The sequence below is a fragment of the Arvicola amphibius genome, chromosome 11 (genome assembly GCF_903992535.2).
Source record: "Arvicola amphibius chromosome 11, mArvAmp1.2, whole genome shotgun sequence".
NCBI lineage: Eukaryota > Metazoa > Chordata > Mammalia > Rodentia > Cricetidae > Arvicola > Arvicola amphibius.
In genome coordinates, this window is record NC_052057.2 from 10,914,170 (window position 1) to 10,986,258 (window position 72,089).

The window sequence follows — 72,089 nt, forward strand, 5'->3', positions numbered from 1 at the left end:
TTTCTGTCAGCTAAAAATAGATCACATTTAACATAAAATTATCCTTAGATCTTTCTATTCATTTTCAAGACTCTATAGTAAGTTTCTGTAGAAAATAATGGCTTATTATTTTGTAAATATGATTTATTTCTCATTTTTTTATTCAAGATTTCCATCTCCTCCCCCTTCCCTCCCCTCCCTTCCACCCATACCCCCACTCCCAATATGATTTATTCAGAAACTTATTCAATAACTATAGCAAGAAGAAATCAGTGACTCAGCAATGAAATTGCATAACATTGTTCCTTGCTGTTTTCTTCTCTGCCTAGAGAGTTATTATATTGAAAATTTTTACTATTCAGTTTTATTAAAAATATAATTATCTTCACTATGCACCTGGATCCTAGCCTAGTCAAACTTCCACCTCCTGTGATGTAGCCAGCATCCTAGTAGAGTTAGGACTTGCTGTATTACATCTACTTATAGAACAGCCAAAGAAACTCTGTTTGAAAGCCTTAAAAGAAGGAAAAAAGATAGAAAGAAATGAAACCCACAGACAACATCATTCTAAATGGAGAAAAGTTTGAAGCAACCCAGCTGAAGTCAGAAATGAGACAGTTATTGCCAGTGTTCTTATTGCCTTTCAATATTTTGCTCAAACTACTAGTCGAAGTAATAAAGCAAGAAAAGGAATTTGAAGTGATACAAACAGGGAAATAAGTAACACTATTCCCATTTGCAGATGATACCATATTATACATGAGAGAACCCACAATTTCTACCAGAAAACTTCTAGACATGATAAATGAATTAAGCGGTGTGATAGGATATAGAATCAATGCACACAAGTTGGTAGCTTCTCTATATATTAACTGCATACAGAAGAGATTATGGACTCCTCCCAGTCTCAGTAGCCTCAAATAAATCTAGACATCTATGAATAAAACTAAACATTAAAGGGAAGTGCCTCTATAAAGATAATTTTTAGCATCTTAATAATGAGGTAAAGAAAGTTACTAGAAAATGGAAAGAATATCCTCATGTATTGGTAGGCAGAATTAATAGTGCAAAAAATCATCATTCTATTTAAAAAAATTACAGATTCAATGCAATCTCAACAGAAATCTTATCTCATTCTGTGCAGAAATGGAAAAAATACTATTCTAAAATTCATATACAAGTACAAAAGTTCCTGGAACACCAAAACAATATTGAAAGAGGAAAAATCCTGCCTGGGTTACAATTTAATAGCTTAAGATGTATTACAAACCAATCATAATAAAAAACAATATGGAATTGTCACAAAATAGACCTGTAGAAAAATGGAACAAAATCAAAGGGCTCAACATGAACACATACACTTCAACCACCTAACATTTGACAAAAATGTCAAAAGCATCCTGGAAAGAAACAATTTCGAAAATGGTGCAGGGAACTCTAAATGTTATCATGTACAAGAATGATCCATATCGATCACCTTCTACAACATTAAGTCTAAATGAATCAAATTCCTAAATGTGAACCTGAAACAAACACTGAAATTGGTAGTAAAAAAAAAAAAACCATAGTATGCAACCTGATAGTCATTATTGAGTGAAGTATTATCAGAAAGCTAAAAATAAATCTACCATATGACCTAGATACTTATCCTTGGCATAAGTTCAAAGGACTGGACACCACATCCCCAAAATATATGTCTAAGCATGGTCATTGCTGCTCTATTCTTAGAAGCCAGAAACTGGAAATGAAAATCACCTACAACTACCAGATGGTTAATTAAAACATGATAAAAATATACAATAAATACTATTCAGTAATAAAATAGACATGTAATTATGAAATTTACAGGTAAATTGATGGAACTAACAAAGGTCATATGGATTAAGGCAGCAACAGACCAAGAAAAATAATGCTACATGTTCTCTCTTATTGGAGTCTCCTAACTCTTAATCTGAAGGTATGAATATATTGGTTCTAATATCTACAGAAATCAGAAATGTAAATTGGGACCGTTTCCAGTATAGGATTTGGGAAACAATACAGAGTAGAATAGTATGGTGCAAGTAATGTGATCATGCAAATGACAAAAGGGAACCTCTTAGGGAGGGATAAAAAGGAAAATACAGAAAAAGATAGGAAGAGGTTAAAGGAAATGGTAGGAGAAAAGAATTTGATATGGGAAAAGGAAGTGGGGGTCTTACTAGTAAGGAGGAGGAACGTAAGTACAGAAGAAAGACGTTTCTATCTACAACAAATAGAAACCACTACAGAAAACCTACAAGTGATCAACATGAATAGTTTTCCAGCAACTCTGAAATCTAAGTCCCAGGAAACAATGCAGAAGAGAGGACAGAATGATTGTACAAACCAGATGATCAAGGGCTTTGTCATGAGGATATGTTTCCCAATAATATCCGAGTGTAAACCTGCAAATTTTCATCAACATGAACAGCCAAATGTGAGCTGAACAAGAGAAACACCAATGAAATGTCAAACTGAACCAGGAAATGCCCATGAAGCCTCACCCATACACAAAGAACCACCAGCAGCTGATTAGAGCTATATCATTATTATATTTTCTAACTATGTTAGAAATATAACATCATAATTATAATGATAAAAAGACAATTTCTAATTTGTGAAAATTATAAATTTTCATTAAAAGAAATGTACACATTTCTTACCAAATTCACTATCTCAAATGCTATATTACTCAAAGGTTTGTATCTGTTTATAGGGACTGAATTCAGGGAGTAACCCTGAGAAGATGCTAGTATGCAATTGCCTTACTGTAAATATTTCACTTTGGAGGAACAACAGTACACGTACAGAAGATAGATTTTATATATATATATATATATATATATATATATATATGTACATAAATATGTGTATGTTATAGATAGATTTTATATTGCACTGATTTTACATATTTAAAAGCTCAGTCTTACCAGGCCTCTAACTCTTTATCTGCTATCAGAGTATGAAAAATATTCAACTTCAGTAAATTACTTATTCATCTTTCAAATGAACTTTCATGTCAATCTCTGAATCCATGTAACATAGTTAGGCTGAATGAATCTACTGTATTCTTCATACTGTGTCTGGGATATTCCTATAACACTAATGTAGTAATAGTTTCATGACTGCTCAAATCTCTCCAGTATTGTTTCTGTTCTCTCTCTCTCTCTCTCTCTCTCTCTCTCTCTCTCTCTCTCTCTCTCTCTTTTCCTGGTTCCTTATGTATGTGGTTGAGAGTTTATAAAAACCATAATTATGAGATTTTAATAATATTCTTCTCAGCAAGAAATTGTTCTCTTAAAAAAAAGTCTGCTCTGTTATAACTGTGTAGCCTTTATGGCCATTTGACAGTTTCTTTGTTTTTCTTGTAAAGGCCTGAGCCTATTTAGAAGCTTCCATTACTTAGCAAAGGGTCTCCAATGTAAAGCAAAAATAAATAGTTTCTATTTTAAATGGACACCAAGCTACGAAGTGTGAAAAATTCAAGACCACAGCAGGCTTCAGTTTAATATAAATATATAAATTAAATTGTGTGCTAAATCAGGCAATGAGGAAGAGGCTCCTTGTTTTAAACAGATACAGTCAATCAGTATGAATCCTCACCATACTCAACTGCGATTTTGCTAGAACCAAGTCCTGTCAATCTGCTCTTCTGACTCCTTGATTATATACAACTTGCTGAAATTTTATTCTTTATATTCTCTTGATTCTGCTGACACTGATGCTTTCTCCAACTCTTTTCTGTGCTTCTCTTCTCACTGTGGTTTTTTTTTTTTTACTTTTTCTTCTTTCTCAATTCCTATGCATCCTGTAGCCTTCTGTGTTTCAGGAACACTGCCCCCACTGTCTACTGCACTCCTATATTATGTGACATGCTTATCCACATTTTCCTTCTGTGTCCTTTATGCTCCATGTCTTCTATTTTATTGTTGTTTTGCAATTCCTCTGAATCTATTGCTGTATGCCACCTCCCGGATCTGTTTATTGAGTTTCATCTTCATTTTTGTTTGGTGATGGTTAATATTGTTAACAAGGCAGTTTTTCTGTTAGAAAAACTTCTGGGCCTGTCTGCAAAAGGGTTTGTAGATTAAGCAACTTAAGTTAATCAAGCTAACTGCTTACAGAAGTGTTCAATGAGGTGGAATCCTGACAAAGCAAGCCCTTGTAGTTGAAGCTCTGCCACATTTTTTCACTGTTTTGAGACAGGGTCTCTCTGTGGCTTTGAAACCTGTTCTGGAACTAGCTCTTGTAGACCAGGCTGGCCTCGAACTCAGAGAGATCCACTTGCCTCTGCCTCCCAATTGCTGGGATGAAAGATGTGCACTAACACCTAGACTATCTGCCACGTTTTAATACAAAGGAAATACTACAACACAGAAACTTTTCTGTTGAACTGATATGCTCTACTGGAAATGGGAGACACTAAGGGTATGAGATGAAATAATTTCAGTCTTGCCCAGACACTTTTCCAGCCAAATATGCACTTTCTACGTATATGTCATGTGTGTTGGCTTCTATTTTCTCACATATTAAAAGGCTACAAAACCATAGGTTCTGAGGTCAGTGGCATTTGGCATTGATCTTGCTGAGACCCACCTGTGGAAAGAGTCCACATTCCTATCCAAACTGACAATAACTATGTGACTCAGTTTTTCAGAAATTCCCGCCAACATCATCCTTGTTAATTTTAGTTGTAAACTTGATACAATGTAGGATCACCTAAGGAATGGAGTCTCAATGAGGAATTGTATAAATTCGGTTGACCTTCAGTCGTAGATCTGAGAAATACTTTTTTTTTCCTCATTTTTTTTATTAAAGATTTCCATCTCCTTCCCTCCTCCTCCCCCTTTCCTCCCCTCCCTTCCACCCAAACCCCCACTCCACCCCTCTCCAAGACAAAGAGCCATCAGGGTTCCCTTCACTATGTTAAGTCCAAGGTCCTCCCAGCTCCCCCTAAGTCTAGGAAGGTGAGCAACCAAACTGACAAGGCTCACAGTGAGCCCGTCCATGCTGTAGAGTTCACGTTCATTGCCGTTGTCCTTGGTTTCTCAGTCCTCCTCCACCGTCAGCCACATTCAGAGAGTCCGGTTTGGTCCCCTGTTCCATCAGTCCCATTCCAACTGGACTTGGTGGTCTCCCGTTAGATCTGTCCCACCGTCTCAAGAGAAATACTTTTAATTGAACTAAATGAGCAAGGAAAACTCAGTAAATGTGGACAGCAGCATTTCATGGCTAATATATAATCATAAAAAGTAGTCTCTCCAAAAGAGATTTCACAAAAAGGCAAGAAAAAGAAAAAAAGAGAAAAAGAAATTGGTATATGCTCTTTTAAAGCAGAAATAATCCATACCGTGTTTGAAAAACAAAGAATATATAAAGTAGATCATATATAAATGCACATATACATGTATATTTGGTTGAGTGTGTTATACTTTAATATATTCAGTGATTTGGAAAACATATGCTTCATGTTCATGAAGCTTTTGATAAATATTATGATAAATCATTGAGTCTTTGTGACATTTATCCTTTATATTTAATCAGCTATAATTTATTTTTCTTCTGTACTGTGTAGTTTCCTTTTTGCTTTTTATATTTGTGCATCTATTTTGTTTTGTTAATTCTATTTTTCAAACCTTGTCTCATCACTTTCAGTTATGTATTAATTTGAAGTATCTGTCATGGTTCTCCAGAATGAAGGCACAGTATAAGAGAATGTGTTATATTGGTTTACTTGATATTGCAATCCAACAATAACTGCAGAGTCTGAGAACCAGGTAGCTGCTCAGTCTAAGGGGCTGGATGTCTCAGTAGTCCTAATCTTGGTCTGATGCCTTAGAGTATTCTTAGAGTGCAACTGGTCTCCAGTGCATGTAGAAGGATGAAGAAGGTAGCTTTTCATGTCGGTCACCAATTCTAATAAAAGTGGGATTTACTGTGATGTAAGAGAAGGACAAAGTAAAAGATCTTTGCAGCATAAAGAGAAGGAAACAGAGAGATAGCAGACAAAAAATAATATTTCTCTCCTGAGAACTCTTGCCTCAGGAATACACTGTCCACATTTGAAGTGGGTCTTCACTTCACATAACTTGATGAAAAGAACTCTACTGTTTTTTTCTCCAGTGGTTTATCTTTTAGTTGATACCAGATATAGTCAAGTTCATCATCAAGACTAACCATTGCATAAAGTTTTTAAACTGTTTTTATTTATTTGTTTGTTTTTTGTTTTGTTTTTGTTTTGTATTCTGAGGGTTTCCCTGAGTCACCTTTACTATCCAGGAATTCTCTCTGCACACTAGGCTTTTCTTGAACTCACAGAGATCTACCTGCCTCTGCCTCTCTAGTGAGGGGATTAAAGGCATGTGTACTTAACCCAGCTCTTCCTTCATATACTAACAGTATTAGTTTGTGATTTCTTTAATTACACTAGATTTGTATAATTGTGTAACATATTTTCATAAAATTAGCATTTTTACAAGAAATTCATTTGTCAACAATTTTGCGTGTTAGAGATTCAAGTTAGCATGACTGAGCTATCTGATTAGGGTCTTATATATCTGAACTGAGCTGCTGATTGGTTTGTGATCCCATGTGGTACTGGGGTCCCTTTGTAAGCACATTCTTCTCTATAGCAGAATTCCTGGCTACAAAGCATCGAATTCTAATTCCTAGAGCTGTTCAGTTGACTCCAATTTCACCTCTGGAAATATGAAAATCCGTGTCAAGGAAAAATATACATGTTGATACCCTGTGGGAGCTCCTTCCTCCTTCAGCCAATAGCCTTTAAGATACCAGCCCACTTGGGAGTGGTCTCTTTGGTTTTTTTCTCTTTTTTTTTATTAAAAATTTCCATCTCCTCCCCTCCTCCTCTCCCTTCTCTCCCCTCCCTTCCAGCCATACCCCCACTCCGCCCCTCTCCAAGCCAAAGAGCCATCAAGGTTCCCTTCACTATGTTAAGTCCAAGGTCCTCCCAGCTCCCCCTAAGTCCAGGAAGGTGAGCAACCAAACTGACAAGGCTCACAGTGAGCCCGTCCATGCTGTAGAGTTCACGTTCATTGCCGTTGTCCTTGGTTTCTCAGTCCTCCTCCACCGTCAGCCACATTCAGAGAGTCCGGTTTGGTTCCCTGTTCCATCAGTCCCATTCCAACTGGACTTGGTGGTCTCCCGTTAGTTCTGTCCCACCGTCTCAATGGGTAAACGTACTCCTCACGGTCCTGACTTCCTTGCTTATGATCTCCCTCCTTTTGCTCCTCATCAGGACCTTGGGAGCTCAATCCGGTGCTTCTATGTGGGGCTCTGTCATTTTCCTGATCTTGCATATCACCATAGAATCTTTGGTTTGAAAAAACAGCAGTAGCCGTGTGCTTCCTCTCTTGCTTAGGACTCTGCTTCCAGCTACCAGACTCTTTTCCTGGTTGTGCAGAGGTCTGTTGTCTAGGACTGTGATCTGTAAGTTTTTCCTTTAAATAAGTAACCCTTTTATTAATCATAATTCCAATCTGGTGTGGGATTGTTTTGTGACCTACTCCTTTAATATCCCTTCTAGGAAGACAAAACAATCCCAGGAGGCTAAACATTAAAAATGAAAGGATCAATTGCAATTGTCGCTCAGTTCTCATCACTGAAGAGAAGACCTTGAGATCGTCTTCTCTTAGCAGCACACTCACATTGGGAAGGTCAACTGTAGAGTATATATTAATGAATTTGCAGCCATTTGTATATATCATATGCAACAAATTAATCTCTTCTGCACTCCTTTTCTTTGTGATTATTTACATTTTGTGATATTGTTTCAATTATTGTCTAGTAATATTCAGACCTTTCTTGCTTTTTTTTGATAATGAGGTTACTTTATATACATACAAGCTAAAGTAAAACTAAGATTACATTTTCATTTCAATCTTGTATCAGGATTGGGATGCAAGACTAACAACATAAAGGACCTAATATTTGTACATTTTAAGCTACCTTTAAAAACACTTTGGAATGTATATGTAATTAAATAATTATCTCATTTTACTTTTTAAAAAATTTTTTATATTCTAATAGTTTTCTTTCTCTGACTTTTTATGAAACTAAATACTCTAAGAAGCTGCATAAGTTCTTTTATAACTTTGGCATAAGATCTAATTATTATTAACCTTACACCAGTATTAAGCAAAGCTATTTTTAATGACCCATTAACTACTATTCTTACTAGGGAATTAAGACACACATTACTATAGATATTTTTGCCTCTGATTCTACAATTAACTGTTTTATGTCTTTGGGTGTGAGATTATAGAGAAATATCACAAACCAAATGTATAAAAGGGATTTTAATGGTCTTTGTGTCTAGCACGGCCCATCACTTTAATGTAAGATTAGCCTTATCCTGCTGTGCTGGACAAGAAAATCTTTCTTTTGGGTCAACAGTGGTTCAGGGGCCTACTGTGATTTCCCCAATTCAATAGCTATCAGCTAGTCTGCTGACTATAATTTGAAAGAATAAATCTTGATCTTCACCCTCATAGAAGTCAATATCCACTTAAGAAAACCACAGTGTTTTCTCTTTATTGTAGAACAAGAATTGCATAGACCTTACTCAACCTAATCAAGTAATCTATTTACTCTTGTTCATTCGCTTCTGAAGTGTCTCGAACAGCTGGGAAAACGCTGTGGACAGTCACTAAATTTTCAGGTAGAGTGATTTACCTATAAAACAATTTTCCTATTTATACATTGTAATTGCTGCAATGGAAGTTATAAGATTTGGATTTGCTGATTTTATAATTGTTCATGTCTTGTATGAAAGAAAATTATTTATATATTTGCTTATATTTTAACTCTTTTTTAAAAAAAGGCAGTTGCTCTTAAATATCATTTTGTAATGGTATCACCATCTACTATTTAGTCAGATGAATCTTTTTATCTAAGTTTTTGACTACTAACATCTAATTTGCAATATGGTTTTATAAATCATATAGTTATTCTAAAATGTAAACGTTAAATAACCTTATAATAATTTTAGAATATCAGCTAAAGGCAAATACAAATGACTTACCCACCTCCCCAGGTTCCCTTATTTTATTATATAAGCAGTTTTAAGTGTATAATAGAGATTTCTTAAAAATACAAAATTATATGCATCACTTATTTATAAAATGTGTATAATTGTAAGTGATTTGCCTATCAAAAGAAATAGAAAAATGTGGCTGTTTACAATGGTAGAACAATTGAATACCAAATCAAATGTCCACTGTGCCATCTCCAGGACAGCACAAAGACACACGCTCACACACACACACACACACACACACACACACACACACACACACACACACACAGAATGTAAAACAGGGAAATCAAGTGAATTTAATAGATGTTTGAGATTACAAAATACATACATAAATGAGTAGACAGATAAATAGATAAAGAATCATTGAAAGCACCTGACCTAGCAGGAAACTATGAAGAGAAATATGTAAAGCATAAAATCACTTCTTCAATCCTGTACTATAAAGTTTACTCTAGAGAGGCTTTCAGGGCTTCAGCAGTTTATGAGAAAGAAGAGAAAATATGTTCTATTCTAAACGTACCTCCATACAAATGACTTGTAAGTAGCAAAGAGAAGGAACTAACTACCAGTAAAAAGGACCTAATAAAAATGATTATTTATGGACAGGGTAGAATAATATCTTATTAATGCCATTCTGTCCACAAATCTGGCCTGCCTTCATTACATGACATGGATCAATACATGCTGGAAAATTACAAAATAAAAAAAATGATTATTTATATTCACAGTAAAACCAAGCCAAACCTCTTTTCCTCTTGCTAGAACCATAAAGAACACTAATTTGCATAGGTAGCATTCCCATCACCCTGTTACTCTTAGTAGATTATTGTCCTGAAAACATTAAACATTTATTTCAATGTCAAGGTCATAAAGATAGGTTTCTATGTGCAATCTCATGCGAAGAAAGCGTCCTTCTCACTAGTGATCAAAGCAAATTAATGAAACATTCCAACAAAATGTGTCATGTAATATGAAGTCTTGATTTGAAAATTTTGAGTTTCCCTTTTCTATTGTTTCTTATTAGCAGAAATGATACCATTTCTTAATATCTGTAAGTTGATCAATACATAGTAACAGATTAGTAAAGTTTGATTATTATATATCAATATGTAAAACTGCCTCCTTGCTCTTGTAAAATGCCCTGAACTTTTTGGAATAAAGTAATATAATTTTTATAAAATAATTTCAAATGGTTCAGTTATTAAGGAGGCTGCTATTACCTTTAACATAAAAAATTATATATAACAAAACAGATATCAAGCAATAATTACAATTACAATACTTATATCTACTTTTTTAAATCATAACTAAGAAAAACTATCAAAGTTGCCCAGGGTGACAGTGCAGCCCCTGGCTGACATATAGCAATCATCAATATCAGCCATCATCAGTAGTTTCTTGGGCACAGGAGCTGAGACTATGCCAGTGCCTCTGGGGACAGGGATGAGACACCAACAGAGAAACACAGCAGTCTGTCACTTTGCAGGGAACAGTGTGTGGCTTGCCAATCTTGTTCCCCCAGTAGCCTCTCTGTACAGGGACAACGGAAAGCTTGGCCAAGATGATGGCCCCTCAGATGGCAATGGCTACCTCCTTGGAGCTCTTAATACCACACGGAGACCAACATGACCATTGTAGTCCCTTATAGTGACAAAAGCCTGTTGCCCTGCCCTAGTCTGCACCTGCAGTAGCATCATCTTCAGAACTTCATCCTTTGGGATGCTCCCATGAGAAAAAAAATCAATAATCTCAGATTCCTTAATGTTTGGGAAGAACAGGCAGATCTCCTCTAGGGACTTGATTTCCATGTCCTTAAGCAGGTGGCCCAGCTTAATCCACTCCTGGTTTTCAACTTAACCTCTGTGAGCCCCATGGCCTGAGCCTCTGGTAAGGCCTCCACCATGAGTGTGGCCCCTAAGACATCCATTGAATCCTCCACAGAAGCCTCCACAGCCTCCTAATCCTGCCTCCTCCATGCCCTACCCCTGTCCTCCGGACCCTCCTGCTGCACTGGCGTCATCTGCTGTTTGGTGTTTTCCAGGAGAAGAATTAGGATCTTCACACAAGTTCAGAAAAAAGCATTTCAAGTTAAATTCTGATGCTAAGAGGAAATAGTATCTCAACAATGTCCCTGATCTTTTAGCTCTTTCATTTTGATTCTGTTGAGTGCTTCATTTACACCAACTTTCTTTAAGGAAATCATTTGAAAAGGAAATTCTGTATTCCCCAATGGTAACCCATAGAAACAGAGTCTCAATTTTGAAGTATTAACTAGAACTCAGAACTAGGTAGTAACTTTTCTAAGATTTGAAATATATAATACACGATAGGAACAGATTTCTGACAAAATCAAATCAACTGATCAAGCAGTTTTGATGTGACAGCAGAGAAGCTGCATATGTAGGAAACCACAGAACTCAGGGACTACACATCCATAGAATTACTCTATGCATGAGTGTAATCAATAGAGGAGGTAAGACATTCTACAACAGCTACAGGCCAATTATACTTTTTTTGGGGGGGGGGGTCTGATTTCTCTGTATAACTTTGGAGCCTGTCCTGGAACTCTCTTTGTAGACCAGGTTGATCTCAAACTCACAGATATCCACCTGCCTCTGCCTTCTAATTGCTTGACATTAAAAGTGTGCACCACCACATTCTAGTTACACAAATATTCTTATGTAGTAGTTATATTGAGAGGAGAATAATCATTGTTAAATTAGAACAGATTTTTTTTTGGAAACCAAAGAAACTGAAAAGATCCTATATATGATGCAGCAAATCCAACTTATGATGATTATGTATCATGAGGTATAAATTCAGTGGTTTCAATATGCAAGACAACTCTTTCTGCATATTGTAAATCAGTAACTATAGTGAGAGGTTTTTTGAAATCTCTTAATACCATATAACTCTACCTTTTGGACAGAATTATAAGGGCTTTGTTCCACCTTATGTAATTTTTCTTATTTGTAATCTGCCTTTCCTAATATATTTGCATCAGTATATAATCTACAGGCTACAGTTATTAATATATCATGCACAATTCAGGGAAGAATTCAAGTAGTTCTCTTTTTAAGGTTAATTCTATCACTTTTGGGATAATTGCTATTAATTTCTTCCCCAAAATAGCACATGCTCTTTGCCATGATTTATTGCCTTCCCATAAGTTTTCTTTTATTTCATCAGTAGTCAAACCTATGAGTTTTTAATGAGAAAATGACTTGCGCTCAGAAAAGGCTGATTCAGTAATCATGAATTTATTAGAATTTATGGCCATCATGGGTGTACCTTGACAAATAAAGAAAAACAATGGTTCATCATGTGCCTAAAAACGAAACAGTTTTCTTGCTTATTATAATATAAAGCGTATTACAGGTATATGGTGTGGGAAGTCCTTCTGTATATGTGTTGTTTTTATTGGCTAATAAATAAAAAAGATGACTTGGCGTATGATAAAGCAGAGTAGAGTTAGGCAGGAAAAACTGGGAGAAAGAAAGTACAGTCAAAGGGACACCTTGGAGCTGCCAGAGAGGATAGACACTAGCTGCTAGCTGGAACCTTGCTGGTAAGCCACAACCATGTGGCAACACACAGATTAATGAAAATGAGTTAACCAAAGATATAAGAGCTACCTAGCAATATTCTTAAATGATTGGTCAAGCAGTGATTTAAATAATATTGTTTCTAAGTGATTATTTCTGTTCTGGGTAGCTGGGAATGAACAAGCAGCCTCCAACTGCAGGTATAACAAACAATTCTACAGGTCAGGCAGTTGTAGAAAGATCAAATCAAACTCTAAAGGATTTGCAAAATAAACGGAAAGGAATGAAAAATACTCCCAGAAATAGATTGTATAATGCTTTATTCACCGTGAATTTTCTTAACACCAGTGAGAAGGGAACAACAGCAGCAGAGAGTCATTGGATAATAGAAAAAAAAAACTTGTGAATTAAATCAGTTGATATGTTTCAAGGATATGTTGACCTTATAATGGACATCAGGAGATGTGCTACAATGGGGACTGGGTTTCTGTAAGCCTTCCCTCAAATAATTAACCCTTTATTATATGCAATTCTGAGCTAGTATGGGATTATTTTGCAACGTCCATCTTTAGACAAGGAGGATGAGGAGGAGATCAAAAATAATCCCAGAATTCAGCAGGATGGAATTATTTCTGTAGGTGATTCAAAAACATATGTATCTCAAAGAAAGCCATGTTGTTGGATCTGTTAATCAATTATAGTTACCTTCATAATTTTATATTATATATTACATATTATATTTTATTTTACTTACAATATGTTATGTATAATTATCTTTATAATAAATAATATACATATAATTATAATTATATTTATGAACATTAAAGTATTTTATTTCTTTCCTCAGAAATAAATTTTTATTTTTATTATATATAATTTCTTATACATGCATGCAACATTATGGACATACTATATAAGCACACGAATGCATTTATATGATATAATGCTGATTTGTCCCACTAAAATGACCATTATTAAATATTTTAAAAAGTTATCAAAAAAGAATGAAAACACAATTTATGTTAGGCATGTGAACTATAAAATCAAAAAAAATTATTTCAAGTATCAGTAGTAATTACTTAAATATTTTAGAAATTGACCTTTGGATTGTGCTTGTTAAAGACCCTAATTTCTTTTAGGTAGCATTTTTTTTTTTTTTACAAATTGAGTTCAAGTCTACAGATGCATTCAAGCATCAAACGCAATCATTTGTCTATTTATACAATTATGAAAAAAGAAATAAATAAATGAAGCAACCTAAAACTCCAAAGAAATGGATATTTTAATACTTGTAAGAAATAAACAATAGTAGCATTATTTTATATATGATGAGTATAGCTCACAAAATAAAGTTATAACATAGAACTGAAGAACTTGTTTAAATATTTCTATCTGACCTGAAAAGAGCATTTCACACTAGCATTGCCTCCAAGATGAGGATATCCATCTAGCTGGACAAACAGCTCCAGAAATCAATGGGATTACAAGTTCTAGCTAAATCGCCCATAGATAACAATGTTAGAGTGTTAACGCCTCACAGATGTGCAAGGTGAGGTGGCAGCAACGATAAGGCTTCGACTGAAGTCACACATTAGCAAAAGTGTCATTAGATTGTACTATAAAATACTCCATTACACAATGTGAAATCTCACTTCACGAGAACAAAGTGGCAGCTATCAATGAAATCATTCTTGGTGTCTGCCTCTATAAAGATTGCAGTCAACTTGAAAATTTACTGTTTATGAAGAATAATGCTGTTTATATAGATCAGCCATTAACTGATGGATTAGCTTGTATTAAATATGATTGCTTTTTTTCTGCCCCTCTTACTCTGATATCTCTACTCATATTCTATTCCATTTTTGTGTCATGTGATATATTTCAAGTATATGGTTCTGGATTCAGACAAGATTGATACAAGGGAAGGATGATGGAAGGTTCCTCATGGTAAAGGAAACCTGTTGAGACTAGGTACCTGGCAAGGTAATTTTTGCATGGAGTCATGGAGAGGCCATTGCATAAAGCTATGGAGTGGAAGTCTAAATTAAATTGCATACTCCAAGTGCTAGAGATCCCAGAGACATGGGGGTACTTGCAAGAAGAAATGCTAATAGGTTCTGGAACCCAGTCTAAGAGAAAATCATGTTGTGGTCAGCAGAGCTGAAAGGGTAGGGTTAACTAAGCCCTTGAATAGCAGATATAGAGCTTTAGTATTTAGTGTCTGTGATGCTGTGTGGTTTTTTTTTTTTTTTTTTTTTTTTTTGCTTTGGTCCAGTATGACCTTAACGAACTCACTTTACTCCAACTTAGAATGTTAATGTGTATTTGGGGCCCTTGTATTTTGGAAGTATAGAATTTGCTTTTGTTTTTGCCTTTAAAGGGAGACACAATTAGATTTCCTTGAGTCTGAGAAAATCATTCAGATTCTTGAACAGAATTTAAACTGAAAGGCTGTGGGGATTTTAGAAGCTGGAGTTGTGCATTTTCACATTACAATGTAGCTAGAAGCCTATGAGAAGCAGGAAATGGAATGCAATGGTTTGAATGAGAGTGACCTCCATAAACTCATATTCTGATTGCTTCCTCAGTTAGTAGAACTCTTTGGAAAGTTTCAGGAGGAAAAGCCTTATTGGAATATGTGTGTCAATGAGATTGACTTTGAAGTTTCAAAAACCATGCCAGACCCAGCATTTTTACATCTGTCTGCTACCTGATTGTTTGAATACAAAGATGTCAGAAGTAGAATAATAACTAAGACAGAATTTTTTGTTTGTTTGCTGGTTTGTTTTACTGAAGATAAATCAAATAAAATATATGTGGTAAACAAGACTAACAGCTTTTGCAGGCAGGTACCATTATTGACAGAAATGTGCTTTTTTCTTTTTTGAGATTATTATTTTTTTAATTCATTTTACATTCTAACCACATTTCTACCTCCCACCCACCCTTTTGCCCTCTGTTTGCCCCCAAACTGCCCATCCACTTTTCACAAAGGGTAAGGCCTACAATAGGGACTCAACAAAGCCTACCACATTCAACTGAGGCAGAATCAAAAGGTGACCCTGCCCTCAGACTGCCAGATGTCTGCAGATGACATCTTCTGACTCAGACTATTACTTAGCTGCAGTGATCTCTTGTTCCCGCCAGTCTTATAACTTCTCTCTACCCAGCTATATACCTTCCTATCTCCACCTCTCCAGTGCTGGAATTAAAGGTGTGTGACTCCCAAATACTGGGATTAAAGGTGTGAGCCACCACTGCCTAGTCTCTAGTGGATTAGCTCTGCAGTATTATCTTCAGGCAAGCATTACTTGTTTAAAAAACAAACAAATATCACTAAAATTATGGTAGACTCATTCTTCGAGGCTAAGGAGAACAGTTAGTCACTGCTGCACAAACAGAATCAAAGACCGAGGGAAATATAAGAGAGCTAGGATGAGTCTCATCTGTCAAGAGTAGATTCTCGAACCAAAGCAGAGAATTTCTATCTCCAGTTTGTCTTCTACACTTCTAGTTTAGTGGATTTTTTTTTTTCAGAGCTGCAAGCAAACACCTCACAGGAATAAATTTAAGGAAAGAAGAATTAATTGGGCTAAGAGTTCCCTGGGGTAGAATCCACCATTTTAAAGAGGCTCTGGTTGCAGGAGCAGGGTGATTCATCTACACACGTGCATCACATCAGCAGTCAACTAGGCAAGGACTAAGAAGAAATGGGACTCAGCTAGGCAACCTCAAGGCATCCTCTTCCTCCCTCAATGGTCTGTCTCTTAAAGGTTCCACATCCTTCTTGAACATGGAGAAAACAATTGGTCAAGCAGGAGAGCATATGAGAGACAGTTCACATTTAAAGCACCGCTTCTCACCCTGCCCTGATAGCACCTCCTATGTTAGCCTTTCAGTCTGTTTTGTAAATAATTGGGGACAGATTATCAAAAGCAGTGTGTCCTAGCCTTGCTAGTGCTGTGACCCTTTAATATTGTTCCTCATGTTGTGGTGACCCCTATCAAATGCTTCGATTGCTACATCATAATCGCAGTTTTGCTACCGTTAAAATTGGAATGTCAATATCTGTGCTTTCTGATGGTCTTAGGCGGCCCCTTTGAAGGGACATTCCACTCCCAACGGCATCATGACTTACTGGTTGAGAACCTCTAGTCTAAAGCATTCTAGGATATCTGTTTAGTTCAAAGTTCTACTTCTAGAAAACCACATGAGCCTGTATATACATAATGTAAACTACCGTGTAATCCAGGCACAAATGCATCAGAGTGTGCTTTCTGTGTGCCTCATAACCACTCTGTGCCTTATATTTTCATCCTGTTGTCAGTGCTTTTGACAGTAAAAATATTTATGTAGTATATTTATCAAATTTATTTCTATAATGTACTATTAATGCCATAAATAAAAGCTCTGACTGAATATCAGTCACAAAAATTTTACATCAGGTTCTAACCTATTTGCTTTATACAATTTATCTTTAATTCTCACCTACTTTGACTCAGTTCCTATAAGGTATGAGTTTCCATTCAGATTTTTATTTTCATGCATATGAAAAGTTGCAAATATAATTAATTTCAAATAAATTGTTTTCATAATTCTTTAAAGAGACTATGTTTCAATTTCTGTGCTGCTTTTTCAGTCTCACTGAGTAGTATGTCTTTTTCTTCATATATAATTTAACTTAAAATGTGCTATTGATTCAAAGAAGACAATTTTCTAAAAAATTCAGTATATTCAAAATAACCTATTTCTGTGCTTTTATATTTTAAGTGCATGTTGTTGGTGTAAGCATATGGGTTTGGTAAATGCATGTCTTGTATGTGTGTTTGTGAAAGCTAGGGTTTTACAAAGGTCTTCTACCTTTCTCCTTTTTAATTTTTGAGGCTGGTCTCTCAAAGAACTGGGGTGGTATTACATGGATGGAACAGAACATATTTAGAAACACATATTACATATATGGATATATTTGTTTTTATACATATAGATATATTATTCCTACATAGATGCAGGCATCATGCAATAACTATATTGCAAAAAGAGACCAGGAATTAGAAAGAGAACTGGGAGGTATATATTGGAGCATATGTAAGAGGGAAAAGGAACAGAGAAATGTAATGAGTGTATAAACTTAAAAATAAAATTAAAAAAAGGAGGAATACATCAGCATTGGACAGGAAGCAACTGCTGATTAGGAAGCATTTGGTATCTATTGTCCTGTCTCTACCTTCCTGGGTCTGGGAATACCTCCTTCTACCATTATAGGTTGTATGTGGGTGTTGATTTATGAACTTAGGTTCTTATGCTTGCTCAATAATGATTTACCTGCTCAACTGTCTATACATCCTTTCCTCCATCAATATTGTAAGATTTATCAATGACTAACAAATATGTACAAAAAGTCTTACCATAATTTGTGCATAATTTTTAATCAATTTGATTATGTTGAACAATTACTATTTGAGTCATGTCCTCTGTGAACACATAGTTTAAGTTCAAAATTAGCTAAGTTTACTCACTTAAAATAAGCACATGGAATAAATTAGTATGACCCAGAAATTATACTACTTATGTACTACGAATAATATCATGTTAATAACACCATATAAATGTATATGAAATTAGATTTTGTGTATTCATAAAATGAATGTAATACATATTCCAGAAATAATTGAATAAACATCAGAGTGACTTAATTAACTTTTTAAAGAATGTAACCAATAGGGTTAAAAATAAAACAAATAAAAATATGAGCACATTCCAGTGTATGTCCTAGCGCCCCAGGACAGCAGCACAAAACATGAAGTCAGAGGAACAGGCCCAGGAGGAAGTAGGGGAGATGTGGAGAATGTATATGATAAAAAATGGTATACATGTATGTAGGAAATGTTAAATATGTATGTGGGAAGTGTTCAAAGAATTAGTAAACTATATTTATAATAAATCATAGAACCACCAAAATCTCTGAATATTGTATGAAGTGAAAACTAGAACATTAAACACATACAGAACTGTTTCAAGCATGGTAAATATAAGTGCTCTAGCATATTTACCCACTGCGATAATAAACAAGAGTATTAGTTTAGGAGTCAGATGTCACGCACCACGCCCCCGTGTCTGTGCTCTGTGCGCTTTTACCCAGTTACCGAGCTTCTGTCAAGGGGCTGGAGGTTAAAATACACAGACAGACAGACAGACAGCGACACGGGTCATCCTTGAATTCCCCAAGAATGCCCCCTTTATTGTGTTCAGGAGCAGATTATATAGAGATAGCCACGCCCCAGCCAATCCCACCAGAAACCACTCTCCTGCCATCAGGAACTCCTGAAGGTCTCGTGCTCAGAGCAGCTGTAGGCACTCAGATCAGGGGATTACAAGAAATTCAGGATCTGGGGTCTCACTGCTCCCAACAGTCAAAGACGTTTAATGTAAATTATTCTGATTAAAGGCAACCAGACAGTAGAAAAAATTCTAAAATTGCCTGTTCATACATATTTCTATAGATGTTAACTGTCTTCTTATTTTCATGACTGTCTTATTTTTACTATAACAAGCTTTTTATTACAACTTAAACTGTCTAGAAACAGAAGTTACAAGCCAAAGAATTACTTTAGAGCTGACCTAAAGTGGACATCGTTCAAATTTGATCAAATTCCACAGCACTAATTTTAAAATTGCTTTAAAGAAATTTTTATGAAAACAGGAGTACCATTCTAAAACATAAAATTGCTTAATTTGCTTTACAAAAAAAGACATAGCCACCACAGTAAAACTATTTAGTCTTTATGAAGATAAATGAGATGTACATTTTTTCCTAGACTGCCATGGGCAAGGGAAATTAAATTTACCTCCAAAAAAACCAAGATAACTTACCCATTTTATATAATGTGACTTTTTTAATTAAATAAAGTAGTTTTAATCTGCAGTTGGTTCATTTTCATATACATCTTAGTTTAAGGCACCTCTTAGTGTTAAGAGGATGTCAAAATTTCAAAGGTATTACTCAAAGTGCTTAAAAACAGGATCTGCCCAACTCTTTCTTTCCTCCTCTTTCTCTACTTGGATTTACCACCTTGCCATATTCCACCCTGCCATAGGCCAAAGCAACGTTTTTATTATTATCCAATGGTTATAAAACATATTCATAGCATTCAGAGGGGAATCCCTCATTACCTGGCACATTAAGGTGAGGCAGAAAACAAACATAATAAACCAAAACAAAGAAAATAAACCAAATCTAGTGACTTACAGATTTGTGCATCTCTCCTTCTACAATATAGAAGCTTCTACTTTACGTAGGCAGTAACTGTGCAGAGACCCAAAAATGGACAAACTTCAGAGACTAAGTTGTTGTCAATTATAATAAAATAGTCCCACACTATCCCAGAATGGAGTGTGATAACGGTTTCTTCATTTAGTGGTAGACTCACAGATTAGCAATCCTCTACGTGATCTGGGAACAGGAACCGAATCCATCAGCTAAAGGACCTGCATATGTATTTATATTTGTATACATAGTACATTTGACCATGCCTAAAGTGGGCCAGTATCTTAAAGGCTGTTGACTTGTAACATGAGGGCCTGCCTGCTTGTTGGGGTTTCTGTCATGCCCATTGCCTGCAGCCAGTAAGCCCCAAAGAAAATCACACAGAGGTCTCCCTAAGTTATAAACTGATTGGCCCATTATCTCAGGCTTCTTATCAACTCTTATAACTTATATTAACTCATTTTTCTTATCTGTGTTAGTCACATGGCTCAGTACCTTTTTCTTGGGGCAGGTTACATCCTGCTTCTTGGGTGTCTGGAAAGAAATCTGGGAAGAGCTTCCTTCTTCCCAGAATACTCCTGTTCTCATTGCCCTACCTTTACTTCCTGTCTGGTTGTCCTGCCTATTCCTCCTACCTGGCTACCGGCCAATCAGCATTTATTTAAAACACAATTGACAGAATACAGAATTGTTTGCATCGCTGACTGAAGGAATTCCCAGAGTAACAAGTAACTGTTAAAGTAAACAAGTAAATGTGCAATCATTCTATGTTTTACCTTTTCTTCTGTAAAGGTCCAGGGATCATCCTGTAAGAGTGATCAGAAAGGTAGTAGTGCAAAGGAAAAGAAGAATAAAAGGGGCCAGCAATCAGGTGTGTGTGTGTGTGTGTGTGTGCGAGTGTGTGTGTGTGTATGCATGTATGTGCATCTGTGTGTATTTGTGTGCTCTTAATAGGTGCATTTGCCATCTTTACATGGTTAGCTCCATATTTCAAGATTATAAAGAAAGTGGCTTGTTAAGAACCCCTGATGACTGTGTGACCAATAGTAAAAACTATCAATCCCTAATATCTGTTTTTTTGCACTAAAATTATGTTCCCTTAAACACTATTAAAATATCAGCTGCTCTATCTTTTCCTAAATATTTAACATGCATTTAAAAATTCTGTTCATCTTCATACTATATTTTCTAAGAAATTTATGGCAAATATACAGCATGTGTCCAAGGAAACTCATTAGTGCTTGGTATGCATTATTTTAATTTCAGTCCCATAAACAATAGTTATTTTCATATCTAGGATTCTGTGCCTCAGGGACCTTCTATATTTCCAGGTGATTAAGTGGCAATATTGTAAAACCTTTTTTGCTTGAAATTTGTCTATTGCAATTAATTTCTAAGTGAAATGATTTTAAATAAATATAATTAGGACCTTCTACTGAATTCATCAAGTCTGGAGGAAATCTTCTGCTAATAAATACAAAAAATGAAATTAATTAAACATAAACATCTCACTATACAATACATTTAATTTAGAAATAACTTTCAATATATCATATGTATTCTTTATCACTTACTTTTTTGTTAAGATGTGCTTTGATAACATATTTCTTTTACAAAACATGGATAAAGTTAATTAATCAAGCACATATTCTCAAGTATAGAAATGAGTAAACACCAACCAAATGAAAATAAAATCTTGTAATTTGTAATAAATCTAATAAGGTTGCTTCATCCACAGAACCTAGGGAAATAAAGTTAAAATGTCAACATGGTAAATCCAAATTTAACAGGGAAAATTTTAATGAGGTCTATAGTATAGAATTGCTAAATATTGCAGGTTAAATATTCTATTCCTATACAAATTTTCATCTTTCTTTCTTAAATAATATTCAACATGCTACTTTTTCTAATTTTGATATTAGAATGTATGCACATATAGAATATCTTTGTTATAAAGTTCTTATCAATGCAAAAAACATAAATCTTGTTCTGAATTAATTTTCTTTAGGTACACACTCATAAAAGAAAGTATAGCTATGGAAATGGGAAAAACTCATTCTAATTTCATTATGAAACCATTTTTTTTGGCTTGTCAATTCAGGATTCCACTGTACTTTTTGGAGCCTGTCGTAGAACTATCTCTTGAAGCCCAGGTTGGTCTTGAGCTCATAGTCATCTGCCTGCCTTTGCCTCCTGAGTGCTGGTATTAAAGGCATGTGCCATCACCACCCAGCTCTATGAAACTATTATTCACATATTAATGTTTAGAAGTAATACCACCTGACAATAAGCTTTTTATGTGTGTTTTTCTAGTTATTTATTTCAATGGATTCTTATAATAGTCTTAAAGTTTTCACTCAAGCCATGAGGTGGTGGAGGGAGGTCGCTTGAGAGTTTTCAGCTGCCTGGCTAACTTAGACCAGAAATAATCACACAGAAACTATAATAATTAAATCACTGCTTGGCCCCTTAGCTCTAGCTTCCTATTGGCTAACTTTTATATTAATTGAACACATTTTGATTAATCTGTATATTGCCACATGGCTGTGGCTTGCCTGGTAAATTTCCTAGCATCTGTCTCCAGCCACTCCTGGCTTCTCTCTGACTCCTCCCTTCTTCCTCCCATTTATAAAAATGAAAAACACATTGTTTCACCACAAATATGTTTTACTTCATTGCCAATACAGGCATCAGGGTCTACTTCTGAGCAACTTCAATGTGACTAATTTTTTAAAACCTTATTACACTTTATTTTCTTATAAAGAAAAAGAAAAAGAAAGGCCTAATTCAAATCTTTCTTGCCATAGTTGAATTATCACAAAAGATGATATTCTTATCCAGTTGTCCTGTCTTATCCTTACACCAAATATAAAGCCAAGACTCATCTTCTCTTCAGATGTTATTAGTGAGTGACATGTTTACAGCATTAAATTATAGGGGGAAGGAAAAGAAAAAGAACAATATTCTGAAAATGTCAGGATATATCATTTGAATTACCATTTTAATATATTTACAAAAACACATTCGCTAAAATTGTACTTTATGCACATTCTAGATAAAAAATCCTCCCATTCCTTGTTCATCGTCCTCCCATTTCCTTTCTTAAAGTTCATAATTCATCTATCTGTTCTTTTGGAAACTATCAATCTCCTTGAAGTTCTCCTCCCTGGCTGTTTTATTACTCTGGTTTAGAGAAAATAGGTTTTTAAAAATATAATAAATCCTGACTATGGTTTCCACTCCCTCACCTCTCCTACTTCAAGTTCCTCTCCACGTTGCCTCTCATCTTGGTCTACATGATCTCTGTCTCACATTAGAACACAAATTAGATTCTCAGGTATAATATTATAATATAAAGTAATATAACATAACATAATTTATAATATAATATGATAGTCTGAAGGCTAGCACATTGAAAACTTGCAAACAGAAAAGTACCCAAGGAAAGAAATAAGAAACAGACATGGATACAGAAGCCCTCTCATTTGCGCCCTTGGAAATCTCATAAAACATCATGGGTCTGAAGTGTAAAGAGAGAAAATATATAAATAAAATGAAAATAAAAATGGGATTAAAGCAAAAAGTGCTGTCAAGTTATTAGGATAAAAAGAGCCTTCAAGAATGTCTGTGAGTTTATTTTCTGTTGTTTCTCCAGTGAGCTTCTTTTGGAGGAAATGAAATTTTCAGCTGCTAATGGTTATAAACTGCAGATAGCTTCAGAGATGGGATAGGGCCTGTGTTCACGTCTGATGGCTCTAGGTACAGAGAAGCGAAGGGCCTGTACTTGTTGCTTCAGTCTCTATGAGGCCTTATGTGCATCAGTGCTGTCGATTCTAAGTCCTTGTTTCCTTGGTGTACATTATCCCCTCTGGATTTTACCTTTTCTTGTTTCCTCTTCTTTAGGATTCCCTGGTCCCTGAGAGGTGGGGTTTGAAGGAGACATCCTATTTAGGTCTGAGTGTTTCAGCGTCTCTCATGCTCTCTGTATTGTCCAGCTGGTGGTCTCTGTATTTTTTTCTATCTACCACAGCAGGAAGCTTCTATGGTGATAGCAAGGCAATGCACTGATCTCTGAGTTAGGCAGACTTCATTAAGTGTCATTTTACTGCTAAATTCTTTTAGTCCAACAATAGTGTTTTCCTCTATAAAAGGAAGCCTGAATTTGTATTTGTTGTGGATTTGATGTTTCTGTTTCTATACTTTTCTTGTGGCTAGTGGTAGATTGAATGAAGCTATACTTCTTAATTTGCTACTTGAACACGTTTTCTGATGAATTAAAGTATAAAAAGGAAGATTAAAATGTGAAACTAATTGTAAAATCTCTTCAGTGTATGTTTAGTAAGATTGCTGCTTGATTTGTGATTTATTTTGTTTTGTTTGTTAGTTTTAATGAAGATAGTAAATTTTGTCTGATTACTGATTATTGTCATTTTAAGGATTCAAAAAATATAATAAAATTTAATGTTTGTACATTTTCCAAAGCAAAAGCTAAAGAATTCAAGGAACATGTAAGCAGAGACATTCACTAATTAGTAGATTCTTCTTCTTTGCCACTGTGAAAATTGTTAGGAAAATTTCCATAGCATATACAATATTTCTTATTAAGGCAGTGTCATATTCCAGAATATGCTGTTGAAAGATAAAGATTATTATAATTTTCCAGTTTTATAGAGAGATAAAGAATAGTTTACTCAAAGTGAAGGATTCATGGATAATGAAATATAGAGCAGAGAGCTTTATATTTTATCAGAAATATTTTTTCATTGTGGGCAGCAAATATACCCAACTGGAATCCAGACTAATTTGCAAATTGGTTAAATATGTGACACTACATTGAACAATTATTAATTTGGAAAGTTATATTTCTTATTGAAACTATAGGCACATTGATGAAGTTTCAGAAAGTACCTAAATTCTTAATTAAAGGAAAGTACTAACTTATTAAAAGATATGTCTTTCAGCATTTAAAAGTTGTATTTGTGATCTAAACAGCACTATCTCACAGCAGAAAATATAACCCCTAGTCCATATGCAACATCTATCTTCACATTAGAATGTCTTCACTGTTTATAATCATGCCTATATGTTAAGGAAACTAATATATCTCTTCTTTTGTAAATTAATGTCATGAAATATGGCTCTGAAAATATTTAGCCATAATCACTACTAACAGGTGTTAAAATAATGCTATATTCTTCTACTGATCGAGACTAAAGGGCTTATATTGCAATGTTATTGTTATATTTTTAAGGATTTAGAGCTTGAGGAGGCTTTATTATGAAATGATATAAACCATTTTTATAGCACTCGTTTACTTAAAATTTAAGTAACCACTCATCATAAAACATACAATGCTGTCATTACACAACTTTGCTTTCTGTAAGTGGCTACAGTTACCAATGAATGAGAAAGCAAAGTTCCAATGCAGATACATATTCAGTGAAAATATTTAGGGAGTTGCTTAAATTCTATTGTAAATGGTCTTCAATTACACACATATGTACACCGTCAAGGAGGTATACATGCTCAGAGCAGCTGCAGTGTTCTTGCTGAGTTTTTCACCTTATTCTTGAAATTGGTTTCTTTTGCAAAGGAGAAATTTGGAGCCCTCTTGGAAAAAAATCTATTCCTTTGGGACATTTCATAATGAATAACTTGTCTTTTATGAAAATGCTTGTACTATTTTGAGAAATGAATAGACAGTAGGATGGTTGCCACAATGTGTTTGGTTATAATTTCTGAAAGCCAGCTTCCCGTGTTTCTATGAATTGATTTTTTTTTTTAATAGTGCTTCTTTAGCTGTAGGACTCAGTTGACATCATTTTCCTTTTTCTTTTGGAAACCATGTGCTTAATTACACTGTGTAACATAAAGCAAAATGAAGGTCCACTGTGATATTTTTAACTTTCCATTTATTTTTTTAACTGAGAAAATATACCGCTAGTGATTAAAAAAAATGGGCTGCATTTATTTCTTTTGAAGATTTGTTTTTGTTTTTTATGTATGTGTGTGGAGGGCTGGGTGCCACATATGTGAAATTGTCCTCACAATTTAGAAGATCCCCTGAGGCCAAAACTACAGGCTGATGTGAGGCAGCCAACATCTGAATGTGCGTGGTAGGAAACAAACTTGGGTCCTCTGCAGGAGTAGTAACATCCCTCAACCTAAAGGAGCCAGTATATATTTACTTAATGAAATGTACTTCATTTAATCTACAAACCTAAAGAAAAAAATTCCCTTAATGTCACCTTTCCTTCACTGGAGTCTTTTGTCTTCTTTATTCTCCATTATTAATTTCATTTTTCTGATAACTTTCATTACTTTTCATTTAGCCATTTATGTTTTTTCAAGTTTTCACATCATCTTCACATGTATTTATAGCTCATTGGTATCAGATATTTTCCCTTAAAATATCTAATAAATTTTACAATATTTTATATGACAGAAGGTCAGTTGAAAATGTTTGAGACGGTAATATTCCTACTGATTGTACTGGCTTTTTGGGAACCCATTCTCTTAGGATGAATACCGTGCTCTGCCTAGATATAGTAGGGAGGGCATTGGACTGGCCCCCACAGCAATGTGCCTTGCCCTCTCTGAGGAGTGGATAGTGGGTGATGTGGGAGGATAGGTGGAGGGTATGGGGGGAGAGGAGCAAGTGGGAACTGGAATTGATATGTATAATGAAAAAAGATAGTTTGGTTTCTTTTTAAAAGAAATAAGAAAAATTATAAAAAAAGAAAATGTTTGAGACCTTCCATAGGACAATATAGAGCAGAAATCAATTATAAATTCAGATTATAACATGTTCTAATTAACTCACTTTCTGTGTTAGCCTACAAATATACTATAGACCCCGGAAACCAAGTATAATGACTCATCACATGGGCAGCTTTACTATTCTCCAAAATTTTTGTTATATTACAAACTAGATTTTTTTGATCACTATGATATAATCTTTCAAAATAAGTACCCTTAAATATATATTAATGTATACAATGAATTTAAATCTAATTGGTGGAAGGCATGCTTTAAGCAGATGTCTCTTTCCCAGTCTAGTTCACCAGTTTCACTAACCAGCACAGAGCCTTAATATGAATTATAAATGCTTGGTCAATTGCTCAGACTTCTTACTAACTAGCTCTTACAAAAATTATCCAATATTTTTCTATGTTTTACCATGTGGTTCTTGGCTTATTACATCATTTTCTAAATCTCCTGCTTCCTTGGTGGCTGCCGGTGTCTCACTTGACTCTGTCCTTCCTCATTCCATCATTTTCATTGGCTGTGTTTTTCATATCAATCATTAATTATGGAATATTTTATAATAATCTACAGTCAGATCTAAGAAGGCATTTCTTCAGTTGATGTACCTTGTACAAGATGACCCTAGCTTGCCTTAAAGTAACAATAAACCTATAAGTACATTAATTTAGCATAATTAATGCTATACTTTAATAAGATTCTTTTTAAAAATTCAGCAGTAAATCATTATCTTGAAAAAAAACAAAAGTCAACGCTCTTATAAAAAAGTGTTCAATTTATTTCATAAATAATACCATTCCATGTAAAATTAAAAATTATTAGATAAGATTGTAGTTAAATATAAAAATCAACAAATACTAGTTTTAGAAATTGTGATTAGACTTAGCCATGATATAAGTAAAACATATATTTATCTAATTTTAGCACAAGAAATATATAACTATAATTACCAGGCAGAATTGGAACTGAAAAATGTTATAATTTAATGAAACATTCATTCCATTAGTATAAGTAAAGTATCCATTGATTTGAAATTACTGGCATAGAAGTCACCCTTTCTTAAAGCTGGGAAGGTAAATAAAGCTAAAAATAAATTATAACTTTCAACGATCTGTGACAAAATTCAACTGTGCAACACACTAGCAAAAAAAATAAAATAATATTGCTCAAGAAATTTGCATCAGTCAGAGTCTATACAGTTTAACTCGTCCAAGCCTGCTTTAAGGGATCACAGTTTTATCAACTGATTCCAAGATGAGGATAAATACTATTTTGGAAGGTTATGCCTACTCCGCTACAGTAAGGCTGAGACTGAGATGGGCAATCACTACTGACACACCCTGTGGGTCTTTTATACATGGCTGCCTCCTGGTACTCTGGCTCCCGCCTTCTTCTGCCATGAACCACTGCACCGCAATGTTTTGTATAATCGGTCAATGCCAAGAAATTGTAAGCAATGAGCCCCACTCTACATTTGTTTTTTTCTTTTTGTTCTTTTTTTAAAATTATTTATTTATTAAAAATTTCCACCTCCTCCCCTGCTCCCATTTCCCTCCCCCTCCTCCAACCCCCTCCCCTTCTTTCTCCAGTCCTACGAGAAGTCAGGGTACCCTGCCCTGTGTTAAGTCCAAGGCCCTCCCACCTCCATCCAAGTCTAGAAAGGTGTGCATCCAAACAGCCTAGGCTCCCAAAAAGCCAGTACATGCAGTAGAATCAAAACCAAGTGCCATTATCATTGGCTTCTCAGTCAACCCTCATTGTCAGCCACATTCAGATTGTCCGGTTTGATCACATGCTCGTTCTGTCCTAGTCCAGCTGGCTTTGGTGAGCTCCCATTAGATCAGTCACACCCTCTCAGTGGTTGGACGGACTCTTCACGGTCCTGACTTCCTTGCTCATGTTCTCCCTCCTTCTGTTCTTCATCTAGACCTTGGGAGATCAGTCCAGTGCTCCAATTAGGGTCTCTGTCTCTATCTCCATCCATCACCATATGAAGGTTCTATGGTGCTATGCAAGATATTCATCAGTGTGGCTATAAGAGAAGGCCAATTCAGGCACCCTCTCCTCTGCTGCACAAGGACCTAGCTGGGGACATCTCCTTGGACACCTGGGAACTCCTCTTGAGCCAAGTCTCTTGCCAACCTTAAAATGGCTCCCTTAATTAAGATATCTTCTTCCCTGCTCCCATATCCACCCTTCCGCCATCTCAACTATCCCATTACCCCAATTCTCTCCTTCTCCCTTCTCTTTCCCCATCTCCCCTTCTCCCTACCCTACCCCCACCCCTGTCCTCCCAACTTTTGCCTGGCAATCTTGTCTACTTCCAATATCCAGGATGATAAATGTATGTTTTTCTTTGGGTTCACCTTCTTATTTAGCTTCTCTAGGATCGCGAATTATAGGCTCAATGTCTTTTGTATATTTTTCTTATACATTTTGTTTATTTTGAGACAGAATCTCATGAAGCTAGGATGGCCACAACTCTCCAAGTATCTGAGTATGGTTTCAACCTTCTGAAACTCTGACTATATCTATCAATGCTGTGATTATTTACAGATGCAACCATGCCCAGCTTTTATTATTTTTTATTTTATTTATTTATTTATTTATTTTTTTTGGTTTTTCGAGACAGGGTTTCTCTGTGGCTTTGGAGCCTGTCCTGGAACTAGCTCTTGTAGACCAGGCTGGTCTCGAACTCACAGAGATCCGCCTGCCTCTGCCTCCCGAGTGCTGGGATTAAAGGCGTCGCCACCACCGCCCGGCCCATGCCCAGCTTTTAAAGCTCTTTGTAACAGCTATTGGTCATAGCCTTGCAATTGCAACTACTAAGCAGAGCAATGAAAAATATTGGCATTTCTTTTATTTCAGGGGATGCTATAAGTTATTAGCTATAACAAAAATAATAATAAAGTAAATACAATATAGAGGTAAAATAAAGCATTGAAGTCAAAGTTAATAAGGAACTGTTCTAATACTGATGTAGGTACTAGTGTATATGAAGACAATCAATGCAAGTGTTATGTGCTGAGATACTAATACACATGAACTTGCTAGAGAAATTTTCACAGTGGTGCTAAAATAAGCTACCTCTATTTAGTCATATATCCTGTTTAAAAATAGACAAAAAAAGCTTTCATGAAACTGTGGGATCCAGCAAGAAGCAGTTATCCAGCTCTTTACACCAGTCATGTTGACAGACATCACTTATTATCTCTTCTGAGAGGCTCTGAAAGGAGAGGTACATGGTGATTGAGTTTGAAGATTAATGTCACATTTCATATGATCGTGCAAAAACTTCACATCAAGATTTTAAGGAAGATGGATAAGTTTTCTCAGCATCTTCTATTTCAAAACTTAACAATGAAATCACAAGGCAAGTGATTATGGGTGGTTTTCAACTGAGAGATTGGAGTATTTATAAATAAAACTGTTCTTGGATTTAGCTATCCAACTTTTTATCTACCTATTTATAAATATTTAACTTATACAAAAGACAAAAATATTATTTTACTTATCAGAAATGACTTTTTCTTTTTATAATTGATATCTTTATTATCACTTGACAGAATTACACCTATATAGATTTACTTTAGTTTTAGATAAAAATGCAATCTATGAGACGCATACTACTTACAAATAAAAGGCACTCAACATTTTGGGGAAATTTATATACACCATGACAGTTAATACCTGTCTTGTTTTGATTGCTATATACCTTTCTATGTTTACTTATTTGTGCATGTGCATTAGCATGCACATGCCCAGCATTTATGTGTAAGTCAGAGAGCAATTTTCAGAAATCATTTTTCCCATTACACCATGTATGATATGTCAATCAAATTTAATTCATGGTCTCAGTCTTGATGGCAAATCCCTTGACCTGCAGAGCTAACATTCTGGTCCTAGAACCTGTTTGTTTAGTTCAACATAATATGAGTGTCCAAAAAATAACTCATTTGTTTGGGGTGATGGCTCAGTCAAAACAGTGCTTGTTAGGAAAGTATGAGGAATGGAGTAGATTTTCAGCACCATCGATAAAATAAATACCAAGGAAAGAGATGAGTGTTTGCAATTGCAGTGCTGAAAAGATGGGGTAAGAAGCATTCTGTGCTTGATAGACAGACTGGTAAGTCCATGGGTGCCATGTTCAGTGAGAGAACGAGTGTCAAAAGAAACAAGGGAAAAAGAGATTGAGGAGGACTCCTGACTTAAAATTCTGGAGTCCACATGGAAACATATACATTTCCACATACCTAAACATATGGGTATCTATACATGCATGTACAGAAAAAGATATTTGTAAGGTTAAACTTAAAATAACTGTAGGAAATTACTGTGAAAAGGCAGAGTACAGTTGTTAACATTTGTTTCAAAATGAGCACGTGAAAATTAATAACAAGCTTCATTCTGTTATTCATCTTGATTGCATGTACCCACCTTTCCCACTTTCCTTTCATATCTTGATTTTCTTTATTTATAAATTTTCTTCTTAGTTTGTTTGAGTAATAAAATACACCACCATTCCTATACTTCCTAGGGAACAGACAGGAATTACTATGGAACCGTCATATGAGTTTTCCTTAATAAGTGGTAGAATTACTAAATGACTGGAAAGAATCATTAAGTTTGAATGGAAATGTAGTTGTATTTCCAAGTAAAAACATTTTTACATTAAAAAAACCTTTCAAATCACAACCTCAATATTTAAAGTTTAAGAAATGAAAATTTCTGAGTGGAAATAAAAACATTTAATTTATCACTCAGCAAGACAACCATACTTGTTACAAATATTTAGAAATAACAGAAGGTTCTGTTTGTGTCTTTTTGTTTTGTTGTTGTTTTGGAAGAGGGTAAATAGGGAATTATTTATAATTATTTCTTGGCTTTTAACAAAATCAAATATAGTATTGGATCTTATGAGTTTAATACATGAAATAACCTCTTTGTGAGATGAAAATAATTCATGAACTATAAGCTCTTGAACAAAGTCAAAGATTTGGATCATAAAACCAGGGTCATTCCTCCCCCCACAAAAAATGGAACATGGTGAAACACTGGGAGATTATAAACTTACCATTAATATATGAATGTCATAAGTTCACTAATTAAAAGCCAGGGACTGATTATACACAAGAAAGGAAGACACAATAACACTTTGTGCTCAGGAAATCAGTTTAAATATATACTGTTTATAAACAGTTTAAATAGAGAAACTGGAACAAAACACAGATGTAGACAATTACAGCTCACTTAGTGTATAAATTGATAGTGAGAATAATTGACAACAAAGTAAAATAGAAACAAGACCTATCATGTATCATATTTAATCTATTGAAAAATAAGGGCAAAAGAAAACATGACAAAGTCAGACAACAAGGAAAAATATTACCCTTTAAATAAGATTTAAAAATGATGTAGAAATTGTCTTCAGGTGTTATTTATCCAGGAATATAATATTATGAATCACTTGAGGTATGGAAAAAAATAAAAGCTTACTGTATCCAGCGAACTTATTATCCAAAGGCAAAGGAAAAATTATCACTTTCTCACACAGCAAAAAAAAAATATGAAAAAGCATCTTTGCCATAAACCTGATTTCTACCAGAAACTAGGATCAATACTAGAAAGCTAGAGTCATAAAAAGTTCATAATAATGATCAAGAGAATCTATCTGAATACCCAAACACAAATTCAAATCCACATGAACAAGGTCTTTTGTTTAATAAGCCAGACATATCCAGAGATAAAAAGGAAAAATCTCCAACAAAAGGTGCTGGTCAATTCTGATGTCTGAATGTACAAGAATGCAAATAGACCTTTCTCTATCACTCTAGATAAAACTCAACTCTAAATGGATCACAGCACTAACGTCAAAAAATGGATAGATGAGACAGTGGGTGATAGTTTTGACCTCACTGAGAAAAAAAAAGGACTTTCTGAGCATCTCACTGATAACATGGGCACTAAGAACAATTAATGATAGGATGCTCTAAAACTGGATAGCTTTTCTGTGGTAAAGGACACTTCAGAAAATGTCACTGGCTACAGAATAAGAAAATATTTTATTAACCATACAACTGAATGATGGTTGATATGTAAAACATAAAAAAAAGAATTACAACAATTGGGCATTAATAAAACTAACAGTCCAAGTAAAAATGTGGTACAGAGTTAAACAGAGCATTCTCAAAATAAAGAAAAAAAGCACAAAGGTGTCGGAAACTTTTAAAAGTGTTTAACATTCTTAGGTTCCATGTAAATACCAATCAAAATTACTTTTAGTTTTTGTCTTACAGAATCAGAGCATCCAAATTCTCCAAGATCATTAAAATAAATGACAACTCATGTGTTGATGAGGTGTTTTTTTTTTTTTCTCTCCTGTATCTAGGCATTGGGAATTACGACATTTATGGTATCTTGGTATTGTAATATGGTCCCGACTTTCTCAGTTGGGTGTTCCCTTGTTGCTGTGTCGCCAGTCATTTGAAATAACACTTGATTTTTAACCTTGAGGCCTCTCTGAATTGTAGATTTCAGACTCTGACTATTGCCCAATCCAAAAACAATTTTAAATTGAAGAAAAATAAGGTAAGGCATATTTCTCACTTACAATAAATGTTATGTACATAGTAAAATTTAGTTCATGCTAATTATATATGTTCTATGCAAAAAGTATCTTTATACTTTTCTTAATTATACGTTAGTATCTTCAAATTCTAAATGTCTTTTAAATTTACTTTTTCTATAAAGTGAATTGACATTTTGTGCATTGCATTTGTACACTTTTAATTCTGGATGAAAATACATTAAAAGATTAAATCTGAACTGATTGCACACAGAAATGCAGTTAAATAATATAGAAATTTAATTTTATGTTTATGTATGTGTGTCATCCTTATACACATGTCATTTCAGTCAAAAGTTTTAGTTCATTATTTTAAAATAACTTATTTTATACAAGTAAACTAAAATAGTGTTGTATCACTTTCCCTCCATCCCTCCAACATCTTCAACGTATTTTCACACTACATCCAGCACTTCCTATAATTTTCTTTCCTCAAATTTGTATCTTACTTTTCATTGATTGTTATTGCAACACACATATATATGCATACATGTACACAAAATATACAAATATCTATAGACATGCTATAATGGAAGAAAGAAAATTAAATATGTGGCCACATATAGGAAAAAATTACAGGCAATAGTGACTGCTGGAAGATAGAGGTTTATTCTTTTCTAGGGATTATTCTTTTATTACTTACAATGTACAAAGTAGTCAGTACTGAAACCATGCATACACAGAGAAAAGCAAGATTCACTAATAAGTTTTGAGTTTTGGTCACATTGATGCTCACGTGTATCCAAATGATTCTTGTTCAGACCTTCACTCAGTGACCTAGATTTTATACCACTTACAGATTCCACAGCTCACAGCTTATCTGCTTCTTAGGCTTAGATAGATTGCTTTTTATTGTGTTTTTTCAAATAACTTTTGCATTGTTTCCTTGCCTATTATCTTTTGTGATATACAAAAACTTAACCTGCTATAGATGTTTTAAGCAGAAATTTAAGAATGGCATTTTCTACTAAGCCTTAAACTACAGGCAACCTACTTTTAAAATCTTTCTATTTAGCAACTTTCTTTCAAAATATAAATTTAACACTGGGTGGATGGATTAGTGGAGAAATATTATCAGCACTTAATACATTAACCAAATAACTAGAGGAGTTAATGCTGGCATTAAAGAACTATATAACAGCTATACAGAGTGTTCAAATTGTTTCTGCTTTCAGGATTTAAAACTAGTTCATCTAGGACCAATAATGAAATCCAAATTCAAACAGTATGGTAGTTTTTAATACCTTAGCTACAAATACTATAAATACATTACAGCAACCCATTTTACTGTAGCATAATTTTCTATATTGATGGTGGATAAACTATGGAAAGAAGATAACATAATCAAGGTATAAGATTATTCAGAAACCAGGCAACAGAAAGGGAAGAAATTAAACCTTCCACTGAACTCCATTCCTGCTTTCTCACTTCACTGAAGCAAATCAGTTAACTGAGTGTCATCAAATAAAACAGAACTTGAAAATCAGAGCAATTACAGGACGGAAATACTGAGAAGATTTAAATGTGTCATAAAGTGAGAATCTAATCCTGATGCCACACTGTATATAAATGTAATGTTTCAAATTCAGCATCTGTATATCAGAAAACACTATAGAATCCAGTGTCCTGCCTATAGAAATTAGTACAACTCTTGTCAATTACAGCACTTCATCTTTGTGAATCCGAAGGGTCTTTAGTAATGATCTTTCAAATCCAGCACCACCTGGAGATTAATCACTTTAATTTGAAGCGACTGTTACAAAAGGTCTAAATGCTAGACTTTTTAAATCAACAGTTGCCACACACAATTTTTCCTCCAGCTTCATGATTACCTCTGGAATCGGGGTTCCTTAACATTTCTCCATTTAATCTACTAATAAACCAGTTCCTTGCATGTGCTTAAGTTTAAGTGTGTGTGTGTCCCTTAAACAGTAAATTGCTCCCAACAGCTGTGAACAGGTGGCAAGAAACCCGAAAGATAGGGCTGTTATTGCAATTTAAATTATCTAGGAAAACAAAGGAAAATTCCTAGCCTCTTTCTTCATCTCAGAATTGATTTAATTTATTAAGATCATTTGGAGGTACTGATTTTTCATGATTGCAATGTTTTGCTTTATATAATACACTTGCTTAGGTTTCCAGGTCTTAACTCTTTCTTTGTTTCTTACATATTGCATTGTGGAAGAAGATATTTGACATGTTACCCAGATATTATTCTTGTATCTTAGAAATTATCACTTAAACATGTCATTTATATATTCTTATATTATTAATCAGTATTGTTTTATTTCTGCGTATACAACATTGTTAGCACTCTTTATCCCATTAAGTTTCTGAAAGATAAAAATATATCTATACTATTACTGGAGAGCAGTATTGTTTTTTGTATTTAAAACAGCATTTGAATGTCTTGGCTGGCATAGGTATTGGTTTTTATTTATTATTATTATTATTATCATTATTATTATTATGTTTATTTTGGTTTTTTGAGACAGGGTTTTTCTGTCTTTGCTTTGGAGCCTGTCCTGGAACTAGTTCTTGTAGACCAGGCTGGCCTCGAACTCACAGAGATCCACCTGCCTCTGCCTCCCGAGCGCTGGGATTAAAGGCGTGAGCCACCACTACCCAGTTAGCACAGGCATTGATTGTTAAGGGATCTTATATTATTACAAGAAACTCAGTGTTTATGCCATGTAGTTTTTAACTTCTTTCTCTGAAAAGTTTCATAACTGACTTTACTTTTCTAGAACCTTTTTGATTTTTATGTGTTCGAGTGTCATCTCATGTCTCTATCATGGAATCACCCTTTTCTTTCCATATGTGAGGACTTTGCATCCATTACTTAAATGCATAGGCTGATTCTCTTTTCTTTCAGTGGTAGTGACAGTGTGTGTTTGCTGTTTCACTTAGTTATGGGCTGTAGAATTTGCAGTCTATGTTTCCTGTCTTAGTCAATTATCTATTTGTTTCTCGGAACGAATACTTTCCATGAAACCAAGTTTTTGAACTGTTTATATTTTGCTTCACATAATGTAATATTGTCTCAGCATATCTTTTCTAATAAGTAATTTATTAGTTTCCATCTAGTATTTCTGGGTTTTATATGACTTTAGTTTGCCTTTGAGTCTATTTTTAGATATATCTTTTTCTTACCATTGAGTGTATTTTCTACCATATTTTCTTGTTTCTTGTAGTATATTAGACTTATTTAAAATTAAATAAATGTAATTTTACAAAACTTCACACATAAATAGATGCTGTATTTTGACTACGCTAGCAAGCAGAGTCTCAGGGTTAGTACTATGGAAAGACACAGACACATGTATTCAGAAAAAGAAATATGGGGGTGGATTACTATATTTTTCCCACAAGTGAACTTTTTTTCACTCATGTGAATCATATATGTCCCATGTTCAAAGGTATACAAAATTGGTACACAAATGAACAATCTTTGGTATAAATACATTTTCCCACTTATTACACTTAAAAGCCAATTTGCAAACTAATGAAATAATGTGTCCTCATTTATTTTTACGTAAACACATTCTAGTTTGAGTATTTGATACTGCAGGACTCTTCAATGAGACATTTTCAATGTCTTTTTATTAAGTTAATTGGTATTTTGAAATGAGAGCCATCAATGCTGAGAACACCGCTTCACATAGGTATGCGGCACAAAATACAGAAGGACGTGTAGGGGCATTTCGGAAACTGGAATTTATGTTCAAATAGCAAGCAAAGATTCATTTAAAATGTTTTTATGAAACACTACTTAGCCTATCCAAGTATCTAATATGTAGCTGTACTAAGTGGAAAATTACATGCTGAGTAGTGGCCATGAGAAAAAATATTAAAATATGTGTTGCCCATGATTAAACATTATGTTTGTATAGGAGCATATAGATATGAATACACACTTAAACTGTGCAGTTTATTGCATTCAATATTCTTCAAATTGAGCCAGGGTAATTCAAGAAACATTTCACAGTTTGCGGTAGCAAAATAGCACGTTCAGTGCAAGGTATGCCAGCATCTAAGCTACAGGGAAGTGACATGATGACTCACAGGTGACTTCTACCAGAAAGACTCGGGTACATTTTGAGTTTGACTGAGTTGATTTTGCCCCTGATGTATTCAGAAAACTTTAGTGTCACATTTTCCCCGACACGTTCAGTTAAACAACCCCATGTTGGATTGTGGTTCACTTAAGAAACTGGAGTTGAAGTGGTAGTCAGTAAAACACTTGCGCACAAAGTGAGGACCTGAACTGCGCCCCCAGTGCTGTGTCGACGATGGATGTGACAGTTTGGGTCTACATTCAAGAATGTAGGGAATGTCGCAGTAAGCCGATTCCTGGAACTCACTGCCCAGGCAGCTTATCGCTGTTTAATTTCAATATATAAATATTTCTAGTGTTTTCATATTATTCTCAACATTTTTATCCAGCAGCACTAATATGTCTAACCAAAACTCAAAAGACTAATACTTAACATCACATATATATTGATGTTTTCCCAATTATTAGTGTGTCGGTTGAAGTGGTTTTGGTATACTTTAATCAAAGGATATATGGCCATGGCTCTCTATCAGTTACTAACTGTATTAATACCTCCCCTCTCTCTAATAGGTCTTTTCTTTCCTGTGATACCTTATACACATCATTTGAAATATGTCATCTTCCATGCATTCCCTTTCCTCTCATTCATATTTTTGAAATGAATTATGCTGTAGTGTCATGCATACCCCGACAGGATGTGGTAACTGGCTGTAGATACCACAGCGATAAAAGCAACTGGACTGGCATTGAACCTTGCAAGACTGTCCAATAAAATAAAATCTTTGACTACATAAGATCCTTAAAACAGGTATTTGTTAGAGTCATGGTGCCTGACTAGCGTGCTCCTTTCTGGATTTCATGCTGGCAATGACCTTGTGTTAGTTAAGGTTACTGTTAGGCTCTCTCGTGTGCTAAACTTTATTTGTTTGCTCTGAGGTAGGATTGAAGGGTTTGTGGCAATATGGAATCAGAGCAAGTGGACTCTGATGATGGTTTGAACTTCTTTAGGTTACCGTTATTAGCAGGTACAAAAGCTATCAAGGTCCACACACTGATCACTTGCTGATTCTTATTTGCTTGCATCTGCTGTTAGATGGTTTAGCTATATCAGAAAGGCATAATTCCCCACAGGGTAATGTAAGGGTGAGGTCACTGAGGAATGGCTCAAAATGCAAGAAAAACTGGATATCTGCCTATGTGTCTCTGTGCTCAGTGAAGTAATTGCAAACCTGGGCAGTGATACTGTTCTGCGTTCTGCCAACTTGGAAAGTGGCATGAGATGGGACAATGTGAATGTCTTTTTTTCTAACTTTTACCTTTCTAGTGAATGTCATTTGTTTCTGTGTCTTTGAGGCAATCATGTTTATTCTTCAGTTTGTCTATGATACAAAGAAGTTGTCCGTGGTGAATTGTTGGTCAATGTTGATTTTATTACCTAAGATGGTGCTCTCTTCCTAATGTCATCTGTCTATGCAGCTTACCTCTAAGAAAAGTATATAGGGAAATATTTATAAAGGTTTCTTAAGGCTAAGTAATATGTAGTTTGACTAAATTATTCAACTTCCATGAAATGCAAAAAAGAGTAATAATGAAAATACATTTTAAACATAAGGAAATAATAATCCACATGCTGAGAGAAGTTATTTGCAACATATATAAGTAACATTATTCCACTAAACCAGGATCATTTCTAGAGTCTAGAGAGTCTGTAAATACAAGAGATCCAAGCAGAAAATAAGTAAATAATATGAATAGGCATTTTATAAAGAACTCAGATAAGTACTCATATGGAAAAAGTGAAATAATCATACACATAGCTATTTACATTTCAACTTAGTAATTTTATATGCATTAAGTGGTCAAATTTGAGTATAGTAATGATATATAATAGATAACAGAGTGTCCATTTTTATATATTAGAAGGTTAAACATAAACATCATTAAATATGATCTTCTAAACTGTGTCCTTACATTTCACTGATTATGTATATAATATGTACTAAACTATTTGTGCTTGCTCCAGGAGACATAGAAAAAATGTTCAGAGCAGCAATATATGAAAAATAAAATCTTTTTACTGATTAGTGGCTGACTAAATTGATATTATATATCCATAATATATTCCAATCTATGCATATTTGTCACATGTAGTAAAAGCATCTTATTCCTTGCCAAATTATGAACCAAAATATTACATTTTATACCCACTTAGGAATTCTAAAGTAGTAAGATTAAAAAAATTAAACAATTTCCTGCAGTGTTATAATCACACATCATTTTATAAGATATTAGAGAAGGAACATATTAGGTCACACAAAATTCAGTCTTTGCATAATCCCAAGGTTAATAAAACCTAATAGGGTAGATTCAAAGTAGAGGCTGGCTTCAAGGATAATCATAGTTTTAACTGATTTAATTATGGAACCTTATTCATGTGCTCCTTTAAAGGTTTTGATGACATGCTTAAAAATGTACTATTTTTCTTGAGGTTGCATTAGTGAACTATTATTAGATTGTATTGCAGAAGAGAAGAGTCGATTTTCAATTAAAAAAGAATGAAAATAAAACAAAAGTTAATTTGAAACCCCTTTTTGTGGAGGCCCCCAAATGTGAGCCTATTTCTCTACCTTGTCTGTAGGTAAGAGAGTTTGAGGTTACTCAAAGTTGTTAACAATAAGTGTGGCTACACACCCTGACCTAGGGTGTGATTCCTTGGTGTTTTGGACATTAAGATGGTTCATAAAAGTAGATCCTCTCCACCCTGACCAAATGTCAGAAAATTCAGGAATACTTCTGCTCCTTCTTTTGAATTAAGAGGTTTGACCCAGGGAGTGTCTGCCTTTAAGATACTTGATCTAGGGTGGGTTCCCTGCCTAATTAGCAGGATGATTTTCTCAAGAATTAATGACTTGCTGTCTTAAAGCATTGAAGCAAGTAAATGTTCTAGTTGTCCTTTTTATGATGTTAAAGCAGTCTTTTGTCTTCTCCACACTGTATATTACAGTATAAAAGTGTTTGGAAAATTAAATGCAGGTGATTTCACTGTTCATTGGAACTCCCTCCTGGTACTCTCCTATGATTCTGGTTTATTCTTTTCACTTGTATCTTCATTCTCTTAACTTTGTTTTCTAATCCCCCTGCCCCATTTTGGTAAGTTATATTCTTGTCAACGCTTGTCACTGACACCTTTTCCCTAAAAGGCAGGGATATTGTAGTTGCTTATCAATAGTATCTGTTATTTGTCTTCTTAAAACTTGGAATGACTACTAAATTTAATAAGAATAAACTGAGAGGAACCCAGATAGCCCAGGTATGTAGTCCCTACTACACTGTTCCACAGATCATATTGAACTATTTTTATCAGGCCAGTTTATTGGTACCAATTTGAAATGTTTACAAGGAAAGATACTTCTTTCTGTTATGGAAATGCATATTTGTCTAATTATTAAGTTGACTTCCAAGTGATACAAGTTATCAGAATTAAATAACTGCAAGCATTATTTTATGTCTCAGTATGCTCACAAAGAAGGAGAGATGAGGTGGAACTATAAAGGCTCCAGCTCCACAGGTAGCTTCCAAGCAATTTAGTAGTGAAGCAGATTTTGTAAAGCTATTTTCTTATTTGTTTTGCTGTTCAGTCTACTCAATGTGACTTTTAAAATTTTGACATTTTAATCTATAGTTTGTAAGCTCTGGTATTAATACATGTTCTTTGATCTAACAAATATCAACTGATAAGTAATCATCAGTGCGTAGATTTATGAACTATTTTGTATTAAGTCATTATAAGTCATATCACTCATGAACTAATATCAATATAAAAAATTTATGTAATTTTGTCAAATATCTAACATCAAAAAAGCAAAAACTGATTGTTGGTATAATAGCATTTTAATTATTTGAGTTAGATTTCTTATCCGTGCCTTTTTTGGAAAGGGAAAAGTATGTCATATTTCTATCAAATAGCATACTAACTTTCTGAATATCTAACCAGTCAAGGAGTAGACCAAAACAGAGATGAGTTGGAGGAAGTAAGGAAGAAAGAAAGAGAGTGGTAAACAGAGAAAGAAACATCAAATAGAATTTTATTAAATTTCTACAAAATTAGAGTGATGCTCATATTCTGTTTGGAATCATTATTTATGTGATGGATGATATACTCAACATAAATTAAATAAACCTATTAAATATACACTTTTAAAAATTGATTTTCTATTCTACATCAAACATAGTATGCAAATTAGCTTATAAATAACCCAATTCAAAATATTGGCAAAAATGAATGCCTTTTAATACTTTCCTGGCCTCAACCATGCATTTAAATATTTGATCTGTTTTTGACATGAAAAACCAAAGATAATATCTACTTATTATGTAATACTAGATGCATTCTAGGAGATAACATTTCAAATCTGTAATATAAACTCACTTAGTATATATTCTATAAATAAATAAATATATTCCATAATTTAGTTTATAACCTTCTCTTTTTCATGCTATATTTTAATTTTATTAATGTTTTTTGAGGTTAAAACTCAAATTTGATATTTTATTATAAAATTATTCAGATAATAGGTGAAGGATTGTACTCTTCCACAATTTGGATCTAGTGGATAGAACTTATGTTTACGGACAAGTGTCTTTATGTGCTACAACATCTGCCTGGTCCTTCAGAGATTTCTCAGTGATAAGAAGGCACTCTCTATCTTTGGTAACTTGCTTATTATGTTCATTGATTTTATGGCTTGTCTTTCCCTTTGAAAATTGTTGCTAGAGGGGCCTGGGGAAATTCTTCCATGGTTAACAGCCTTCGGGCCTCTTGCAATATAGCTGGGGTTTAGAATCTAGCACCCACTCAGTGGCTCACACTTATATGATGCATAAAATACATGTAGAAATATTCTCATGCACATAAAATAGATAAAAAATAGTAGAAAGCATTAGCAAAATTCAGCTTTAATTGTATCAGATTTAACAATTTGATATTAATGTTTACCTTCCCTTTGTTTCTAGAATTTTTTCTTTTTTAAACAATCTGTTTTATTTTACATACCAATCCCAGTTCTCTTGCTCCCCTCCTCCCTCTCCCTCATCTTCTCTCAAACTCTGAATCCCCAAGAACCATTTTTGCTTCTTCCTCTGCTCTTGAGGAACTTCAAATAGTCCTATGTCCTCAATTATCCTCTATGAGTTCAGTTCTTATTTGTCCTGTGAATCTCTTCTCCTGAGATCTAACCCATATTTCTGGCTATATATCTACATTTGGAATTCTGAAACAATACCAGCTGTGGGCATCCTCATTCCTCGTTCACCATGCCTTGAGAATGAATACCACCCTTTCCCTGAGTCTACAGCAAAGCAGGTTAACACCATTCCTGGTTCCCACTGAAGTCTGTGCTCTCTTTTACTCATCCCTCTGTCTTTTTAGTGTGATTTGTAATTGCTCTATATAAGCAGCACCGATGGGTCTCTCTTCAACTTGATTCCCAGCTTCCTAATCTCTGGCTTAGATGTTCTTTACACGGCTCATATCTGTTTACAACTTTGAAACCAAATGATGTTTGAAGACAGAAATATTAATGTTTCTGAATTAGGAGAATTCCTCCAATATCATAATTTATTAATATGAAATTAAATCTTTCAAAAACTGGCATTGCTATCCATATTTTTCTAATATAATAAGACTTCTCTATTAGATTAACCAAATTGTTTCACTATTTTAACAGTGAAATAGTGTTAAATAGGTTAAATCTCTGAAGAAAAATGACAGCCTTTTACAGAGCTGTTACTTGCATACATGTTGAGCAACAAAAAAAAAATAAGATAAAGGTCTTTCACAGAAAGCTAATGATGTAAAGATGTATTTTTAAGCAATATTATTAAGATCTTTACGTTTTCCTTTTACATTGGTTATGTTCACTGGCCATACAATTTCAGACAAAAATATTCATTTGAAAGATAACATGCTTTCATGCATGATGTGGGTGACCAGAGGTCAGTCCCATGAGTAGTGTTGAGTGGTGATCTGAAGCCAGGGCGCAACCCCTGGTGGGTAGGAGACAGACAGATATGCCATGCAGAGAGAGTTTGGGCATAGAGTTTTGTTTTAGTGGATATTGGGAATGGCATTAGAGCGATGTGTTATGGAAGGGGAGAGAGAAGGGGGGGGTACAGCAGAGAATAAAAGAAGAGGAAAGGGAAGGGAAGGACTCAGAAGCTGCCTCTTCGGAAGATGCAAGGACAGAGAGAAAGCAAGCAAGAGAGGAGGAAGAAGATCCCCTTGCCTTAGAGGGAGGGAGGAGATTGAGAGTGGGCAGGGAATATCTCTTTTTTTTTTTTTTATTATTTCCATCTCCTTCCCTCCTCCTCCCCCCTCCTTCCCCTCCTCCTCCCCCTTCCCTCCCCTCCTTCTCCCCCTTCCCTCCCCTCCCCTCCACCCATACCTCCCCTCCCTCCCTCTCAAGGCCAAGGAGCCATCAGGGTTCCCCACTCTATGCTAAGTCCAAGGTCCTCCCAACTCCCCCCAGGTCCAGGAAGGTGATCGACCAAACTGAGAAGGCTCCCACAGAGCCCGTCCATGAAGAACAATCAGAGCCCAGAGCCATTGTCCTTTGCTTCTCAGTCAGCCCCCGCTGTTGGCCACATTCAGAGAGACGGGTTTGGTCGCATGATCCATCAGTCCCATTCCAACTGGAGTTGGTGATCTCCCATTAGTTCTGTCCCACCGTCTCCATGAGTGAACGCACCCCTCTCGCTCCTGACTTTCTCCCTCATGTTCTCGCTCCTTCTGCTCCTCATCAGGACCTTGGGAGCTCAGTCCAGTGCTCCAATGTGGGGCTCAGTCACCTTCCCCATCTGTCGCCAGCTGGAGGTTCCCTCACGGTCCTGACTTTCTTTCTCATGTTCTCTCTCCTTCTGCTCCTCATCAGGACCTTGGGAGCTCAGTCCGGTGCTCCAATGTGGGGCTCTGTCATTTTCTTCATCTTTCGTCAGGTGGAGGTTCTATGGTGATATGCAAGAAATTCATCAGTATGGCTATAGGAGCTGGCCTTTTCAGGCTCCCTCTCCTCAGCTGCCCAAGGAACTAACTGGGGGCGTCTCCCTGGAAACCTGGGAACCCCTCTAGGGTCAAGTCTCTTGACAACCCTCAGGTAGCTCCTTAAATTAAGATATATGCTTCCCTGCTCCCATATCCACCCTTCCTATATCCCAAGCACCCCATTCCTCCGAGCTCCCCCCGTTCTCCCCTTCACACTTTTCTCTCCCCATCTTCCCTTGGCCCAGTCTCGCCCAACCCTCAAGTTCCCAATTTTGCCTGGCGATCGTGTCTACTTCCAATATCCAGGAGGATTACTATATCTTTTTTTGGGAGTTCACCTTCTTATTATCTTCTCAAGGATCTCAAATTTATAGGCTCGATGTCCTTTAATTATGGCTAGAAACCGAATATGAGTGAGTACATCCCATGTTCATCTTTATGGGTCTGGGTTACCTCACTCAGAATAGTGTTTTCTATTTCCATCCATTTGCCTGCAAAATTCAAGATGTCATTGTTTTTTACCGCTGAGTAGTATTCTAGCATGTATATATTCCACAGTTTCTTCATCCATTCTTCCACTGAAGGGCATCTAGGTTGTTTCCAGGATCTGGCTATTACAAATAATGCTGCTATGAACATAGATGAGCATATGCTTTTGTTGTATGATTGGGCATCTCTTGGGTAGATTCCCAATAGTGGAATTGCTGGGTCCTGGGGTAGGTTGATCCCGAATTTCCTGAGAAACCGCCACACTGCTTTCCAAAGTGGTTGCACAATTTTGCATTCCCACCAGCAATGGATGAGTGTACCCCTTACCCCACAACCTCTCCAGCAAAGGTTATTATTGGTGTTTTGGATTTTAGCCAATCTGACAGGTGTAAGATGATATCTCAAAGTTGTTTTGATTTGCATTTCCCTGATAGCTAGGGAGGTTGAGCATGACCTTAAGTGTCTTTTGGCCATTCGAACTTCTTCTGTTGAGAATTCTCTGTTCAGTTCAGCGCCCCATTTTTTAATTGGGTTAATTGGCATTTTACCGTCTAGTTTCTTGAGTTCCTTATATATTTTAGAGATCAGACCTTTGTCAGTTGCAGGGTTGGTGAAGATCTTTTCCCAGTCAGTAGGCTGCCTTTGTGTCTTAGTGACAATGTCCTTTGCTTTACAGAAGCTGCTCAACTTCAGGAGGTCCCATTTATTCAATGTTGCCCTTAAAGTCTGTGCAGCTGGGGTTATGCGCAGGAAACGGTTCCCTGTGCCCATTTGTTGTAGAGTACTTCCCACTTTCTCCTCTATCAAGCTCAATGTGTTCAGATTAATATTGAGGTCTTTAATCCATTTGGACTTGAGTTTTGTGCAAGGTGATAGATATGGATCTACTTTCATTCTTCTACAGGTTGACATCCAGTTATGCCAGCACCATTTGTTGAAGATGCCCTCTTTCTTCCATTGTGTACTTTTGGCTCCTTTATCAAAAATCAGGTGTTCGTAGGTGACAGCCCAGCAGATTTATTTTCACAACATTCCTGCCTTTTTCTTATAATAAAAAAAGTGAGGAGTTTGCCGTGGCAGGTCAAGGGGATGAGAGCATCAGGTTCTCAAGACTGCTTGTTGCTTATTTGTGGGCGTTGAAGTCTTGGGAAGTCTGAGAAAGCTGGGCGCTGGTCACATGCTGGGGTAGCTGACTGCTTTACTCCGGTCCAGGGTTTGTGGTGTTGAACTGCCCGGTGTCTCTTGGACCTGACAAGGTGTTGGCTAAGCAGAGGATAAAGTTAAGTTTAGAGAGAAAAAGTTTTTCTTTAGGTCTGGTGATTAAGGAGGAAGATGTCAAGACCAAGTAGTTGAGAGGGGTTGTATCTGAAACGTTTAAGGTGAGCCCTTCCTTCAGCTCCCTGGAACTCACAAAAAAATCTTTGAGTTTGTGAAAACATAAGTTTTAGACACGTGAATTGCATAAACAGCATCATATTTATGCCAGAATGACTGAGAAATGTTTTTGCACAATGAAAAGGGAATTTAAAATCTTGATTTTTCAGTGTTGGCATTAGTAGTACTTTGCCAGAGTTAGATTAATAGCTTTATGAGCAATTTATTGATAACGAATGGAAGTATGAAAGAGAAGTTTGGTAAATTGCATTTGTCCTCAGACCTTTATAACTCGCAGGTACACACCTTAATAACTATGCTGTAGGTACACACCTTCATAACTTGCATTTGTGTATCTTAAAACAGCTTTTGGTTTGAATTTTTATTTCTTAAAACACCTTTGATTTAAAACATGGTAAAGAATTATATTAAAATCTGTTGGGTGAGGTTGTCCTTTTAAACTAGCAAAGCTCAGCTGTCAAATTGCATTAGAGAATCTTACTGCTTTTTTTTTAGTGTGAAATGATATTCAATGAATTGAGCTCATCAGGTTTGGAACTACTTAAAACATTTTTTACCAGTAAGTATATGTACAGATATAAGTTTGTATAGATATATACAGTTGAATTTACATTTCATACACATATACACACAGAGTTAAAGCTAAATTATTTTCACACATAAAGTTAACTCAAAAGTCACATGCATGCACACACACACATATTAAGCAGGAGTTGGGAGAAGTAGATGCTTTGGTGGTCCCTACTGAAAGCATGACCCTGCATAAAATACGCGTGTAGCAGAGTCAGTAAGAGGAATTTACAGACAAATATGTAAGCAAACAGCAAAAATAGATAAGGAATACCTCAGTAAAAATGGCAATCTAAGCTAACAACTACATAGAAAATTTTATAAAGAGAAAATTAACATTGATAATTTAATCATGTATTCATATACTTATGATATTAAAAAATTAAACTCACACAATTTTTCATTCTTTCATCAAATTATTTTAATAAATTTATTTATTAGATATACACATAGACAAAAAATGAAAAATAATATTTCCCATTAATCTAATGATTATGGCAGTATTGGCACAAACATGTTCTTTAAAAATAAATTTAAAATGTGCTGTTACACCAATTATTTATGCATAAATTTCTATTAAAAATTGATTACTATGTAGGTTATATCTTGTAAAGTTCCCCATATTAATTCAATACTATGAAAAATAATAATATCAGAAAGATAAAATGATTAAAAATAGCATTTTAAAATTAAGCAATAAGGTTCTTAATTAGATTTGGTGGACCAATAGAGTAAAATGTATTAAAGTCACTCATGTGCAACATCATGACAGATTGTGTAATTTAACACAATAGTGGTTTGTGCCTAAGTCTTGCCCTTGAGCCTTTCAGGAAAAGTTATATTTTTAAGTATTTTATTTCTTAACACTTTTAAGTTTGACTTACCATAATTTTCTATTAATAGTATGCTGTTGTTTCACACTTTGAAAGGATTAAAATGACCAACTGTTTTCATATTAGTTATTATTTTTCTTTAAGCAACAGCAGAATTGATATTTCTTAACTACATTTTATAAAGTATTCTAACTCATGAGTGTGACTTTATATTTCAATCTTTAGTTTTCTAGCAACAGAGGAACTTCCATCACTGAAAACTTTGATGCCAATTGTCATTTTATTGAACAACTACTAGTCATGTTTGGAATCATGAGCTTCTCTTAGAATATCCTGTTAAATGTATATGCACTAAATCGTAGTGCCACATTTCAAAACAAGGTTCCAATGTCTATTTTCCTGATGGAAAAAAATTCTTTTATGTGCTATAAAACTGAAAATAGTTATAAGAATTTTTCCAATTATAGCTTAGTGTATTTTTGTAATCTATGAATTGAACTGTGAAGTGTCAGCTGATGCCACATTTAAGTCAAACTGCAGCTGATAGAGTGTAATGAGCACTTGGAATGGCAGATCTAAGGAAAAGTACTGAAAATCCTTTGCATTGACCTCAGCAACAACTGGTAGACAGAGAAGTTCACATTTCATTAAGGAGATAATCTGCTTTGTAAGTTGGATGAACATTTTTGATACAAATATGCACACCAAAAGAGTTACTGCATATTAATAGACAAATAACTTCTGTCCAATGGAATTACAGAAATATGAGATGAGGTAAGTGGGAAAGTTAGGCTGATAAGTAATATTGAGACCAATAATTTTACACAAATGTATAAGAGAAAAGAGAATGGAATAAATTTGTATACTTTAAAATATAGATATATTTTCAGTTTTTACTAATATACTATTCACTGAGTATGGAATTTTTTATTGAAAACATAAATAGTGGCTAATTTAAAAAATACAATATTCATTCTTATCTATAGTTTTGACATTTTATTCATTATATGATTCTTAACACTAGGTTCATCTTAATCATTTGATTAAAATGGAAACATGAATCTGCATATGTACCTCAGTTGGTAGAGTGCTTGTCTTTCCTGTAAGCTCAAGCCCTGCTTAATCCCCAGTATCATATAAACAGAGTATGGTATTGGATATCTGAAAGCATCAATTCAAAGTAATTTTAACTACTGATGGATTTTGAGAGCAGACTAGGACACATGAGATGCCCCACTAGCCTTCAAATATATTGCCTCTTTTTGTTTAATTGCTATTGCATTGGTATACATATTTAGTGTATGCATATATACTCCTGAATATAATCTGTTCAGTTAGTTTATATAATGTTACATGTATTTTCTTTTCCAGCCTGACCATTTGTCCTTGAATCACTACTTATCCATGTACTTTTCCCTGGGAGGACCACCACTCCTGTTCTATGCTTCCCACATTTGCCTGTCATTATTTGTGTAGCGTTGAGGCTTTGTAGGCTTTTCCCCATGAAATTTGTTTGTTAGTGGCCTTCTTATTCAGCTAACGTCTGAGCAGCCATGTTGGTGAGAATTTAGGTTGTTAGATTCTGATGTTACTAGGAGATCCAATCTCACAGCAAGCTTCCTGAATTTCTGGCTCTTACAACACATTTTTGCCCCCTTCTCACATTGTTTCTTTACCTTTATATATAATAGTAATTCATGGCTGTATTTGTTAAACTGGGCTCCACAACTCTGCATTTCGATTGGTCATAGCTTTCCAGAATGGTCTCCATCTGTTGCAAAGAAAACTTCCATTAAGAAGGATTAAAGATCTCATTTTTCTGTAGTAATAAGAACACGTTTACAAATTATTGCTAGGGATCATTTGGTTTAGCAAATTATTGGATTTAGGTTCTGTTTCAATAGCTATGGAATCACTATCATTGAATAGCCGGTTATGTTAGCAATATCAAGTGTTGTTTTCTTCTTACTGAGTAGGTTTTCAGTTCAATTAGAGACCATTGGGTTATGACCAAGTATGTATACATGCTACTATTGCACCCTAAGATTAACATGTCATGCAGATCATTGATGTGAACCATAGGAATCCTAGCTGGTTTTCTCCTTCCTTTTGAAGTTTTTGTGAGGACTAGAATTCGTGTTACCAAAATGTGCCAAAAAGTACATTCGGATCAGTTAGAGCTTAGCGGTCTCTGGGAAGAGCGTAGGGTCTTCAGCAATGGAGATCAAGCTTCCACCTCTGAGAGGGAAGTTAGGCGGATATAGACTGCATGTTCTGAGAGTCTTTTGGCATCTCTGGCTAATAATTCAAGAAATGACTGCCAAGGGAGGTTTGACTACATGATCTTTTGCTTTCTGTTTTCTCGGGAAGAAAACTGTAAGTCAGATGAGAAAAGTTTGCTAAAACTAAATGCTATATACTTTCATAAGTACTTATATAAAATTGTTAAAACTAAATCCTATACATTATTAAATTTTTAAGTAAGTAATTAATAGTAGTATTTGTTGAGGTTTTTCAGATATCTATATTGAGCTTTTACTTCCCTATCTCTTTTCCTGTATTTACCTCACCTTCATTGTTTCCATTTCCCGTCGTATATCTTGTTTACTGCTATTCTCCTTTACCTTCCTGTTACTTTCTTCCGTTTTACTTCTATTACCCTTCCTAAGGATCCCATCTTTTCCTCCATTCAGACCACTTGTATTCTACTATTTTGTTTAACTGCTTCGTTTTTCTGTATTGACATTGCCTTGCTCATAAATAATAGAAAAGTAAATAAGGAATTTTAATTTTATTAAATAGTATATTTTCATATAGATATTATTTTCAGAAGATCTGTATCTATATGAAAGCTGACTTCAAATTCACAATCCGGCTGGCTCTGTCCACTTTCTGTGGCCTAGGTGCTTCCATTACAGATATGCACTCTTACTTAGGCAAGAAATGTGATTTTGCTTGAAATGTTTGAATTTTTTAACATATGTATCAATGTAATGTTCTTTAGACTTTTTTAAATATATAGGTTTCCCCTCAACTCTTGTACTTCAAATGATTTAAGAATCTTTCTTAATATTAAGTGATACACATAGATGATTAATCAATTGGGCTTAGGAATGAAGAAATCTATTGTATCGGTGAAAATAAATTTGTCATGTTTGACCTCCATAAAATAAACAATTAATATGTAAAGACACGGTCCTCCTAAAAGCAAATATCTTCCACATAAATTGAAATAATGACCTTGTCATTTCTTGTTCTTTTTCCTTGTTTTTTTAAACAAGAAACTTTATAGGATCCTGAAAACCTAGAGACATTACTAAAGAAAGAATTTTGGAATATCCTACAATGAACTTAGTCCTTAATAGGGCTTTGACAGTGTGTCCTTAGGATATCTTTGTTATTCTAAAAGTTATTAACACACACAAACATACTCACACACATGCACATGTGCACACACACACAAAATGAAACACATATCAACTACTATACATGCCATTTCAAAGATCACAATTTCTCATCTGAAAAAGTACTTAAGATTACAATGAATGGATTTCAGTCTGGTGAAAAATACATATTTCAACATTTTTATGTGTTTTTTAAAGGATAGAATTGTGAAACTCAATTAGGCCACATACAAAATATAACATGACCTCAATTTCTATTTTAAAATGAATATTTTTTTTCTGTTTAAGCAATGGACAAAAAGGTCAAGAATACTTTTTTTAAATACAACTTTATTCCAAAGTAAATGCATGAATTATATTTAATATGCTAAGATGATAATGGAAATCTAAGCCTTTCAGAAAAGACTGGAAATCCTTGAAACTTTCTTTTATTTATGTATGAATTCTGCCTATATCTAGCTGAATGAATGGTTCAGGGTATAACATCAATTTTATGAAGAAAAGATGGAGGAGAAAACACATAGACAGATTGTAGTGGGAGAAATAAAAATTACAATTAAAAAATAGAAAAGTTTTTCAAATATTTGAAGATAAGATTTTTAGGATAATAAATGGAGCATATCAGAAGAAGCAAGAATGGTAATTTGGTAAATTTGTAGTAATCTTTGAACAGTTTACCTTCAGATATAAAAAAGACAATTTTGCTGTATCCAGTGATATTTTAAATACTATTTTAATTTAGTCTCTGGAATTTACATTTATTTTTAACATGCATTTTGATTGCATAAACCCACCACTACCTCTCTCCAATTATCCTTGTGTCTCTCACCCTAACTTCCACCCTGAATTTTATTTTCCACCTTTTTGTTTCTTATTTTAACCCCAGAATCCGTTTAGTGCTACTCATATGACATTGGGGACGGGGCCATTCACTGGGGCATGGGCAAGCTAGCAGCAGCCAAGTTAGCAAAAGTTTTATTCTCTCTCAGCAACTAATTTCCACCAATGGTACTGTCAGGGCTCCCCCCAAAACCATAATGGAAATTTGACTGTCTTAATCTTGTCTGGGTAACAGTAACTGTTTTGAATTAACACTGGCAACAACTGTCATGTCCCAAGACAGAATAGCGCCACTTGTAAATTTCATAAATTATTTCCTCCCACTCTTCCAGGACGTTCCATGAGTCTTTGATAAGGGGGTAAAGGGATGGAGGGTTAATAAGATGAATCTTGTAAAGCTGATATTTCATAGTTACAGATAACGGTATTATGCGCAATTATGAGTGTCTGTACTGACCACAACACTACCCTCAAGAAAAGGAAGCTTCTCTTACTAAAGCTATGCTCAACACAATTCTATAAGGATGAATACTTTAGAAGTATTGTAAATACTTCTAGAATACTTTAGAAGTGACCTAGTGTATACTAAATCACCAGAGGGTCTATGATCTCCATAGTTATGAGCTTTTGGCTAGGTTACCAGTACCAGGTAGGAAATCTCTCCAGTGAAACAGATCACATTTCTAACTGGTGTCCATAAAGCACATGGGTTCCAGTAAAAAGAAAACACTATCTCATTTCATGCAATGGACAATCAGTTTCACCATGAGACGATCAGATGGGAAGGTACTAAAGTTCTAACCTTGGTGCCAATTTAAACTTCTTCCTGAAAACTTAGGACATGAAATTTGAATATAAGAACTTTACAAACATTTTCCATTAACAAAGTATCACTGATCACCAACTATATACAATGCATAGCAGATAGTATATATATTAATAATGTATTTTTAATGGTGGAAGAGTTTTTATACTGTTTTAGTTATTTCACATAGTTATGTCAGTAATTTAAAATAACATAGAATAAAATATTATATAATATAAAAATATGTGATATATTTATACTATAAACATAGTATAAAATTTATAATATATACACTATAAAATATATAGTAAAAACACAGAAAATATTTTTCATCCAATAAATGAAGAGTAACTATAATAATGTTTATATTTAATCCACAATAAATTAATTTTCACAAGCAGTTTTGTCATTAAAATAGCATCATGTAAAATGAATTAAAATTACATTGTTTAATGCTAATGTAATATAAAACTGAAGTTATGGTGTTGATTATACCAGCTACAAATTATAATATTGACCAACATAATTATTCAAACGTTCATATGCTATCATAATAAAATTGACACAAATTAACCTTTTTTCCTGTCTTTCTTTTTTCTTTTTAATTTTTTTTGGTTTGGTTTTTTGAGACAAGGTTTTACTGTAGCTTTGGAGCCTAATTTTGCTCTAGGTCTTGTAGACCAGGCTGGCCTCAACTCAGTGAGTTTTGCCTGCCTCTGCCTCCCGAGTATTAGGATTAAAGTTGTGCGCCAGCACCACTCCAAAACACAAATTATTCTTAAGAAAAGCAAAATAGAATTTCATAAATTTCCATCATTTTTGGTAATTATTTTCACAAAATTAACTCTGGTTTTGGACTTTAGAGTTAATCATTTCAAGCACTTCTTATCTTTATATACTCGTTTCCAGTGCAACTCCGAATCCACTTAGTTCAAAGATCTTGAGAGTTCTGGGTAAATGAGATAAAGTTAGGTGGAGATGAGCTATAGTATTTGCAAGAAGTAAGTTACTAAGGGGTCAGGATGAGAATTTCTGCTGATGCACCACTTATCAACATCTGAAGAGTAGAGACAATGTGTTTGAAGAACAAGTTCCAGATCTAGAATGACTAATATATTTAGCCTTGAGAGCAAAACTAATGCCTGAGTCAGACAGATTGTTAGTGCCCTTGTCAGCAACCATCCATCTGGAATTGTTGCTTCTCTGTTTTCAGCATCTTTTATTTTTAAAAGGCATTTTCTTCTTTGTTGAGTAAGTGAGAACTCGCATGCCTTTAACATGAATGTGCTCCCAACTCATTCAGTGCCTTAAAGTAATGTATGCCTCTTAAAACATTTGCTAAATCATATACTCCTCACAAACATATTCTCCTCACCCCCAAATTGATTAGTTGTTTTACTTAATGTAACAAAATATTTTATAATAAATTATCTAATAACATTTGAATTGATGTTTTAAATGAATAACTGCATTTTTGAAGCAATCAACTAGTAGCACAGGGTTCTCTTGAAGACACAGAGCTCAAGTCATTAAAATGAATTGTCTTACTAATAAAATAATAACATTTATAAAATATATGTTTTCATGTTTTAGCATAATTGATGGTACAAATTCAACTTCACATTTCATGTCTTATAAAACAAATTGTCACCTTATACCTCTACTTAAAAATCAGTTGTAAGGCCGGGCAGTGGTGGCACACACCTTTAATACCAGCACTCAGGAGGCAGAGGCAGAGGCAGGTGGATCTCTGAGTTCGAGGCCAGCCTGGTCTACAAGAGCTAGTTCCGGACAGGCTCTAGAAACTACAGGGAAACCCTGTCTCAAAAAAAACAAAAAAAATCAGTTGTAAATTGAAAAATCTTTTCATGGATTGTCTTATGATATTATAAATTAAAATAGTTATTTTTTCTAATATATGTTATTTTAAGAAATGGTATTAGAAATATACACCTATAAATATATAAGTGTGGTGGGAAGAGATGCATAGAAAGAAGGAACTTAACATCAGTACAAAAAAAAAGCTGAAATCATGAAAATGGTTTCTATGTGGAAAAGTCATGGTTTTGGAAGATCATTGTTGTTTAATAAAGGGAAAGAGATTTGAAATAAATCAAAAGCCTACAGATTTCCAATATGAAATATGAGAAGCAAAAGGAAAAGAACAGTTCTGAATGGCACCTTTTAATACAGAGCGAATTAATGTAAGACTATTTCTCAATTTGAGAGAGAGTAAGCAATGTAATACAGTAATGTGAGCAGAGAGAAATGTACCTTAATCATTTACGTCTATATTTTTTGTCATTTTCATCTATTCATTTATATCTGACTCTATATCTCTATCTATGCAAAATTAAGAGTACAAATTTTGAAACAATGTGCTGAAAGATTGAGGAAAGAGAGTAGCACTAAAGATGAAACAAAAGATGGGTTCCTTCTCACAGCTTTTTCTAATCGTAGAAATTAGATGTTCTGAAATCATCACATATATATGTGGAAACTGAGGAAAGGCAGGTGGATAATTTATGGTAGGCAATAGGGATCTTATTAATAAAAGGGAATTCATAGGCATTGAGTTAGAAGAGGTTAGAAAGATGTGACTGTGGATTTGAGTCTTCCACTTCTAATGTTCAAATTGATAAAGAGAGAATATATTGAAACTCTAGAATGCTATCTTAGTAAGTGCTTATTTTCACTTGTGTAAAATGAAGGATCATTTGTGTTTCAGTAAGGTTATTTCTTCTGTCTGGTCAGCTCAACAAGCAACAGTAAGCAGAGGGGAGACAGCCATGCCACCAAATATACTACACCATGTATTTTTACAGTAAATAGGTAATATTTAATAACAGTTATAAATTTCTAGTGGCAGTCATTTTTCCCAAAGAAAATGCCAAAGAATATAAAATAAAATGCTATGAAGTGAACTGTAGAATCATTAATTCAAGAAAAATTATCTAAAGTGACAATTTCTAATAGCATTGATATTAATGTAAAATTATCCCAAGATTTAATAGGAATGTTTTAGTTGACAATTCTTTGAAAAGCATTAGAAACATTTGTTAGGGTTAGTTTTAGGGGTTCACAGATTACTTCCCTACAAGGTTTTTAATTACAACATATTGTTTTTCTTTTTCTTAAGTTCATAGTGCCACACTTTAATGACTAGTTGTGCAAAGGGTTAAATTTGAACTATATTTTTCTTTCAGAAATGAAATTTTAATTAGAAAGTAGATTTTATGACTAATAACAGACAAATCTTTTTGAAAACAGAGTTTATGGTCTTCCTACTGTCAGAAAATTACAGCACAAAAGTATTTTTATTTGTCTCAGCAATAATGGATTCCCACCTACACTTAAAATCTTTACCCTGTATTTTAAAGTTTGATGACTTAATAGAAATACATGGTGTGCTTTCTTCAGTGATAGTCTTTTAGTATAAAGTTCTGTTTAATTGATGAAGAGAAATTTTAGAGTGTGAGGAGACCGGTAAAGCGTCTGCTGAAGGATTCTTCAGAGTTGGCCACATGATATGGTTTTATCTGAAGCAGTTATGTAATTTGAACAAGGTATTAATATAGATTTTTTGAATCTGAGTACTTTTTTCTCTTTAGTATTAAGGCAATTTGAAAACTTGCATTAACTGTTCCTGGGTGTGGTTATTATTTTTACTCTTGAAGACTTCTATATATTTGAAATTTACTATAATTAGAACATTTCCTCATACCTTTTCTTTATCCAAAGCCTTTCATATAGCCTACCTGCTCTCCTTCAAATTCATGAACTCTTTGCTACTAGTTGTTATTGCATGCATATATGTGAAAGTATATACAAATATATTCCTAAATAAGCCTATTCAGTAAATGTGCTATTCCTATATGCATGGTATTCTTAGGTACTTATTTGTGACCAGACACAGACTTATATGCAGGATCACTTGAGGATGTACAGCCTAAGTCCCTGTTCCTGGAGATTTACTTTCATTTTTTACATTCTCTTAGCCAAAAGTTAATCATATTCTTCAGCCTCCTTCCTGTTTTTCTTAGTGTATATTCTTTAAAAAATTAGACAAATTTGAATTTGTGTTGCAGCATAAGTGGAATAAAAACATTCTGAATAATGAGTGATTTGTTCCTGGACTTCTGAATTCTGTTTAAGGGCTTTCTGACAATATATTAGTGGACAACATCGTCTTTAGCGAGATTGTAAAATATTTGGATTTTTTTAGCTCCTTTTGTACCCACTCACAAAAGCCAGTTGTATCTGTTCGGTCTAGGAATATCATTCTCTATAGTTTTTGCAATAACCAAGTGGAGAACAATAGGATTGGCACCCACACTGCACCCCAACAGGTAAGTGCTTCCTTTCTCTGGTTCTCTTTAGTCTACGACAAAAACACCCCTTCCTCAACAGTGGACACATGCTGCCAATCATCAGGACTCTGCTTCCTGAGAAAACATTATTTGTCATTCCTACTGTTAACTGCAATCATGAAACTTTTCTACTCTTCACCCAGTGTATCAACAACTACTTCTTTGGCCATCACTTCTCATAAAAATTATGAAGTGTTTTCATATTTTACTCCAGTTAGTTTCTCTATCTAGTTTCTGGAAAAGAAGTATTTTATTTCATCTTAATAGAGCTGACAACCTAGGAGTCACTGTGGAAAAAATATTCCGTATTGATTTTTAATTCAGTCTTTGGAAATTTCAATACTACAGTTATGCCTCCTTTTTGACGTTATGTATGTAGCCCTGGCTTGCTTAGAACTCAACATATATTCTAGGCTGGAACTGAATTTAGAGAAACCCTTTTGCTTCTGCTGCCTGAGTGCTGGGATTAAAGGCATATGTTATCATGTTTGGGTTATCATAGGATGTTAAAAATAATTTCTAGTTTGTTAATGACAACAAAATATTTTAAAATGTGGATGCTTGTTTCTTAGTAATCAAAATGTAAAACTTGAGAGTTATATTTGTTTACTTATCAACTGAAAGGAGATATTAAACTCATTTGCTACTGAGCTTTAAGACTACAATGTATATATAATTTTAGATAGTATTATAGTGTATATTTCCTTATGATAAGGAAATAATATTACTTTGAATTATCAATCTGTCTTTAACCTGACTCACATACATATGCAAACATGCACTGAATGGCTAAATATACAAAATATAAAATGTTTAAAATATCAGGTGGTAAGATGGATTAAAACTGTAAGATAGAAAAGTAAGCATGACAGAATATGAAAGCATAGCTACAGATTAAGATAAAATACTTGTCATAAAATAAACATTTCATACACCATTTCCCCATCTTAATATACAAAATGGCCTGCATCTATATATTATGTGTGTATGAATATAGTATTTTATCTTTGACAAATCATTCCTATATTCCCCTTGCCTATAGTAACTTGAATATTATTTCTCAAACTCTATTCAATTGGTTGTTTAAATCCATGATAGACTAGTAAATCCATGGTGGTCTAGTAAGTTTCAGAGAGACACCTGTCTCCATTTCTTCAAAACTCAAATTACCAATTCTCACAACCATGCCTTGATTTGTTAAATCGATTCCTGCAACCAAACTCAGGTCCTCGGGCTTGCACAGCAAGAAACCACTTTGCTAACCAATCCACTGCATCAGCACCAATTATTCCTATGTATTGATATATCTTAATAATCCTTGAAATATTGCACCCATGCCTTCATTTACAACACATCACTCACAGTAATCCATTCAAAAATTTTGGGAATCAGATTTCTCTACTTATAACTTTGCAATAACATCCTATTTTACTGAGAATGAATATAATCTATTATAGTTACATAATAAATTCTTTATGTCCTAGCTCCCATCAGTCAGAGTCTCTCCATTGTTATGTCATACTCTCTATTATCCTTCTTAAATTCCCCCTAAGTGGATGGGGGAGATTTACAATTCATTACATACTTTAAGATATTATCCATTATTGTTACTGATTACTGATATCAATTTTGTACTGCAATCAATTAGATATTCCACTTCCCAACTGGGTTTTCTAATCATTCTCTCTCTATGAAATAATTCGTAGCAGCTGATTTTTCCCAATATTGATATAAACTCAATCTCAATTTTGAGAACTTTCTTTTTAATTCTTAGAATTTACATATTTTTAAATATTAGAAATATTTAACCCTTCAATTTTATCATGCTATTCTCAGGTATCACTAGCAAAGTCTGTTTAATTTTACTGATTTAATGCATGTCATAATTTAATTATAATGAACTAATTCCTTGAATTAGATTTTCTTATTATACTAATATTATAATACATGTCATTGATACAAAACATATTATTTGTTCAAGACAAAAATCTCTCTGGCTTTATCTTCTCAAATTTGTAACTCTTGCATTAATACCAAGTCAACTCAAAACAGTTTAAATAATAAGCATATTTAAAAATATTATTTCAAAAACTCTTAATTCCAAGTTATTACATTTCTATGTTTGCCTTTTTTCTATGCCAAATAGGTTTTCTGAATATGCATTGGGACCATAGGAAACACATCATTTGAGTTAATAATTTATATACCTGATCACATATACATTGAAACCAAAATTCAATATTAATTTTAAGTGCTTCTAAAATTATAATTTTTTCCTGAATCACTATAAAATCTCATAGAGACAAATTATACTGTCCATATTTCTTCCTAGTCTACACAATCAGATTTATTTTAAGTGACCATATTTGTAAAAAAACAATTTTTAATTGAATTCATTTACATGATAATGTATTTAAAAGCATATTTTATAATTTTGATAATATCATAGATGGGAGTAAGGCAGAGCTGCTCAAACATCCCCTTGCCTGTCTCACTTGTCCTACAAATTGCAAAGAAATGGAAAAGATTGATTGAACAAACACTGTTAGGAACAAGACAAGGCTGTCTGTTCTCTCCTTAACAATTCAATACAGTGCTTGAAGTCTTAGCTATACTAGTAAAAAGAACTGAAAAAAATCAAGGGGATACAAATTAGAAAGGAAGAAGTCAAAATGTATTTATTTCCAGATGTTATGATAGTATACATAACAATGCTCACAATTCTACTGGGGAATTCCTACAGCTGATAAATACCTTTATCATAGTAGTTAGACACAAATTAAGATGCAAATTCAGTAGCTTTCACATATAAAAATGGCAAATGTTTGACACAGAAATCAGGAAAGCAACACCTTTAGAAATATTCTGAAAAACAAAATATCTTGGGGGTATACTTAGGGTTTCTATTGCTGTGAAGAGATGCCACGACCTCAGCAATTCTTAGAAAGAAAACCATTTAGTTGGGGCTGGCTTACAGTTTCAAAGTTTTAGTCTTTTATCATTATTGCAAGACACATTGAAGTATTCAGGCAGTTATGGTGCAGGGGAAGGATATGAGAGTTCTACATCTTTATCTGCAGGCAACAGAGGGAGACTTCCACATTAGGTCTAGCTTTAGCACATGAAACCTCATAGCCTGCCTCCAGAGTAACACACTTCCTCAACTAGGCCACAACTGCTCCAACAAGACCACACCTCCTAAGAGTAGCACTCCCTATGGGCCAAGTATTCAAACACATGAGTCTATGGGGGTCATTTCTACTTAAACCACCACAGGGTAAGTCTAACTAACCAAATGATACCCTTAAAACTTTATGACACCGAGAAAGAAAGTGAAGAAGATATCAGAAAACAGGAAAATCTCAGATGCTTAATCATTGGTGGAATTAATATAGTAAAAAAAGCCAATCCTCCAAAACAAGCAAAACAGAAGATCAAGTAGGGATGGGGGAGGAGAAGGAACAAAAGAGTGAATATGGGACAGACAACTAAAATTAAGGGACATTTGAGGGGTAGTACGGAACCCAAATAAGTAGAAACTTCCTAAAATACACAAGTACGTGAAAAAAAATGCAAACTGAATTGGCAGAAAGACCAGAGAAACAGAACTCGCAAAGGGGCATGGTTTGTCATCAAATAAGCATCCAGTCCTGGAAATGGTATATATTTAATTCACTCGTTGAGCAAAGGTATTTTATAGGATCCCCTAAATAACCCAGTGCAGTGGTTCAGAACTTTTCTAGCATTTTTATAAAAATTTTAGTGATAGAAAGGAACAAAAACATTGAGCCATCTCTCCAGATGCCTAAGGTCACTATGTTGATAATTAAACCATAATTAGTGATCATGGTTTTACCATGGAGCCCATTAGGAATTCTCAGCAAAGTGTTAATATGACCAGCTTCAGAGATATAATTATCTTGCAGTCATTAGATGCTGTGGGCAGCAAGATGTCTCTCCGGTTCTATTCTGCAGATTTTCAGAAAGCTGTTGGATCCCAAAGACTAACTGGGCAAAAACAGAATAAATATGATAAGCTTAGATAAAAGGACATTGAAATTCATGGAGAAATTAAAAGAATATATGATTTCCAAGGAGTCAAACTTTTAACGATCCTCTACTTTAATCCCTCTTGATTAAAGGATTTCCTTTTGTAGGAGAAGACAAGAAAAAAATTCACTGTTGAACAGGAAACTCATATAGCTTTATCTGTTCAATTTCTCTCTTTGGCATTAGTGTAGAATATAAAAATTCAAAGTGCAGTGAAATATTTTTTACATTTAAATTTCCCAAATTATAATACTTTCAGTAACCTACTAGTGAGTTCAAAACTTTGTTAGACAGTAGAGATAATAAAACTATAGTATAATCTAACTACTAACATTCTATGCTGAGGTTTATATGGCACAAATTTATCTTGTTTTAGTTCAATTATTTTTCAATGAAATATGGTTATTTTCTCTCCTCTTTTTATGGGAACAAAATACTCCTATAATTGGCAATAAAACTGAAAAAAAAGCATGTTAAACTTCTCAACTCCAAAAAATTCACATGCATATTTTGTTACACTATGAATTCTTTGAGCAAAAACAGTTTTAGTGTCGAAAATGCTTTTTATATACACAAATGTGTATATAAAGTGTGTTAAAAGAAGAGAATGTCTCAAAGCCAAATAACTTACAAAACGGGCTACAAACACACATTTTACAACTCTTCATACCTCTTCAGTTCTGAGTCACAAACATGTTGCATGCAAGATATATACTGTCTTATACCCTTCCCTGCATTGTAAAACTGGTAGTGTCAGGAGAGGTGCAGAGCCTTGGTAAACACTACCAAGGAATGCCAGGGAGAAGCAATGAACTAATTACAATCACTAATTTAACTGAAAAACTCTGTTGATGGAAATTGCAAAGAAGGGCAATTTGTATCTGAGTTTTATTTTGAGATTGTAAATATTCTTTTGTTATTGCCCTAATGCTTACTACAAAAGGCGGAGTTGAAAACTCTCCTTTGCCACAGCCTTACAAGTTCATCTCTGGCTGTGGTCTCAGCTAGCTGATAAGATTTTTGTTCCACATGAAGATTTATTTTTTTATTTTTTTAATTTTTTCCTGGAATAAGTTTGCTTCTTGTTCATTAGAATTTGGTGGTCTGTCTCCATCTTTTTGTGATTCCCGTGGATCCAAAAGGGATCACTAAATTAACAACACAAAATTTATGACATGAGAAAATGCTACTTTTCATGTTGAACAAGGTGTTATAAGTCCTCTTAATAAAAAAATTAAGAAAATGCGACTCTTTGATGTATTTCTTGATTGTTAAGGTAAGATGACTACCTATGCATCTATATAACTACATCCAAGTTTATAGATACAATAATTATAGTTTACCACATTTATTCTTAAAACTTTTATACTCTGCCTAAAAGTGTTGAAATATTTTTGGGATATATTTTCAATCATCTGAAAACATTTTACAGATGCAGGTAAGCAGAAATTTATGAAAATATACAGACTTAACATTTTACAAGATACCACATGAAAGTAACTCATTTGCCATAGTTCAGGAAACAAATAGTCTGTAGTGGTAAAATGATCTATACAATTATTATTGCTTTGTAAATATATTTATATTGGATGGAAGGGTAAAAAAATCAATGTCAAGTAAAATATGGCAGTCACAGAAAGAAAAGCACTGCATGCCTCCATCCTGGGTGGAAACAAAGCAAAGCAACACAAAGCAGCACAAAAGCCTGGAGCAAAGGAGACTCATGATCATGAGACTTCAGAAAGTACCTAGAAGCAATGGGATTAGGGTGTAGAAACTGTTTACAGATCTGAACAGAACAAGCTATATGCATGTGTGGTTGGTACATATTGTTATCATGCATTAAGAAAATGTGTAATATATAAGGATTAAAAAATCTAATGTGGACTTGACATTCAAATTTTCTGCTGAGGTCATATTCCCAGTTAACTTTTATAACTAATATTTTGAAGTTAAAATAAAATAGTATAGAATAGTGTTGGGAGCAGTGAGACCCCAGATCCTGAATTTCTTGTAATCCCCTGATCTGAGTGCCTACAGCTGCTCTGAGCACGAGACCTTCAGGAGTTCCTGATGGCAGGAGAGTGGTTTCTGGTGGGTTTGGCTGGGGTGTGGCTATCTCTATATAATCTGCCCCTGAGCACAATAAAGGGGGCATTCTTGGGGAATTCAAGGATGACCCGTGTCGCTGTCTCTCTTTCTGTGTGTGTCTGTGTATTTTAACCTCCAGCCCCTTGCCCGAAGCTCGGGAACTGGGTAAAAGCGCACAGAACGCCAACACAGGGGCGCGGCGCGCAGCAGAATAGCACTAGTATAGCATTCTTTTTCTTTAGAATATTTGCCCTCATAAAATAAATTTAATAGAAAATTTTAAAGTACACTTCATAATTGGTATGTTTACCCAATTCTCCAATATGTCAAACAAGGACTCCAAAGACCATTGTCAGCTCAGTATGAACATACAAATACTAAACTGTTACTATGGATGTTCTGAAACTTATACTGAAAAGATATGAGCAGTAGTTGCTCAGAACATATAGTATGCTAAAAATAGACCGAAAGGATGACAATACTTAAGTCCACTTTGATGAACAATGAGTTTATTGGAGTTATAAAATGAAGGATTGGTGACTCTACCAGCTACATCACCAAAAAGCCCATCTAAATATGGAGACTCAAAAAGAATGGATGTCCTTTGTTCTTTACAAACGTTGAGAGAAAGTGTGCCATAGAAGAGCCCCTCCTCTTAGCCTGAGTTTACTAATTGCATAACCTTAGGGAGAGATCTCATGTATCTTGTGATGCTCTTAGAAGTTATCTGTGTTTCTACATTGTTCTATGAAGGAACAGTTCAATACAGAAGGAACAGTTACAATGCAAAGGGAAATTTGTTATTCTAATTTATTTCCCTTCTTTAGCAGATGTCCTCACTCTGAATTATTCTCTGTATATTAAGTGTAAATAATATTTTGTCAGTCCTCAGAACAGTGGGGGAGGAACTGAGAGAAGTAGAGGGAGGGAAAAGGTAATCAATATAAATTAGTTAAGAAAAATAATCTCTTCAATAAAAGAAAAAAGTGTTCCAATGAGATAGCTTTGGAGAACACATTTCATGTATGCCCAGTCACTTATAACAGACTAACGTTAATTTTCATAGAGCCAAAATATTTTCTGTTATCTAATTATGAAAAGAGCACTTTATGGATGATGAAAACATGTATTTAAGGTTGTTCAAATAAAAAAAAAACTCAAAGAATTGAACTAAAATTCTCAGGTCTGAGCTTTCTGTTACACCTCCTTTCCTTAGCCTCCTCTGTCACTCTGCTCATTCCATTGTGAAAAAATTAAATCTCCTGGGCACCTAAAAACCAAGAATGCAATGTACCACTCAGCAAATCTTGCTGACAGTTAATTCACTGTAGATTGGGTTTTCTAATCTCCCACGTTCTAGAATAATATCTGAAATGTGTTCATCTGGTAATACTATTTATTCTAGTTACATTGAGATTCAAACCAATTATTGCTAGAGTAGATTTAACTCACTGTTATTAATAAGGCTTTTTTCTTGGTGTGGGAGATCCTTCCGTTTGTGTGTTGCTTTCAATGGTTATTGAATAAAGAAACTGCCTTGGCCTAGCTGATAGGGCAGAACTTAGGTAGGTAGAGAAGACAGAACAGAATTCTGGGAGGAAGAAAGCAGAGTCAGAGAGACACTAGTTTAGAAATATATTATGTATGAAATGTTGAAAACATTTAAAAAATTATTTCACAGACAAATATGTTGTGCTGAATAATGATTTCCAAAAGATGTCTACATCGTAGTCCTTGAAATCTAGAGAATATTGTCCCAAATCATAAAAGGAAATTAAGGCTGCAGCCAAAATTAAAGCTTCTAATCCAACATCTTAACCTTGAGATGTTGAACAGTTATTTAGAATCCAGTCCATTCATATAAGTTTGTAATAATGGAGTGCAGAAGACCAGAGATGTCTGACTGAAACATGATGAGGCATAATTGCTTGTTATAAATAGGGTGTAAAGGAGAAAACAGTGAACATGAAGAAAACATCACTAAAAGAGGAGAGTTGGATTGGGTGCAGGAGGGAAATACAAAATGTAATTGATGGAGGGGGATAAATTATGTAATGAATGTTTGAAAGAGTCACAAGAAATCATAGTTTATATCATAGTTTATATTTACCTTAATTACATATTACACACACACACACACACACACACACACACACAGGTTTGTGGCCCATTGTTGCTTTATTTAAATTTACTAGCAATTTAATGATAATCTTATTTCCTTCATATATTCATGGGTAGTTGGCATAGTGAATGGTTTTATTTACAAACATATATCTTCCTCCAAAAGGATTTCTCAGCATTATGGGTATTATTTCTCAACATTATTCATAATCCTATTATTTTAAATTTTATTTTATTTTTATTTAAAGTATCCATATCTACATGATGAATGCAGGTACCTGTGGAGTCAAGGAATGTCATACAGCCAGGGAGCAGAAATTGCAAGCAGCTGTGAACTACCTAACGTGAGTGCTAGGAACGAAACTCAAGTCCACTAGAGGAGAAACGCATACTCTGAAATGCTGCTTAAGTTTCAATATCTCTACTTATTCTGCATCGAATTGTATAAACAGAATGGTGGTTTTTGGTGGTTTCTTAAAAAGCTCCTGTTTATGAAAAAAATGTGTTAAATCCTGACTACCACATAGATGGTAATGGGGGGGGGGGGAACTCACAGACCAAGACGTAACCCTGATGCTGCAGCAGGTCTGTACAGTACATATTGCCTGATTCTTAGTCTAGTATGGACTAGTATGGAGGGTGTGTTGACTTTGTGCTTTCACTGTCTCCCTTGTTAAAATCAACCTTGCCTGCTCCTTTCTACTTGTGCCCCAGCCTTAAACCTTTACTGGAGCACAAGAGCTGAGACTTTTGCCGCCAAGATTACATTGAACCTGAAAGGAGGCATTTCTCAGCTTCTATGTTTCACTGAGCAATTGAATATGCAATTTTATTGCATTAAGTATTTTATATTAAAATAAGCGGTGTATGTTAGCCCATAAGTTTTAAAACCTTTCAAAGCATTTTATTAATTTTGAGCATCATTAGAGAATCAAAACAATTGAATGGAAACAATAGTGTCTACTTAAAAATACTACTAATAATACACGATAGATGCTCAACTGAGGTTATTACTAATTAGTCATATTATATAAAAAATCACAAATTTTTATGATTATAAATATATTCTGCTACTTTTAATTACATGATATATTTGTATCAAGATAGGCTGTAATAAAAAGTTGACATAACATTAGACACAGTACAAAGCAATTTAATAGAATACTCAACACAGTTAACATATATATTGTGCTCAGGAGTAAAAACTTTGCGACCTAAAAAGTATGTGCACTTCAGCTTTAATGGAACCAATATATTTAAGCTTAGTCTCTTCACAGTGATATATAATCATATATAATCAGAGTAACTAATTAGGAATCTAAAATCATGACTATTAAATGAGAGAAAATGTAGACGTTCCTTATTCCTGTTCATGGCAGTTTCCTATAAACAAAATGGAGGTTTTCTTGCTATTACTTCCCGAAACCAACATTTGTGGTTTCTGGGTATGATCTTCTCAATGAAAATTTGATTGTCAAAATGACATTGACAAATGCTTAGAGAAGCATCAGTTACCAAATGACCAAGATGTGTCTCTGATTATTATTGATTAAGTAATTTGATCTATGTATCACAATTGATGATATAATGGATTTGGGATTTAAATCTCAAAACTGAAGCTCTTATTATTTTTACATATCTACCTTTCTTTTCCAATATTCATTTTCATACTATAAACAAACAAACAAAATTCAAATAAAGAAGAATTGATTTGCTGCAAAGGGCTCAGCTCTTTCAGCTGCCAATAATGATGAGCTCTAGGAAGCCAGTTAAAATTATGGATCGCAATTTGATTTTCTCTCTTTTCTGCTCTCCATCATCTGGTGAGGTGTAAAAAGCAAAAATCACAAATGTTTGGGTATTTTCTAGAACTATAGCATTTTTTTCAAGTTTTTCTTTCACCAGCTTTGATTTATACTTGATTTTAAAGCATATTGAGTCTCATTCTCATCTCACTAGCAGGAGGAGTATCCCTCATAAATTCTTGATATTGCCAACTTTCACAAAAGAAAGGGTTGTTCTGGATTGCATTGTATATATATCATCGCAGAGCCTGGAAAAACAATGGATAGAACAAGAAATCTATATTGTCTCTAAGTATAGAAATGTATGCATATATCATACACTCTTTGGAAAGATAAAGCAACTGGAATCAACTGTAGTACCAAAATAGTGAAGAAGAAAAATGGTAGGTTTTAAAGGTATATCATCAAAATTAAGAGGATAAATTTTTATCGCTGATATTCAAACTGTATTGATTATAACATTTTGGAAATAATTATCCTAATTATTTAATGAACTATCATTATCAATAAGATGTTACCGTCCTTAGCAAAACATTACAAAAGTTTAACTTCCCAAAGCCTGTCAAAAAAGTCACATATATGTAAAAATTAATAAGACCATATTGGAAAAAAAAAACAAGTCGACGTTCTACAGTTATACCGCTGTGAGTTTTCCAACTGGGAGATCCTAGCAATCCCACTATGTGATTGAAAAGTGAAAACTAGGAAAGAGTACATTTTGGTCTTTTTTTTCTTTTCCTGTTTCAAATAAAATTGAGAAACCCTGCAAACATCCTCCACTCTACATATTTCAATATATTTAATTACAAGAAAATTTTTGGTATCCATGGGATCTTGTCACTTCCCGCTTTGGCAGCTTACAGTTAATCTTTTAGCATTTTAGTGATGACAGTTATTTTCTTTGTTGAATTTATAAGATTATTAACTACCATGTGATTTCTGGAAATTGAACACATGACCTCTGGAACAGCATCCAGTGCTCTTTATGCTCTGGGAGATCTCTCTATCTTTAGAAATGTAAGTTTCCATCATTGCTTCATGATGGTTCAATAAATTATTATCCATTCTTGGGTCCAGCTCAGGATGTTGTTATCCTTAGAGTCAAATGTGAATATCTTTCTACTTTGCAGCATTTCTGAATATATTAATACTATACAAAATCACTCATCTTTAGTCTTAGGTATGTAATTTTCTTCACTTTTATTTAAGATTAATATTATTTCACTGTTATTTATTACATAAGGTTGTCTAAAATGTATTGTGTTATTCATATTATATAACTCTGACTCGGGTAATTTTGGAAAGATTGCAGTAGAAAAAAAGGTTCATCAGAAAAAAAATAGAACTTTGTACCCTAATAAAATTTGGACAGCAGTGATAAAAGCTGACAGCATTTGAACGTTGTATATGTAGACATATAATATATACATATATGTGTACATATTTTACAGTCCAGAATTAAAGGAGAAGCACAAGTATATATATACTTGTGTGTGTATGTATATATGTATGTATGTGTATATATATATATATATATATATATAGTCTATTATTTGTTTTACTAAGGGTGAAATTTGAAAACAAGATGGCTGTTAAAAATAATGCAGGTAGCAGCAGAAAGATTGTCATCATCACTGAACTATTAAATAGAAACACATTTGTGCTTGTTCATGCACCAGTGAGCCCTAGACACACAGCTCTGACTCAAATTGTGACATTCACACTTAGTATCTAAATATGAGAACAAGTTCATTTTCAAATGGGAAACAATTTAATGAATAAGGGACATCATTGTGCCCCTTAATGGTTTACATGTATTCATATATTATATAATTGCCTTTAGAATGTATGAAGGTACAAACTTTTATGAGAATCTATCCTACTGATATGCAATAATCATAAATTATCCAATTGACACCATCGATGAGGTAGTTCTTCAATATTATTTAGACTTTTCTTTTTATTTCTATTTTCAAATATTCATTATATGTATATATACATGTAGATATGTTCTGGATCACTTTTGAAGTTTCATTTTATGACCTATCATTATAAAATATTCACTGTTTAAAATACAATTTTTGCATCTTTATTCAAATCCACACCATCTTTAATTTTAATTTAATCCAGGTAATTTAATTTAATTTTAATTTTAATTTAATCCAGGTAATTTGCTACCTTCTGTCTCATCACATGCTCTGCATCATAGTTCCTAACACTTGGTTTCACAGGAGTAAACTTGAAATGTTTATGGGTCCTGTCTTTATTTACTGGACATTATCTTTACATTTTTTGTTACATAGTGAAGAGGTTGTCATTTACAGTACAGAAAAGACTTGAAACTAATTTCCTTGCTGAGTTCCATCACAAACTACTGTCTGCTTAATATGTTATCTAAGGAGTTATGAGTAGCCAGAAAACACCTACTATTCTGTGATTTATTCCATCACTAAGAAAGGTGCCAAATTTGATGTGTGTTCTCTAGAAGTGGAAATAGACTGAAATCCCCAAAGTTTTACAGCTGTTCTTATGCGCCTTATAAATCTCATAGTTGTGCTTGACTTAAAGCAAACTTCAGATAAGTGTTTTCCTTTCTCAGTAATGTATTACATTGTGGAAAACTGCATTATACAGATTATGTACAATGAGAGACAATCTTACTACAACTAGACATTTAAAAATAAAGATGGTTTCTTCCATATTGCTTCTTTTTCTGTAGGTTTGTAAATATAGTCGTGTGTGGTGGTAGTGACAGATGTTCTAACAAAGAAATCACATTTTGAATGACATCAATTTAAATTTAATTCTATACAACATCTGATATCCCGAAGAAGACAGATCAAAAACTTGGTCTTATTGTGAATTGCAAATATTCTTTGTTCCCAAGTGACACTTCAGTGAAGAAAAGCATGTTGGAAATAAGCATTCATTAGGTACTCTTTTATACAGATTTAGATATATGCAAATCATGTTAGGTATAAAGTTCCTGACTTCTTTTTTTAAAAACTTTCTTTTTATTTAGTCTTTGTGTCTTTCACATCATGCGTCCCGAACCCACCCCACGCCTCACACTGCCAGAATAAAACAAAATAAAATTTAAGAGAAAAAATTGGGAGAAAGGGGAGAAAGAGAAAATCACATCCTGAAAGCTGCAGTGGGACACTGTGAATTAAACAATGCACCCCTTTATCTATACACTTTATAGGCAGGCATTCATTGTGAAGTGTTGGGAGCAGTGAGACCCCAGATCCCGAATTTGTTGTAATCCCCTGATCTTAGTGCCTACAGCTGCTCTGAGCATGAGACCTTCAGGAGTTCCTGATGGCAGGAGAGTGGTTTCTGGTGGTTTTGGCTGGGGCGTGGCTATCTCTATATAATCTGCCCCTGAACATAATAAAGGGGGCATTCTTGGGGAATTCAAGGATGACCCATGTTGCTGTCTCTCTTTCTGTGTGTTTTAACCTCCAGCCACTTGCCCGAAGCTTGGTAACTGGGTAAAAGCGCACAGAGCGCAGACACGGGGGCGTGGTGCGAGGCAGTGAAGAATTGTTGGTCTGGTTGGTTCATAATAATGCATCCATATAACTGTAATTGCCTGATCTTAATTAATATTATTAATAAGGCACACATAAATGATATATTTTACATTAAACTTTATGATAAAAATACTACTGGAAAGAGGTAAATAGTTGTTTTCTAAGAACAGAATTTCCGGTATCAACATACAAACCTCGCCCTAGATGTGAACTGTAACATATGTGCTCATTTTATGGTGCTTAATATTATTTGAGTGCATCTTAATAGCTATATTTTTCATTGTTACTTACAACCATAGTCCAGCATACAATAGTCATTCTTTGCTTTTAAAACAGAGTAGTTTTTAATTACACTATGTCCTGCTTTCTGTAGTTTAATGATATGGATTAACTTTGACTGGAACATTAGACTTATTGTGATCTTCAAAGTGGGTTTATGGTGATAATATTGCTTTATTAATTATATAAGACACAAAAATACTTGATTAAATATAATTTTGATGAAATGAGTGTTGTATTTAAGTCAACATATAAAATTTACAATATATACATTTCCTTCACTGAACTGAAAGTATTGTCTAACATGTTCTCTATCTCACTCAGTCTCTCTTTCTCTCTGTCTCTGTCTCTGTCTCTCTCTCTCTCTCTCTCACACACACACACACACACACACAAACTTCCCTTAAACATCAATCATCAAGCACTGAATTTTATGAATAATGCACTATTAGAGATTTATATAAATTAATGATTTTGTAGGTATTACAAAACAAGCCACAGTAGATATTTTAATATTCTAACTTGATTGCCACTTTATTGATATCCAGGCCACTGTGTATTCCATAATTTAATAAACAATTTTAATGAGTTTAAAAGTGAAATTGTATTATATAGTCAGGAATAGAATATTCTCCCTTAGATTAAAAGCTGCATTTAGAGTGGGGAAAAAAGCCTGTAATACCTGTGTACATCTTCATATGATACAGAGTGACACTTGACCAAAAAGGGTTGAAATAAAGGGGGAAAAATGATTCAGAATAAAGAAAGGTTGAGAAATTGCAATTTTTCCCTGTGGGATATAAAACATGGCAAAATCTTCAACAGCTGAGAGGATAATAGATGCTGCATATCCATCTGGAATGGCAAATGCATCGCATACAGCAAGATGTGAGGGCGAACAGATGGGTAGTTTACCCTTCGTGCTGTATTCTCAATATCTAAAATATTGAATAGCTAAGGGCACAAGAACCTGATAATAGCTAGAATCTGTGGTAAAAAAAAAACTAAGAGAAAAAAAGATTATCAATGTTTAAAAATGGTATGATCACAACACATAATTTGTGAAAAATAAAGCAAAAAATAAATAAATATTTTTATGCAATATATGTAGTAATTGTCCCAAGCATTGACTCTTTGAGTGTATAATA